This window comes from Vitis riparia, chromosome 4 (genome assembly GCF_004353265.1).
Source record: "Vitis riparia cultivar Riparia Gloire de Montpellier isolate 1030 chromosome 4, EGFV_Vit.rip_1.0, whole genome shotgun sequence".
NCBI lineage: Eukaryota > Viridiplantae > Streptophyta > Magnoliopsida > Vitales > Vitaceae > Vitis > Vitis riparia.
In genome coordinates this window covers 9,548,848-9,620,936 of record NC_048434.1, presented here as the reverse complement: position 1 = coordinate 9,620,936, position 72,089 = coordinate 9,548,848, and the positions used below count along the sequence as shown (strand labels likewise).

Below are 72,089 nucleotides of genomic sequence, written 5' to 3'. Positions count from 1 at the left end.
AGATTTGTGAATATTGTTTGCAAGTTTTGGCTTATGAATATTGGTTTGTTGTTGCTTGGGGTATTTTATATTCTATGTATTTCATTTGTCTATTTATTTCATTTTTTATTTGTTCGAATGAATTCTCTAGATTTAGTTTCAGTCTTAGGGTAAATACAATGTAAATAAAATGAAATCTAAACTCATGTTTTTTTAATGAACTGAAAATGATTTATTTATTTATTTATTTTGTATATGTTAACAATGTGTAAATTTTTTTATATAAATAAATCTATAAAAGTTTATTATTATTATTATTATTAAAATCTGAAACTCATTTTTTTCTTCATTTTTCTTTCTTTTTAGAAATGAATCCAAACTTTTTTTTTTCTCTCAAAATAAATTTAAAATCATAAATTAAAAAAACTTTCTTTATATAAAATTGTACAACAGTTTTTTTTTTTTTTTAATAAGATCGGGAAACTTTTTTTTAAAAAAAAAAATTAAATAAAATTTATTTTTAAATTAAAATATAAAATATTTTTGTTAGAAAAAATAAACTAATCCTACCTATGGTAATCGCCCTAAGGGAGGGAGGGTGAAAAGGGTGATGGTCTCTTTTTGCAAATTTAAACTATGTGAATGTAAGAGACAAATATATGCAAGTATATAATAAAACGATATAAAGACAATTGCATATAAAGTAAAAGAGTAGGAAAGAGAGAATGCAAACACAAGATTTTATAGTGGTTTGGCTCAACCCGGCCTACATCCACTATCTTCTAGCTTCAATCCTAAGTTTGAGGTTCCACTAATTCAAGGCTTCCAAACCAAGCCTTCAAGCAATACAATTGGATTATGGTTTCAATCCACCCTCTTGAACTTTTGGCTCCAAACACCCTTTACAATCCTCAAGAGATACCTCACTCTTGAATAACCTCTCAAGTGATACCCCACACTTGAGAATCTTCCTCTCAAAGATATACAAATAAATGATCTCACAAAATCCTAGTACAAAAACTTTAAGCTCAAATGATACAAGAAAACTATGATTGAATGGTGCACTAAAGATATGCAAGTTTTAGAACAATGGTGCATTAAAAAAACACTCTTTTAAGGCTCAAATATATTCAAGAAAGGTTTGGGAAGGTTGAGCTCTTGAAACTATGAAGATTGGAGCCTTTTAATATATAAAAAAAAAACCAAACTAGCCGTTGGGGGTTTGACCGGTCGAGCTGGGGGTCGACTGGATGACTAGCTGTTAGCATTTAATGTTTGGCAGGTGATCGTTGGACCTCCACCGAACCTCGATCGATTGAGTTCAACCTTGACTGGTTGAACATCCGTTCTGGAAGAAAGAGAAAGTTTTTTGCACCCTCGACCGGTTGAGTTGGGGGTACACCCGGACCTTGACCGGTTAAGCTAGGGGTCGACCCGGACCTCGACCGGTTGAGTTGGGGATCGACCGGTTCCTCATCCGATTCAACTGGTTGGGTCGTTTTTGGCTCAACAACCAACTTTTTCAACTTAAAACCTTTTAAACAAGTTTGAAAAAAATTTGACACAAGGTTTTAGTTGAAAACATGAAATCATCCAATTTTTAAAATATTTAAAACAAAATAAATCTTGGATGATTTTGGTGTATAAGTAAAGAATGTAATGCAAGAAAATCCTAGTGCACCAACAACCTTACAAAGAGATCTTATGAATCTTGGGTCTTGAAAAACACTTCTCTTAGAGGTGGTCTTCTTCTTCATGATTTCTCATTAGCTTGATTTGTCTTTGTGATTGCCACTTTGGAAATCGTCTTGCCTAATCACACTTGAAATATAATCATTAGTTCTAAACCTTGTTTTGTTATCATTAAAATTGAGATTAACCAAACCTTGGTTTCACAATCTCCCCATTTTTTATGATGACAGAACCAAGGTTGCTAAAAAGCTCCCCCTCAATATATGCTCCTTTGAATTTAGAAAATATTCAAGTTTAGAAACTTCAAGGAGTATATTAAAGATGCTCAAAATGATATAATTAAACATAAATAGCATAAAGAGCAATTTAGCAATTGGCAAGACATTATAATATTAAATATTGTTAGCCAAAGGGTTCTCCTAATCGGGTTTTGATGATAACAAATCATGGTTAAGTGACTAATTGGTTTAATGATTAAGAATCTCAGGTATAAACTTGAAAATTCATCAAATGGCCAAATGGATACAAGATCAAGACGCTTGGAAGACTTGTGATCATAGGAAACTAATGTAAGATGAATGCATGAGTGCACTTAGGATTTTCACACGTTTCATGCATCTTTGAAAACTTGGTTTATTCTTTAAAATGTCGATTTCATTAAAACCCAAGTTTTAACTAATGTATCTTAAGCAAAATGTTTCAAAATTGGCTTAATAATTTACCTAAAGACCTTTCCTAAGTGTTAGAAAAGAAAGGAATTAAAAAAATAGGTTTTCGGGGCCAAAAAAGCTCAATTGGTCGAGGTTATGCCCAACCGACTCAATCGGTTGAGGAACCGGTCAACCAGTTGTGCTCGTTTGGTCGAGGGAGGTAAAAACCCTTCTTTCTCTCCCAGTAGCCTTCTCTTCCCGGTCGAGGTCCGGTTAAGGCAACGGTAATCTGTCATGCATTAAATGCTCCAACGGCTAGTGAACCGGTCGAGCTAGGCGAGGTTACCTTTTGCTGTTTTTGACTCCCAAGCTTAGAAACCTATAAATTGAGAGCTCCACTTCATTTATTGATAAGAGAACACTTGCATTCAATAGCCCACTTACTTGTTCTTGATAAAAAAGCTCTCATTTCTTTCATAGTGCATTAAATCACCACTTGCATATCTTTTAGTGCACTCTTGTGTGTCATCCTAGCTTTGTCTTGTATTTGAGCTATCCTTAAGCTAGGTTGAGGGATTATATCTTGTAAAAATCTGAGTGTTAAAGCCTTTAAGAGGGTTGAATCTTGAAGAGGTTGTGTAAGAGCCCATTGGAGCTGGAATCCAAGTGTAAGAAGATTGGAAGCTTGGTTGAAGCTTCAAGTTAGTGGAACCCTCACTCGGTTAGGAGGTTGAGGAGAGTGGATGTAGGCAAGGAAGTGCCGAACCAATATAAACCCGAATTTGAATTCTCTAAACTCTATCTCTTTACTTTGCTTATATTTTGTTTAAATTTGTTGTGATTGAAAAGATTTTAAAAACCCAATTCACCCCCCATTTTGGGTGTTTTTCTTAACTAAGCATAGCCTTTGTTTTCTCAAATATGATGCATGCAATTATAACCAATAAAGCACATATCATCAATATGAATAGGATTGATAAAACAATATTGACATTTCTTCCCAAGTTAGCAACCTACCATTACTTCTCCCATTTTTTGTCATCAACAAAAAGTCTTAATAAAGTATATAAAGGGAATCACATGTTTATCAAAGGTTTAAAAAATAAACAATAAGCATGATATGATTTCTCATATAAATGAATCTCCATCTTCTTCATTTAAGAACATTTTCCAAATAAAAGATTGTTCATCCTTAGAGCATTCCCAATTTAAAGCATGATTTGGAAAAAATATATGGGAGAACATATGCATTTAAAAAGATATATAACATGCATTGAATAACATTATTAGAGCATACAAGCATATGATCATTCAATTTTAAATAGGTATATTAAAAAAAAATTATTTTAATTCACACCTTGGTTTAAAAATATACCAATTTTATCAAAATGATACCAAATGTTATATTATTAACAAAAATTATACCAAGTGTTAGCAAAATGATAAAATGATATTGCAAATTAAGCTTTAGAAGGGATACCATTACCAATATTATTAATGCATTCTTTCCAAGGTAAGCATATCCTCCTTTTTACATGGATCCCTACAAAACAAATTAAGTAACCTTTTATACCCATATCTTTTTGGGTCCTAGAGGGTAAGTCTTTCTTCTCTTTGGAATCCAAAATAATTTTGAAGAACATGAGGGGATTTTCAAATATCACCAATGTGACCTCCTCTTTCACAAAGATTGCAAATAGTTGAAGGCGAAAAACTAGAGGCTTCCTTTATAAAATAATTCTTAAAAAAAAAAAAAATTGATTTTTGAAAGAATTGTAGTCTAGCCCCTTTTTTTATTTATCAAAAATGCACTTTGATTTTCCAAAATCATATCAAAAGTCTTTTGGCCATTTGAGAACTTTTAACTCCCATTTTCCTTTTCAAAAGAGATTTTTGTCTTCTCAATATTTTCAAATTTTTCCTTACGCTCATTGAGCTCATTTTGAAGACAAAAAAAATCTTTTTCTTTAGAGAGATATTTTTGAATCCAAGTTTTTCAATATCAAAATATAATTCTTGAAGTACATCTTGAAACTCATTATAGTTAGAGTTGGAGTTTACCTTATCTTCATGTTCCTCCAAAGCCATAAAGCACATGTTGGCATCCTCATTTGTGCATTCTTCTTCCATGGAGTCTTCATCACTTTCACTTTCACTTTCACTCTCTTCCTCATCATCATCATTTGTTAAAGCCATAAACGCTATACTTTTCTTATTTTCTTCAACTCTTTGATGATTGTTCAAATTTATCTCATAAGTCATGAGTGACCCAATGAGTTCTTCAAGTGAGAGTTTGGTGAAATCCTTTGCTTCTTGATAACCATCACTTTTGTTTCCCATTTCTTTGGTAGAGACCTTAAGATCTTCATGACTTTCTCTACTTCGGTGTAGGTCTTTCCCAAGGCTTCAAGTTCATTCACAATCACCATGAACCTAGAAAACATCTCTACAATAGATTCAAAATCCTTTATAGAAAATAATTCATAATCATGCACAAGGATGTTGATTCTAGACTTTTTAACTTGGTTGGTTCCCTCATGAGTGATTTCTAATAGTCTCCTGATTCGTGGTTCGCAGCTGGTGTACCTTGATTTTGGTCCTCAAACAATAATCAACAAAAATTATAACCTATATCACCATGTACTAGGATAGCCTCGGCTAGTATAGCATAGTGGCTCTAGGATCGTTCACTGGGAAGGGTTTTCAACTTACAACTGATAATAATTCAAAGTTGAATTGATGCTTTTTCATTTCAAGGTTAGCTTCAAAAGAAAACATAAACTTTGGTTTAAAAATGATTGGTTTTAAGCTAACTAAAAATAAAGTAACTGAAATTACTAATAAAGAAAAGTGTTTCTTGGAGTTTTAGGATCACTGGGGTTAGGCTCCTAATACAAAAACAGAGTTTCGGTCACTTGAATCTTTTCCTCGCATTAGAGAATTAAGATATAGTTATTTCTCTAACTGGTGTGGTACAGATGCTTCCCTTTTATGGATTCAAACACTAAATCATTCTCACTGATTCATCTTGCAATGGCTCGTGCCTCTCACCTAGCATTTGTCATTCAAGGTGATCCTTAACCTTAGATTTCCCTTCTCAAGCTCGCAAGAGATAACTAATGGATGTCTCCTTAGAGTCCAAAAGTTTACCAAGTGTTGGCAATTCTAAAAAATCCTACCTTCAAATCACCTCCCAAAAGCTCGCAAGAGATAAACTAGTGCATCTCAATGGATGGAGATCACTTGTCTTACCAAGTGTTGGCCCAGGTGATTTAAAGGCGTTTTAAGTTAACTAAAAACATAGAAACCATTAACGGATCACACTTTCTCTTCATTAAAAGCTAAAACAACAAAACTTCCTATTTTTGCATTCAGCACCTTACCCAGCTACCTTAACTCCAAGAGACAAAAAGTCTAGCCATTCATTCTCTGAGGAAACATCCTTAGAGCTTGTTTGGCTAGTAAGAAAAATACAATCAAAGTGAGTAGGTAAGGCAGAGCAAAGCTCTGTATATTACTTCCTTAAAAACTATACAAAAGTTGTCTTTGAGAACAAGCTCCCGAGATGATTGTGTAAAGAAAATTACAAACTATATATATGAGGTTATTCACCCTTTGTTATTACTTATTAACTAAGGAATCCTATGATTGGTGGATTACAAGGAGAAAATGGGTATTTAAACAACAAATATCTAAAGAAAAAATCTAAAAGAGTCGGTCGCAAATATCTGGAAGCACTCGGGTGGATTTCGCAGACATGCAAGATGGACTGCAAAATTTCGCAAGCTGAAGGTCTCCATTTCGCAGCCAAAGGCTGATCTCACAGCGAGCACCTTGTGATTCCGCAGCCAAAGGCTGATTTCGCAGCTGCGAAATTGGCCTTCAGCTTGGTGTGATTGGCTTCCAATGGCTATAACTTCTTCATTTCTACTCCGATTCATGCACCGTTTGAAGCGTTGGATTCCTGACTTCTTGAGCTTCGAAACAAAATATAGTATGCATGAAATAGACTCCATGAAGTGCTCTAAAGATGTCCAACAGTTGTTGTCCTCTTGAATTCTTCATGTTAGATTTCTCTCTTTGCTTTCCCTCCTTGCATTCCTGATTTGATTTTGGAAAAGGATTATAAAGCTTCAAAGATTGGGTTCTTCATGTAAATGAGCTTCCAATTTCTTTGCCATGGATTCTATAGAACTCTCTTCAATCTTGAATTGCTTTGGTGATCAAAATATTATCAAAAACACCAAAACTTAACACAATTTGATTAGAAACGACTGCAAAGGTACTTAATATGCTAATTGAGTTAAAAGGTAATAACTACTACTCAAAAGTGTTTAAAAGAGTTAATTACAAGCTACAAAAAAACACTTTTTGAGTAGTAATCATTTCCAAATTTCTTTAGCCGACTTACATTGCCAAATACGATTAAATTCATTTATATGAATAGCACAATGTAAGATAAAAACGGCTTTGGCATTTAATTGAACTTTCTTTCTATCAAGTTTATCCCATTCTTGCTTAGGTTTTGGAACCATCACTTCATTTTCTAATTTTGAAGGAATGTGGGGACCATCTTCAATGACATCCCATAAATCAAGATTAGTAGATTGTAAAAACCAAGTCATTTTAGTTTTCCAATAAGGATAATCGGTTCCCGTAAAGAATGGAGGTCAGGTGGTTGAAAAACTTTCAATGTGAGATGAGCTTGATGGATTAACCATTACCTTTTAGACGGTTAAGTCTTAAACAAGAGGCTTAGCTCTGATACCAATTGTTAGGACCTCAGACGCTACCAACTCTCCTAAAAGCAATTACTGTTAGGAAAGACGCATACCCCACCCTTATAGTGCATTCACCCAAGCGCCCATGGCAAACACAAGTGGAGTTGATGGATGCGGCCAATCATTCGATCTGCCAACAATTTTTTAGTTAAAATTGATTTTTTAAATAATCTAAAATTCGTGTTTTTTTTAATTGAAAACTATTTATGAATATACATTATTTTTTAAAAAAAAATTGAAATATTTTTTAATAAAATTTAAAAAAATTGCAAAAGTCCCTTTAAATAAAATTAAAAAAATAAAGAAAATATTATAAAATATGAGAATTTATCGAATGAGAACTTGTGTATGATCATCCATATTGATGTATATCTCTTTGTAACTCCCTATAAAAGGAAAATACCTCTAATGAAAATTCATCTCGTTCTCTTCCTACATTCTATTATACTTTTCTTTTAATATCTTTGTTTAATCTCTTGTCTTTTCTTTTCCTTATTATTTTATTTTACAACATGTTATCAGCATGAATAATCTCCACAAAAGAAATAGAAAGATTTTTCTCTATTCAGAGAAATAGAAAGACGTTCTTCTGTTAAGAGAAATAGAAAGACTCTTCTATCTTCTTTCTCATAAAAAAATCTGTGATAAACTTATATCATGATTTTCTATTTTATTACCCGTTGACTCTCTATTTTCACTTATTTTATTTGAATGCATAAATATGTACAATCTCTATAACCAGAAGTTATGAAAATATGTGCAATCCCTATAGCCATAAGTTATGGGTAAAATTACAAAATTACAAATACATGACTAGAAGTTATGTATATGATCTCTAATTATTTATTTTTATTTATACGGTATAACTAGAAGTTATACCAAACAATATTATATAGCCAAAAACTATAAAATAAATAAATAAATGTTCATAGCTTGAAGCTATGTACAAATATACATAATGAAAGTTCATAGCCCGAAGCTATACACAAATTTACATAAAATAATTCATAGCTTGAAGTTATGTATTAATTTTCAAATTTTTGTTATGATAAAATAATCATGGCCCGAAGATATGAAAAAGAAAAAAAAAACATATTTATACATTTTTATCATATTTATAATTGATAAATTTTAGGTTATATATTTTTAGATATTATTTAATTGAAATATTGTTAAAACATTTTATTAATAGTTTATTATAATAATTGAAATATTTTTTTATTAATATTATTCTATATATATAGTTTTCAGATAATGTCAAACCTTGCAAAGCTTGAATTTGTTGCTCTCATTGCTTTTACACAACTTATTAAGTTAAGTCATCATCGATGACTAATATTTTTACATTGATTTTAACCCTTTTTCTATGATAATATTTCTTCAACTCTATACAGGCGAGGTCTTTATGACAATGTTTTATGACTTGTTATTTTGATGAAACTCTTGTCTCATTAATTGCATAACATTGATGATAGAAAATGTTAATACCATATCAGGTGATAGAAACCTGATTAAAGGCTCTAGAAGAGCTTATACTATGTCACTAGTAGTATTTGATTCCATGTGGATGACACTTTATTTGATGTTGGATCCAAAAGAATCTTGTAAGACCAACTTAGTCCCCTGAGGTAAAAGGTAGTATGGATATACATTATAAAATCAGAAGTTTTTATTTAGTGACTAGTCTACCTATACACTTAAAAGGTAGAATGACATGTTGTGCTAATTATCATTTTAATGAGACAATTTTCTTGCTGTTAAGGGGAGAAGAGCTAATTCTAGAAGAACAACGTGAAATTATTTAGAATGCATTGACTTTGACTTATCTTGATTCTCGTACTAATCAATATGAATTGGAAGTTTAAAAGACAATTTATTTGTAAGAACTTGCAAATCAACTACTAAATACTTTCATTGATGCAAAACAAGTGACAAAATCATTTTCATTGACCTAGAATATTCCAGTATGAATTGATGTCCATGAAAGACAATTAAATAATGCGTTGATGTCTTTGAAGGACAATTCAATAATGAGTTGATGTCCCTGAAGGACGATTAAATAATGGGTTGACGTCCTTGAAGGACAATTAAATAATGAGTCTAAGGCATGCTTGAAGCATGGTAAACCCTGTAAAGGAAAACACATTCCCTAGAAGAGGAAAACACAATGAAAGATATATGAAATGTGGCACTCTTGAAGAAGTTACATATGAAGTGAGTTATTAAAATGATTTATCAATCTCAAACAACCCTTGAAGAGGCACAGTTTAAACAAGTAACCTTATGAGAGGCATATGTTTTACAATTAGGTCTTGAAAAGGTACAAGTACTTAATATTGATGAGATCTCAATTATTTACTTATATATGGAGAAAAATGGGATTGAAATACTCTTGTTATTGACAATATATTTTCTTTCCAAATAGCTATTGACATCATAAGAAATGATGAGGTTCCCAAAGTAGAAACTATGAATGAATGTCAATATAGAAAAGATAGGCCAAAATGGAAAGAATACATCTCGAAAAAATTATACTCATTAGAAAAATGAGAAGTATTTGGACTTGTAGTTCAGATGCCTGAAGTTGTCAAACTTGTTGGATATAAATGAGTATTATAAGAAAGTATAATGAGAAAAATGAAATCACGAGATATAAAACGTGACTCATAGCTCAAGGTTTCCCCCAAAAACCTAGTATTGACTATGAGGAAACATATTCTCCCATGATGGACGCAACCATATTTAGATGTCTGATTTTTTAAACAGTCTTAGAAGGACTAGATTTTCATCTCATGGAGGTCATTATTGTATATTTACATGGATATTTAGAAAATGACACACACACACACACACACACACACACACACACACACACACACATATATATATATATATGAAAATCCCTGAAGGATTTCAAATGCTTGAAGCAACTAATTCAAAACATTGTAGCATATACTCAATTAAGCTATAAAGATCCTTGTATCGATTAAGCAATCCAAATACATGTGGTAGGATCACTTCAATGAATATTTGAAGTGAGAAGTATGTATGTATTACCTTATTTGTCTATACATATTCATTATGTTGAATATTTGCAATTATTATAGTATACGTGGAACATTGAATTTTGTTGGAACTCCTGAAGAGCTTACAAAAATAATTGATTATTTGAAAAGTAAATTTGAAATAAAAGATCCTGGAAAACAATTTTTTTTTTTTCGGGCTTGCAGATTGAGTACTTTTCAAACGAAATATTAGTTTATTAGTCAACATATACAAAGAAAGTCTTGAAGTAATTTCATATGGATAAATCACATCCATTAAGTTCTCTAATGATAGTTCATTCACTTGAAATGAAAAAGGATCTCTTCTATCCTAAAGAAGATAATGAAGAACTATTTGGTCCAAAAACACCATATTACAGTGTTAATGGTGTACTGATGAATCTTGCAAATTATACACGGCCAGATATTATACTCCTTGTTAATTTACTTGTGAGATATAGTTCTACACCAACTCAGAGACATTGGAATAAATCCAATCATGTACTACAATAACATGGGTCTATGTTATTCCAAAGGATCTTAATTGCTTGAATATGTAGATGTTGACTATCTTTTAGACCCCCACAAAGCTCGATCTCAAATAAGGTATGTATTTATATATGGTGGTATGATAATATCATGGAGATCAATCAAGCAAATAATGGAAACATGCTGACTACCCTCCATCAGAGGTAATGCTACTAAGTTGATAATATTGCATGCATTGCACAAATTAAAGAATGATACATTAAAGGTGATAGAATTAAGCATATATCGCCCAAGTCTTTTACTTTCATTAACTCAAGAAAAGTGATGACATTGCTATTCGACAAATAAGATCAAATGACAATTTAGTATATCTATTCACAAAGGCATTGTCAATTGCAATACTCAAGAAGCTCATTGGAATACGCCGACTCAAGGATCTCTATGTTGTTCTACTAGAGAAAATATAATCATGTCAACATGAGAGAAAGCTAATTGATAAGAATATCACTATGCTGCTGTGGACCCCGCATTTCGGCTCAATGCGTTTCCCACTCGATGGCGAGCTCAATTTTTATTTGAAAAATTGATTTTATTTATTGTTTGAAAAATGACTTGGAGTCGCCACTTATTTTTGTTTTATTTTTAAAGGGTAAACAAAATAAGAAAGAAAAACCCTAAGTGTGACTCCTTACTTTTGGAAAAGGTGGTCTACGAAAAACCGGATTGGGTTCGGGGGTCAAGTTACTCATCGGGAAGGTACGGTAAAGACCATAGCACCCTTCTAAGTCCCTAAAGTCGGGTCTCTACTAATAAAATGAAGCGGACATGGCAATTAATAGGAAAATCAATGAATATTAGCATGATTACACACTGAGAATCAAAGCATACATGGGAGATGGACAAAGTGAGAGAAAATGCGTACCTTAGCAGCAAACAACAACGCGCTATCATGAAAAAGAGATTAGTACAAAATAATGATCACAAGATATAGCATATATGTCACTAAACTGAATACAAAATCATCAGTAGCACATGTGTCATTTCACTCAATTTTATTTTAAAGAAAATTTATTTGATGTTGGGCCCCCACCAAGACCCAATTTATTTTAGCATGAATTAATTTCGTAAATCCCATTAATTGGAATTACGGGATTTGATCCACACTTATTTCAAAACATTTTAAAATCAAGAGAAATATGAAAAAAAAAAGAAAAAAAAAAGCTTGCCAAAGAGGAAAAATGGCAACCAAAATTTTATTAAAAATGGAACCTGGGAACCTAAAGATTCTGAGGATGAAAGATAGGAGAGTTGAAATTATTTGAAAATCAAAATTCAAAAAAATTATTTACAAGATAGAGCTTTGGGAAAATTATTTTCAAAAACAGGGGATGATGAAATAGAAAATGACACATGGCCCAAAGGTTTGATGAGATTTGAAATTATTTTTAAAAAAAAAAACCAGAATTCATCAAATTATTTTCAAAGTGAAGGGCAAGAAACTTATTTTCAAAAATCAGAGGAGGGGAATGAGAGGAGATGACACATGGCTTCTTAGTAGTATGCCAAAAAGTGACCATGCGATGACGAACAAGTGGAAATGTGATGATGGAAAATTAAGTAAGGATGCAGCCTGGAGTGAGGTCTAGTCAACAGAGCACCAGGAATGTTGGCAGCCTTCATCCTCTTATCACCCACGAGAAGTCATCATAGTAAGGCACGTCTTTTCAAGACTGTTCATTGCATGAAAAACATCCACGTATATAACCTGGGCATCTTCTGGGCCAGACTCTTTGTTTGCAACGGGTTTGTAGGCAATTATCGCTTGCATCCCACACATAACAGATTTGAAGATACTCTCAGAACTGTCACAAGCCGTGAGTTCTTTCAAATGAAGGTTTTTGACTGTTTTTAAGACCTTATAATGGAAGTTGTCATTCATGCAGTAAGAAATTCTTCCACGGATGTTCTCCCATGGAAAACGATGAACTGCCAATGAAGACTCAAGTGAGATGCACCCATAATCAAGTCCAACACCATACTTCACTCTCTCACAGAACAATGAACGGAGCTTCTCATCAGATCGGAAATTCTCAATTGTAATCACATCAATGTCCACGTCAATGATAGAGTGGATAATGTCATTGAAGTTTGAGTAGCATATGCGGGTGTGGATCTGGGTAGTGTCTTGAACACCATAGTTGGTGATTCTGAAAGAGTGGACAGCCCAGTCCGAGTAGAAAGCGTGCTCGGACTTCCTGAAAGGCAGGACCTCTCTTAAAGCAGCCTCATCAATGTGGATGACGGTAATGCTAGCCTTCTCAAGATTCAAACCAAACTCTTCCGTTATAAACTCCCCTGTGAGAGTTGCCAGATTCTGCGAAGCAGCATTCCCATCTTCTTCAAACCCAGATGCTTTGATGACATAGACCTTGATTCCAGCACGAAACTAATTTAGAATGAGGATAGCTAGTGTTTCGCTTTCCATATCTTCAGCAACAATCAGTAAAAACCTTTGACTCTTTAAGGCCCTCTTTAGCACTTTCACAACAACATGTATACTCGAAATTTCTGGCTTGGGATTGTTGTTGGTACATATTGGACTGTTTCTGCCACTCGTATCACCACTGGATAGATAAATCAACATGATATTAATGGTGTTGAGGGCTTAATGGTCCTTGCCTGTGAAAGGCAATTGAATCAGCTTCATTACTTCTTTGTGGGGTTTTCGGTATTCTAAGTGGATGCCCTGTGGCTCCTAGTTCAGGATTCATGCCCGAAACCCAGGATAGATGTCACGTGTTGCGCGATCAGCTTAGTATCTTCTACATGATCTTCAATCACTTTGGTAGCAGCCTTAAGGGAACTAGCAACAATATCACAAATATCGAAGCCATCATGAGGGCCAGATGAGATGGTAGAGGTGATGAATCTGCATCATTCTATCTTCTCCTTGGGCTTCACACTTGGGCCACTTATTCCTTTCTCTTTGGAAGCTTAGGCATGAGATCTTCGCCTTGGCAAGAAAGAGCATTGGTGATGTACAGCCAGCCCAACCTCGATCGATTCCCTTAATCCTTGCATTGAGTGTCCACAAGAATGACATAGAGTGCATCAATGAGCTGAATCGTGAAGCTTAAAGTATCTCTGTTTTGGTCCAAACCCTCTCCTGAAATTTGCATCTGTACAAATTGCATACCATGTTGTAGCGTGAATGCCAAGAAGCATGCTGCAGCTAGATGAGTCTGAAGATGAGCCATGGCTTAGTGGCCTCTTATCCGATACTGGCTCAAAGGGCATCGACCTCAGCAATGAAAACAACAACACGTCGAAATGGGTGGCTCCATGATAGAAATGGGTATAGAGAATGATTAACGGAACGGCCCATGGAGATATATACGTATGAATTCATGCATGACGAGGACCAATGGGAGAGATGGTGAAACTGTAAGAGAAATGGGCTGAATGGTGGAATTGGAAAATGGGTATGGAAGGTTTTAGAGTGAGAAAATGGGTTTGACGGATGGTCTCATAGGTAATGAAGGCTGCCATGCATATGGGAGAGTATGAGACACGGGCATGAAACAATGGATTTGATGGATATGGGATGCATGCATGAGATGGATGACAGAGGATGAGATGGACAGGCTTGATGGGTATGTAATGGAGCCACGGGTAAACGGGTAAGGGAGGAAAAGAGTTCGGATATGGAAATAACTACTAACAGTGGACATGATGATAGTGATTATGAGATAGGACGTGACCATGCATGGCCATGCAAAGCGACAAGCGGGTATGGTATTCGGTGGGAATATATGGGCATGTGGGCTTTAAAAATGTGGGCATCTATGTGGTGGACTAGGAAGTATAAAGGAATGGGTATTAAAATGTATTCAGTGGGTATGATGGCCAATTTCTCCTCTGTGAAGAATAACTTCAAGAATCTTAATGACATTCCCATAGTAGAACTAACTTCACTTCCATCCCATGTAATGGAAGAGGCTTTCCTCACTTTGCCAGCATGATGAACTTTGGAATTAACTTCTAAGGAAACTGATTAGGCTCAGAGACATCATCCCCTCGAGTAGTCACAATAGGTAAGCCATGTGACCTACCATAGGTCATGGCAAACACTTCTGCACTAGCTTTGTTGCTAAGCATGAGTTTGGGCTGCAAAGAGGCATTGTGGCGTCAATGGACCCAGTGATGAAAAGGAAATTAACAAAGTCAGCACTGCCAATGCTTCCCTTGACAATCATAAGGCTCAAAGTCACATAGTGGCGTCCCCAGATGCCGTGTCATATATCAATCCGGGATTATCAATAACAGAGGCCTCTTCGTATCATCAGGAATGACTGAATCACAATACCCTAACAAAGAGGATATGCTTATACTGTTTGCCTAGCCTCGGTTCACACGCCCCAACAATTGTAACCAACATCTCTGAGTGATCAACTAGAATGGGTCCTCTCTTCAATGTGAGCCTCAGCAAAAACCTCAAAATCTTCAAATCGCGAGCCTCTTTTCAATGCTGCTGCCACACACCAACTTCTAGGCCATCTTTTCCTAATCAACGCTCTCACTCTTCAGAAGTGGAGTAAGAACCTCTGAATCCTCATGTTCATAACTTTGATTTGCAAACCCAGCAAACTATCCACCCAGTAAGTAATCAGACCAGCGAGGATTCTCAGTTCTTCAAACGCACCAGCAATAGAAGAACCAAAAATGGCAGAAAATGAGCCAAAACGAAAAAGAAAACAAGGGAAGGATAAAAGAGGAATAAAGCAAAAATAAACATGAGTGTATCAAGCCTCATTTCAGGTGATATCCATGGGCTGATACAGGTGAGGAAATCTCAGGCTAGGGTTATAGAATATATGAGAAACAAAGTCCCATTAATCTCAAGCCAAACCATAAGGACAATCAGCAAGATCAACAACAATAGAGTATAAAAACGATCCAGAAATCAACAAAATTCAGTACGTATGATCCAACACAAATTGATGAGCAATGAAGAGCAAACCAAAATGAGAAAATGGTGAAAAGAATATGAAACAAAGTAAGCAAGAAACTCACCTCAAACTCACCTACAGATGCTCCTTTCTCTGTTCTTCTTCAAGTTTCACCCTAAAAAATCCATGGAACCAGCAAGCTCCCTTCTCTCTCTAGTAGCTTCCCCCCAGAAAAAATACTCTCAAGCTCTCCCTGAATATTCTCCTTTCTAAGCCCCAAACAGCCTGCTCCCTTCCTCAGCTCCCAGAATCCCCTCTCCTTTTCCCCTGGAAAAAAACACTCTCGGGAATCCTTCCTCTCCCCAAAAAAAACCAAACAAAAGCTACCTCCTCCCCAAAAAAATCTCTGCAGCCACTCTAAAAAAACCTACTTGCAGCCACAACCACCACACCACCTGCACCACTACTTTGCAGCCGGCAGAAAAAAAAATGGGTGTCCTCTAACGGCCAGACCACCTCCCTTTCTCTACAGCTGCCTGCCTCCACCACGCCACTAATAACGGAAGACGCTCCTCAAGACAACGGCCTGCAGATCTTCATGCCACCTGTCAACCTTCCATTGGCACTTCAAAAGCACCATATGATTCTGCACTGTCCTCTCAAAAGAAGACACGTGGTTGAGCAAGGCTCTTCCACGTGGCAAAATGAACAGCTGCAAGCAAGGCCCCAAATGGGGGTCTACAGCTGCACTATTTTTTCCTTTGTCTAGGTTTTGTCCCATTAGGTTTTATTAGCAAGGTTTTTAACGAGGCAGTTGTAGTAATCCAAAAAAATATTGTACTCTTTTTCCTTCACTAGGGTTTTTCCTAGTAAGGTTTTAATGAGACATATTCTTATGATCATCCAAGAGGGAGTGTTATAAAAATATGAGAATTTATCAGATTATGAGAACTTATGGATGATCATCTATACTCCCTTTGTAACTCTCTATAAAAGGGAGATACATCTAATGAAAATTCATCTTGTTCTCTTCTACTTTTTTTTTAACATCTTTGTTTATTCTTTCGTCTTTTATTCTTCTTATTCTTTTATTTTACAACAGAAAATAAAATAAAAATTCTTTTTAATAAAACCATAAAATTGGTAAAATCATTTCTTTTAAATCTTATTTTTCTTTATGAAATGATCAAAATCTCTTTTTCTTAATAAAAATAAAATTATAACTTCCTGTTAATGGAATGGAAAATCCCCTTTTCTTATAAAATTGGTAAAATTATCTTTTAAATAAAATTGAAAAACTTCCTTTTAAAAAATATAATAATAAAGATGAAACCTTTCTTTTCCTTTTTAATAAATCTTGCTTAATTTAAATAAAAAAAATCAATTTATGAAAAAAGTTGAATTGAAAGATATTTTGTAAATAATATTATAAAAATCATCTTTCCTAATAAAAATTTGTTTTTGTATAATAAAATCAAATGGAAATCACTCTTTTGTAAATAATTTGATAAAAACTTTTTCAATAAATATCATTTTCTTACAAACAAAATTCAAAATAATTTCCTTTTTTGTTATTTTTTTAAATAGATATGTGAAAATCTTTACCAATAAAAATCCTTTTGTCATAAAAGATTAGGCAAACTTATTTTTTACATAAGCTTGTAAAAATCCTTTTCAAAAGACAAAATCCTTGTAAATAAAAGTAATTTTTTTATAAGGTTAAGAAAAATTCTCTTTTGGATAATGTTATGAAAATATCTTTTGATTAAAATAAAATTATCTCAAAATAAAAGTTCTAATTTTTTTAATAAATAAATAAATAAAATTCCTTTTTGAACCGTAACTTTTGAATTTTTTTATTATGGAATAAAAATAATTCACAAAGTCTTTTTAATAAAATTGAAAACTTTTCCTCCAACCAAATAAAGATAATCTTTTTGGAAAAAAAAAAATTTGGAGTATCTTTTATAAACAATTTTATAAAAAACCATTTTGCTATTAGAAATAACTTTTACTAATGAAATGAAGAAGATTTTATAAATTGTGAAAGTCTTGCTTTTAATATAAAATGAGTTGAAATATACTTTGTAAATAAATTTATAAAAAAAATCTTTCTATTTAAATAATTTGTAAAAATCACATTTCTTAAGTAGAAATTAAATTGAAATACTTTTGTAAATAAAATTGTAAAAAAATTCTTCCTAATAGAGGTAAATAAAAATAATTTTCCTATAAATAAAATCGAATTCACTTTCTTTATTTGTTTTTAATAAATTCTTTTAGTAACCATAGGTGTAAATAACTTCCTTGAAAATTGAATACAAATAAAATTGAATCAAATTAATTTGTTGAAAATAAATCAAAACCTTTTTTATATATATAAATAAATAAATTGAAATCATTCATTCAAAATAATTTTTAATTTAAAATATTCTTTTTTTAATCAATCTAATAAATCAAATTGCATAATTCTTTTGTTATTTACCTTGTACATTCTTGTAATATACTTTTATGATTATCTTCATGTATATTTATTTGTGTTTTTAATCTTGGTATCCATGATTAATTAATTAATTGTCATATTTCCCTCCATTTATTTAGTAGAGACCGTAGGTATAAAAGTTAGAAAGGGGGCTACGGCTTATCACCATACCTTCCCGATAAATAACCTAACCTCTGAATCTGAACTCAGTTTTTATATACAACGTTTTATTCAAACAATAAGTCACACAAGGTTTATTTCTTATTTTATTTTCCTTTTCTAAAAAATAAACTAAAATAAGTGGGTACTCCAACTTTTTGAAAAATCAAATTTTCACAAATAAAAAGCGAGTCTCACAGTTTCGAGTAAGGATGCATGTGAAAAATGTGGGTCTATAGTAAAATTTTGTCACAAAATCTAGTTTATTATAAAAATAAAAATAAATAAATAATTCATGACAAAAAGTGATATTTGTTGTGATAAATAAATAAAATCCACCATATTGAAATGGTGACTTGTTCATTACCAAATAATCAATAAAATAATATAATATACAATAATAACAACAACACACGAGAGGGTGTACATCAATCAAACAAACAAATGTAAACTTTTCATTAACTCATGTTTAGGCTTGACCTTCTAATTGTTTCCAATAGAGTTATCATCTATAGACCCACATTTGTTTATGTGTATCCCCACTTCATAGAGAACCTCCTATTTGGAAATTTTTATTTAAAAAATGTTTTTATTGTTTTGAAGTTGCCATTTATTTATTTTTTTAAAGAAACAATAAAATAAAAAAAGAAAACCCTACATGACTCCCAAGAAAACTAGGAATCGAGGATTGGTTTGGGGGTTACCTAGTGGGAAGATGTGATGTACCCCCACTAAGCTCGAAATAAATTCAATCTCTATATGCTAAGTTAGTTGAAGGAGCTTTAACATTTAATTAATTAATTAATAACAAAATAATATAAAATATATGATCAACAATATGAATAAACAACCTAGGCATGGTGGATGTGAATCTATAGCAAAACAAGTGAATGGCATGAATAGAACCCAAGATCTAACAACAGAATGGGTCACATGATTTTAAAGGATTTTACAATAAAAATGTGTTGCTTGATTTCAAAAGATTTTATAATAAAATGGTTAAAGGAAACAAAAAACAACAATTACAAGGCTAATAAAAGGCTTAAAAATGGCAAAAAAAAAAAATGGACATGACATAAAACAATTCAAACCTATACCAAAGGTTGTGGTATCAAAATTCCTAATATCAAATTAAGCTAATTTAATACTAGTCCATGATGATAAAACTAATAGTGGGTTCTTGTATCAAATTTGATATCGAGTTGGAATCGATATCAAATTCAATACTGGAACTAACACACTGGGAAAGGTAATCTAACAATGGATTTGAGAGTGCAAGAAATATTGGATTTCACATCATTTGAGACATCTATTTCAAATGGAAACCTAATATAACATGTAAAATTGATAATGGTCAAATCTCCATTCTAATATTGAACTTGATGTCAAATCCAACATCATCATAAATCTGACATCAATTCATATGAAATCTAATATCAAGATTGATAGTGCCCCTAAGAGAATAAAGAAGATATCTATAAATTTAGAGAGAGAAAAAAAAAGTAAAATAACTAGTTAAAAGCATAGAAAAGAAAGAATAAGATGACACAAAGGTATAACAAGGTTTGACAATTTGCCTACATCCACAAAAGGGAAGAGAGAATTTTTTATTATTACAAATCTTTGTTAAAGAATGACTTCAAAATAAATACAAGATACTATTACCTTTCCAGGTAAGTCAACAACCATAAAAAAAAAATTAATATAGAAATAATTGAAGTAAATCTAGGTAAATCTCTCTAAATCAACCATTGAATGGGAAACTAATTTTCAATTTCAGATTCTACTCCAAAAATATGATTCAGTCTTTTTTCTACCTCAATTTTAACACTTCTCATATTAGAGCATGGATATTGAAAATGCCTAATTTGCAATGATGGGGATGAAATATAACTTTCCCCAAATGTTTGGTGAACAAGTCTACAACTTTAAGAAAAGAAGGGGTGAAAGTGGTTTACACATCTTCGGATTGAATTTTATCTTTGACTAGATGACAATCTTACTCAATATGTTTTGTTCACTCATGAAAGATTGGATTTGTCGCTATGTGCATGGTTACCTAATTATCACAATGCATCGTTGCAACTCCCAAGTTAGTAACTTGTAGATCTTGAAGAAGGTATCTTAACCAAGTGAACTCACAAGTGATGGAGGTCATGGCTTTATACTCTGCTTCTATTTAGGAATGAGATATAATGGTTTGCTTCTTTGTCTTCGAAGAAATGAATGACTTTCCAAAAAAAACTTAGTATCTTGTGACAAACTTTCTTATGATAGAACAACTAGCCAATCTGCACCACAAAATCCAACAAACTTCGAGTCATTTTGGGCTAGGAACAACAAGCCTTGACTAGGTCACTACAAGAAAAATGACTTTTAGTGACAATAGTTTTAGCCATGTTTCAAATTTTGTCACTAAAACCTTATTTTTAATCACATAAATATATTGTTGTCACTAAAGAATTTTTATAACTATATTTAATGATAACACAAATTTTTCAGGAATGTTTTGCCACTAATTCATTTTGGTGCCATCACAATTTGGAGGAAAAATGATTTAGTGATAACTATTATTTTATTGTCATTAATTTTATGTAGAATTTTGAATTTTGCAACAATAATATTGTTGTCACTAATTGTCCGCTACTAAAATGAATTTCATTAGTTTTTTTACAACAAATAATTATATGTCACTAAATACTAACATTTTGTATCAAAATTATAATATTGTCACTAAACATACTGGATGCATCTTGCTGCTTTTAGTGACAAAAAAAAAAAAAAAAAAAAAAAAAAACCATTAAAAACACTATAAAGTCATTATTCAGTAACAATATTCATATCACAATAAAAAATTATTTATCAATTTGTTAATGTATAAAATAAATGAAAAATAAATGACTAAAAATTATAATTTATTGTTGTTGATACTTTTTTTAGTGACAACTATTACAATCACAACTTATAACTTATCATTAAAAAATATACTTCAAAGTTTTTTAGTGACAACTTCATATGACCATTAAATACTTATATTCTATGATAAAAAAATGTTTTTAAGAATAGACATTTGGAAATGCTATTATTTTAAGTCACAAAAAATGTAATTTCGTCACTAAAAATAATATAATGCATTATTTTTAACAATGTCATCAAAATTTCATGAATCTTGTTGAACCTTTAGTGAATTTTTATTTTTAAAATTTAATTTTAAATATTTTGGATAAAAATTGAAGCAACAATATATATTATATCTATATTTATGTATATGTTAAATTAGTAATAGAATATATCAAATAAAATTCATATTTAGAATCAAATCATATGATTCTTCTAAAAATTTATTAAAGATGAAAAATAATGTATATGCAATTTTACATTAAGAATGTATATTATATTCATCTCATTCTTGTATTGAATTCGTAAAAGAATTACTATATAAATATTATATTTAGGATCATTTTTTAAAATTATTAGAAAATTTAAGTTAATTAATTTATTTTAAAATTTATTGTTTGAAATACTTAACATAAAATTTGAGGCAAGTAAATAAATTATCTTCATTTTTTATTTATACCATATTTTAAAATCATTTTTTTGATAAAATATTTATTTAATTTTTAAGATTTTAAAATTTATTTTTAAAAACACAAAAATGAAGGTTGATTTTTTTTTTTTTTTTATGTTATATCCACATTATATTGCATATATTTTTATGTGAAGTTTATAAAATAATACATTAAATGAATTATATATTTATTTAATATTTATAAAATTTAATTTCACATGTTTTATAGCTATGTTCATATGTGGGGAAAAGTAATTATGTTATAGTCAAGACAAATGTTAACAAAAGATAAATTCTTTTTCTTTTATTAAAAGATCTTACCATATTTTATTATTATTTAAGAAGTTTAGTTATAGAAAAAGCAAACAAAACTAAACATTTTATTATATTAAGAAATTTTGTCAAATCTCTAAATTATTTTCCTTTTAAAAATTTGTCATGTCAAAGATAAAAAAAAAAAAAAAAAAAGACTTTCTTTATAAATATTATTATAGAGAGATTTTATCTTATTATTATTTATTTCCATTTAGAAAAAAAAAACTTTTCTTCAACAAAGTTATTTGATTATTTTATTTATTAAAGTTTTTTATTCATTTTTTTTATCTCTCAAAGTGTTCAAGGGAGTTCTCTTTGGAGTACCACAGTTGTAAAAACGATCGGTATTTAAATTTTTTCCCTTCACTTTAATTTCTTTTTTATGCAAAATTTTTTATTTAATATTTCTTATATTTTAAAATAATGTTTTTTTGTTAATCCTATTAAATATATGAATGAATCAAAGTTAATATTAAATATATGTTATACTTTTTTTTCCTTAAATTTTAATATTATTTATTTCTCTATGTGTGTAGACCCCAAAATTTGTTCAAACTTTATTTTTACATTAATTTTGAGCTCAATTTTGTTATTAAATTTTAAATCCCAATTACATGTGATATTTTTTACCCACTCACCATTTAATTCTTAGTTTTTTTTTGTATATTGTTTATTATTATTATTATTATTATTATTATTATTATTATTATTATATTTTATTTTTATTTTTTCTTTTTCTTTTCTTCATTTTTTTTCTTTTCTTTTTCATTTCTCCTCTCTCTTCCTACCTTCCCCAACCACCCCACCCACTCTCTCTCTCTCCACCCTACCTCACATGCAATGACCATCCTCCTCATCTCTTCTCTCTCTTCTCATTTTCCCTTTTTTCTTTTTAGTTTTTCTTCCCATTTTTTTTTGAGTGGTTGACCCCTATTTTTTTCTTTCCCCATTCTTCTTCCTTCTCCCAACACACACTCCACGACCATTTCTAGCCGGCCCCATTTTTATATATTTTTTTCTTCCTTTTTTCTTCTTCTCCATTTCCTCTTCTTCCTCCACACACTACACTGCCAAATGCCCCCCCTCATTTCCTTCCTTCTATTTTTTTTTTCTTTTTTTCATTTTTTTTATTTCCCAAAAAAAAACCCATCAATCCTTCTTGTTGCCGACAGAACCACCAACCAGTCGCCACCGGTGAGCCATTGTCGGTTGGTAGCTCCCTCATTCCCTCTCTCATTCTTCCATTTCCTCAACTTTCTCATCCTTCCAAATTTTGAAATTATGTAAGTTTTTTTTTCTTTGTGATTTTAATAGTGATTGTTGTTGAAATTGGGCTTGTGTTTGGTTGTGGGCCTTATGTTTGGGCTTTGAGATTTGGGTATAGGCTTATGCATTTATATTTGTTTATGGGTCATATGTTTGGGCTTTAAGATTTGGGTATGCATATTGGATATCTAGTTGGGTTTAATTAAATTTATTGGGTTTTTTTTTTATTACATGTGGACTCTATATATTAAATTTGGTTTGGTCTTAGTTGTGGATTTATATTTGTGTATTAAATTGGGCTTGAAGTGTGAAATATTAAATTTAGGCCCAATTAAATTTATTTTGATTTGTCATATTTTAAACTTTGGTGAATTAATATTAAATTTGTGTTCATTTGTTGTTAATGAAATTTGTTGGATGTATTTGAATTATTTAATTTAGACATGATATAATATTGTGGTATATTTTGAATGTGGGTTTGCATATTAAATTGGGTTTATTTTGGTTGTGAGTTTAAGTTTGTATATTAAATTGGATTGAAATTATGGAATATTAAATTTTAGCATAATGAAATTTATTTTAATTTATCATGTTTTGGGTTTGATTAATTAAGTTTATATTTTAGTTATTAATTTGAAATTTTTGGATTATGGTTTATAGCATGTGAGATGTTTTTGTTGGATTATATTTGCTAATTTGTGCCCTTTTTAATTGACAAAATTAATCGGACTAATTTGGAATTTGAATTTGAGTTTAAATTTTTGTTTGGAATTTTGTACATCTTTGGATATTTACATTTGAGCTATTTTTGTTTTTGTATGAGCCCATTCTACAATTCTATTGGTTGAGTACGAATTTATGACACGTGGAGAATGAAATTTCATGGAAGAAAGTGAGACTCGAAAAGTCGTAAGAAGACATTGAACTTGTTGTAAGCTTATTGGGGTACATATTTGATTTCCCATTTATATTTGGTTTTTGTAAATATTTGTTCGTATATATTTACTTGTTATGTACAGAATCAAATATCAAACAAATCAGAAATTTTGTTTAAATAAGAGAAATAATTTAGTAAATATGTTTTAATAAAATAATAATTTTAAAATATTCTTCTTAATAAAAGAAAGTTTTTTTATTAATAAAAATTCTAAGAAATGCTTTTAGAAAAATCCAAAAAAAAATTGTTTTTAATAGAATTTGAAAAAAATTTTAATAATAATTGTCCAAAAATTATTTTGTAAATAAAGTTGTCCCAAAAATTAATTTTTAATTAAAAATTCTTTTGCAAATAAATTTATATATATATATATATATATATATATATATATATATATAATAATTTGTATAAGTCACTTTTCTTAAATGAAAACAAATTGAAATACTTTTGTAAATAAAATTGTAAAAATTCATTCTTTTGTAGTAAAAGCAAGTAAAAATAATTTTTGCACCCAAATTGAAATTTTGTAATAAATTCTTTTAATACAATAAGTGTAAATAACTTTTTTGAAAATTGAATGCAAATGAAATTGACTCTTTTTTGTAAATAAATAAATTGAAATCATTTTTGATAAAATCCTTTGAAGTTTCTTAAAAACTAATTTTTTTAATTTTTTTATTTAGTTCAATAAATCATTTTACTTAATTCTCTTGTTATTTATTTTGTTTATTCTTGTAATTAGATTCCATTATTATTTTTGTGTATATTGATTTTCACTATAACTTGTACATACTCATTTCCATGATTATTTTTCTTGATATCCATAATTAATTAATTAATTAATTACCACAATTCTCTTAATTCGTTTAGTAGAGGTTGTACGTATGTAGACTTAGAAGGGTGTTACGGCTCCCCACCGTACTTTTTCAATAGATAACCTAACCCCTAGATCTAAATTTCATTTTTTGCAGACACGTCTTTTTCAAATAAGGAGTCACACAGGGTTTTATTTCTTATTTTGTTTTCCCTTTAAAAACGCACGTGAAAAACGCGGGTCCACAATGTGTTTTTTTTTTCTATAGTAATTTAATTATTATTTCATTTGTTTTCTTGGAGGTTGCAAACTTTGGATATTATGCACGCTATCTTGAGTTTATTTTATTTTTTATTTTTTATTGTAATGATACTTAAAATTTTAGCATTGTGATATTGATGTAAAAATGTATATTTCCTAATCGTTGTTGTTGATAAAAAAAAATTATATTCTTATTTACATATTATCATTCTTGAAAAGCAAGTATAAGAGATTTGAAAAGATATCCAATAAAATACATTTCCATTTTTTTTTTTTTTTGGGTATAATCATGAACCACCAATAGAATGCACTTCTTCAAGGCCATTTAAGGTTTATAAAATTTTCAGTTGTGATATATAATTATAGTTGAAGTTTAGTTTGATTATGTAAATAAATATAAATGCAATAATCAAAAGTAAATTTTTATTCTTGATATATAATTGTAATTAAAAATAAATTTTTAATCATAACATTATTATAACTAAAATAAGAAATTTATTGTCGAATTTTTTTTAGTAAATGTATACTTGTAGTGATGACAAATTATTGTAGCTAAAACATTTTGTATTATTGGAAATATGAAATTGCAGCTAAAAATTTAATGATAATAAACTATTGTAACTAAAAACATAACATTAGTGAGAATATTTTGTTGTATCTAAATGTATAATTTTAGTAGTGACATATTATTGTGACTAAAAATTCATGTTAATTAATGACGATAAATATCATCACTAAAATCAATCTTTTAATGGCAATTTTATACCTTTTGTGGCAATAATATTTTAAACTTGCAACGATAAATATTATGACTAAACACTTATTATTTACATGTTAAAATGATATTGTGGCTAGAACGAAAATAATTAGCTGCATGTTTCTAAAATTGTAGCTAAAACATTTAGTGACAGCGCATATAGCGACAACATTGTGGTAATAAAAAAATTGTTACTAAAACATTTAGTGACAATTTCTAGGCTATTAGCAATAAATTTATTTACAGCGAAAAGTGTGATTTTTTGAAGTGGGCATTCCTTTCAAATATCACAAAAAGCAAAAAAAAACAACAACATCAATATGTGGTTTTCATGATTCCTCCATAAACTAGCTAAGAACTTGAACAAAGTAACAAATATTAGGCCACGTAAGGGTAAGATAAATGAGACATCCAACAAGTTTTTTGTACTATTGAGAACATCTCCCTCTATTAATGTGAGTTTAAAATTATGTTCCACAAGAAAAATCATCGGAGCAACACTAAGAATTCTCATATCATTAAGAATATCTAGAGTATATTTCCTTTGGGAAATGGAAATTCCTTACTTAAAACACTCTACCTCAATGTGTAAAACCTATTTTAATTGGTCGAGATCCTTTACCTAGAATCTATCATGAAGAAATCTTTTGAGAGACTCTATTGCCTTTGGATCATTGCCTATAATAACCATATCTTCAACATAAATAACAACAATAGTGAAGGAATCTCTGAAGGATTGATTCAGTCAATACACTAAGTTCTCCCTTTGTCAATTGTAACTCGGAGTTGGAAGCATGTAGACCTCCTCATAAAAGTCACCATGAAGCAATACATTTTAGACATCTATTTTGTAAAGAGACCATCATTTGGCTACAACAATGGCAAGTAAACAACAAACAATTACAAATATTGCAATGAGTGAAAAGGCCTCGTTATAATCCATTTCCTTAATTTGTGTGTAGCCTTTAGTGACCAAATGAGCTTTGTAATGTTCAATGCTCCCATTGAACTTATACTTAATCTTGTATACCTATTTGCATCCAAAGGGTTTCTTGCTAGCAGAAGGAGGAATGAGAGACTAAGTATTATTTTCATCCAAAAATTGGATTTTAGAGCATATAACTTTTTTCCACTTAGGATCTTTTTCAACTTGAGCAAATGTTTTAGGTTTAACTAATTAAGAGTTAGAGACAAAGACATAATGAGAAGGTAATAAATTTTGATAAGAGATGTAATTTGACAAAGGATAATAAATACCATTTTTCAAAAAAAAAATAAAATTAGACAATAGACTCAAGCATAACAAAGTGGCTTGTGAGTAGTGGTAATCTCGATGCCATGTCGATGATTGATGGGTATGTTTATATTATTGTGGTCCCTCATAATTAGTTTGAGTCTCAGTATATCTAAACATGATAACCTCATTGATAGGGTTGGTTCTTCTAGAGGTGCTAGGCTCTTCGAAGGCAAAATCACCTAAAATGATGGTAGTGACCTCTTCAAAGGGTGTGGTCTCCAGAATAGGAAAGGTAAACCATTGGAATTTGACCTAGTATCTTAAGGAATAGTGAAAAATGAGAACATATTTTCATGAAAGACAACGTTTCAATTAGAAAAGAATTGTTTGGTGACCAAATCATAAACTTTGTAAGCCTTTTGACCAAGGGATATTTAACAAAAGTACACTTTCAAGCTCGTTGATCAAATTTGTGTGTAGGTTTGACATTAGTGGCATAACACAGACATGTAAATGACTAAAAGTGGTTCGGTTGTAGAGTTTTTCAAAAGAATTTTTCTTAGAAAAAAAGTGGGGTAGGAAGTATATTGATAAGATAGGTTGTGGTAAAAACACACTCTCCTTAGAAGGTAAGTGGAAGATGGGATTGAAACCTAAAGGCCTAAGCAACATTAAGCACACATTGTTGTTTGCATTTAAAAACCCCATTTTGTTGAGGTGTTGACACACAAGAAAGTTAATGGATCATACCATGCTTAAGAAAGAATGAAGGCATAGAGTCAAACTCACCCCCATTATCAACTTGAATTTGCCTAACTTTTCTATTAAATTAAGTTTCAACTAAAGCAAAGAAGGATTTCAATAGGTGTTGTGTTTCAAATTTAAAACAAATTAAATAAATCCAAGTATAATGTGTTTAATCATCCACAATAATCAAGAAATAATATGCTCCAGAATGAGGTGAAACTTTGTGTGGTCCCCAAATGTCACAATGTATTAATTCAAAAGACTCAATAGAAGAAATGCAACTTGGATAGAAAGAAAATCTGGTTTGTTTAGCTAATGGACAAACATCACAATGCTTATTGAAATAAAAGGAAATCTTAGAAATAGTATTAGCCAAAAACTTCAAAGGTGCAATAGAGGGATGATCAAGATGCTAATGCTGGAGATATGAAGAAGTAGATACATTGTTGGTAATCGATTCTTTCAAAGGAACATGATGTGAATAGGCCTTATTCAAAGATACTTCTAAGTAGTATAGTCCATTATGCTATTTCCCTAAGCCAATCATCCTCTTTTGTGTCATATCCTAAAAAATGCAAGATTTGGGAAAAAATGTGATTGAATAATTTAAGGCTTGAGTAATTTTTCTAACCGACAATAAATTAATATGCAAAGAGGGAACATGAAGAACTTCTTCAAGAATGATTTTTAACCAAATTCTTATTGAACCAACAAACAATATTTGTGATTCCCCCCTATTAGGTAAATTAATGAAGTGTTTAGACAAAGAAGTTTTATGTAAGAGATTGGCAGTAATATGATCCGTTGCACGGTATAATAAAGGGTAAGAAATTCACAAGTTGTGAATTTCTTGTGGTGCTTCTAAAGGAATTATTCACTAGATAACTTTACTTCTATACAAAATTTCTCTTCTACTAGTGGCTCTTCTAATAAAACTCAAGGGAAGTTTCATTGCACTCATTATAATGGTACAAATCACACTGTTGATAAATGTTATCATCTTCATGAATTTCCTCCTAAGAACCACAAAAAGAATGAAAAGTTTGGTGTCAATATTCAGACTCCGCTGGAGACACCAAACTTTAATCTAGAATAGTACCAAAAATTTCTTGTCCTTTTTCATGATGGAAAATCTAAGCCAAACGTAAATGTTGTGAGTTTGTCTTCTCTAAATTGTTTTTTTTTTTTTTTGTTGTTGTTTTTTCCGAACTTTAGCAACCAAATCGATGATAACACTCTGTCATTGCATCATTTTCAAGAGGAGAATTTTGCATTAGTACGTGGAGGCCTTATGATAGACTCGCCTATGAATTTAATCTTATTCTTTGCACTTACGACTATGGTTATGAAGCAGCTCCATAATTGTCTCCATTGAGTGATTTTAACATCAATGTGATACTTGGATGATTGGAGGGATGTAAGTGATAAGGATGTGAAAAATCAATAATCTCTATGTCCTTTGATTACTTAAACGCCATTGATGAACAAAAAAATAGAGGAAGGAACATAAATCAGGAGACATCAAGGATTAATGCGTTGATACCATGTAAAATTCAAAGAAGAAAGTAGAATAACAAGTTAAAAGCATATAAGAGAAAGAAGACAACACAAATATATAATGTGGTTCGACAATTTGCTTACATCCACGAAAGGGAGAAGATAGAATTTTTCACTATTGTAGAGCTCTATCAAAAAAATGGCTCCAAAATAAATACAAGATACTATCATCGTTGTGGATAAGTCAACACTCATTAAATTTTTTAAATAGAAATAACCGGAGAAAATCAAGGTAAATCCCTCTAAATCAGCCATTGAATGGGAAACTAATATTTAACTTCTAATTTTACCCCTTTGAAAATATTATTCGGTCTTCTCTCAACCTCAATTTTAACAATATCCAACATTATTCTAATAGGTTGACGTTTACAATGGAAACCAAAATTAATATCGAATTTTGATTCCATATTTGATATCAGCTAAGAAAATCAACACCAAACTTCACACTGAAACCAATATTGAAAATCAAATGAGGCTTGAGGCTTTGAATTTATTATCGACACCAAATTGATGTTGGACCTATGATATTAGAAATTCTAACAATATAGTTTGCTTTCCCTTTTCTCCATTTTCAACATATTTCACTTTTTACCACTTGGAAGCAATACAAAATGGACTAAGTTTTGAAAGAATTCAAGCATAAAAATTAGAAGATATAGTTGATTTTCATCATTACCACACACTCAATATTTCAACATCCCTTAAAAATAAACTTTTCCAATACAAGTTTTCCTTCAACATCATACATGCAACCCATCATAAATCTCACATGTAAATTACAAATCTACAAAGGCGATCATAGCACAAATATTCACACAAAACGAAAATTTAAAAAGAAAAAAGAAAAAAAGGAAAAGGGCAAGAAAATATACCCAAAAATGCTTTTATTACTAAAAAAGAGATTTAAAATGCTTTGATAATAATTATTGAAAGTATTTTTAGTCTTTCTAATATTTAAAAGTTTAAAATTTTCATATGTTTGAAAAACTAAAAATATTTTTTAAAATTATTATCAAACACACTCTTAGTATTCTCGGTCGAAGTTTAATAATTTTTTTTCTTTAATATTAATATAGAGAAATTGTGACCGGATTTACCTTTCATTTTTCTCTAGAAAAGATTTTGAGCATTTTTGGAAGGTGTACTAATATTGCTTTTTTCTTTTTTTTTTTGGAGAATTTATTTTGAAAATGGAATTATTTTTTAAAACAAATATATATATATATATATATATATATATATAATAAAATTGCTTTAAGAACATATTTCACTTATTATTCATCTTGCCTTGCCGTGAAATGAGAAAAAATAAAATTGTTTTTAAAATTGAATTTTCAAATAAAATTTTGTTATTAATAACAATAAAATTCATTTTTAAGAACTATTTGAAGCTTTGGCGAATGAAGAGCATATGAGCACCTTTTTCCATATGTATTTCATTGGTACAGATAAGATTATTATTATTTTTCTTTTGTAAAACGGAACTCATCCAAGTGTGCAGTACGAGGAAGACTATGGAGGCGAATGAGTGGCCGCCACTCATTCCTGAGATCTTGCAATCAATCAGACAGCCCACAAGGAGTAACAAGCAGCACCAAAACTAGAGGCCCTGTAAAAATGGCTTCCTCCTCCTCTTGCTGTCGTGTCCTCGCCACTACCACTCGCCACTTCCACCCACGGCCTCGCCCACTCCCTCCGCCGGAGCGTTACTGTTTGCGTATCGGTGATCGAGATGCCTCCCCAAACCAAACCCTGAAGCTGAGGCTCAAAACTGCGACTCACAGTTGCTGGAGAAGAAGGGTCACCGAGTCTGAAATTGAGGTGGAATCGACTTCATCCTCATCGTCCTCTGATGTTTCGGCTGAAAAATTGGTGCCATGGGAGTGGGGTGTGCTGGTGTCGCCGTTTTTCTTCTGGGGTACGGCTATGGTGGCAATGAAGCAAGTACTGCCAAAGGCGGGTCCTTTCTTCGTTTCGTCATTTCGTCTCATACCTGCTGGGCTGCTCATAATTGCATATGCAGCTTCCCGAGGTAGAAAGCAGCCCTCTGGATTCTCCGCTTGGCTTTCCATTTTTCTGTTCGCACTCGTTGATGCTGCTTGTTTTCAGGTCCGCTTTAGTCTCCTTTTTCTCGTTTGCGTCGTGTTTGGAATGGAGAATTTTGTGGGTATAGTATGAATTTCCTTTAAGAAGAACGAATCAGACTGTTTGCAACCAACAGGGAAAGCAATTGGATATTTGAATAGATTGAAATGCAAGTAAGAGTTTACTAGTATCTCCAGTTTTAATTGCTAATCTCTGATTTCTTCTGCATCAAATTGTTTGGCAGGGTTTTCTAGCTGAAGGTTTACAGAGGACATCAGCAGGTTTGGGCAGCGTAAGGTTTCCATTCCTTTGTGAAATTACTGAAAATGCCTTCTTAATTGCAATCTTCCTTAGGTTTTTAAACCAATGGTATGGCTACTTTTAAGAAATTTCTTACTTTTGGTGTAATATTAATGAACTTGTGTTGACATCCAAGTTAGATTTTTACATTTTCCCCTTAGCTAAATGCTGGGTTTTCGAGAATTGTTGAAAATCTATCTTTGTAGTTTCTGATTCACTGATTTATTTCACTGCCCTCTGAATCAGAGGTTTGGGGCAACCCTGATTTTTGAAATTCAAAGAGGAAAGGGATTTAGATCTGTCTGCATGTTATGTGGCAAGTAGAGTTTCTTAGACTGTTTGGCAGCCACTAATGGCCTGGTTCAAAAGATTACTTGATGGTAATCTAGCAGGGTTACATAAAGTAGTAGCTTTTGTTTCTCTCTGGTTGGTCCCTAGTTGTATTTCTCAATTTTGATTGGCATGTGATGAAACAACGATGTCTGTCTTACTAACGTTTAAACAAATTATTGCAGGTGATAATTGATTCACAACCTCTAACCGTGGCTGTACTTGCAGCCTTGTTATTTGGCGAATCTATTGGATTTATTGGAGCTGCTGGGCTTGTGCTTGGAGTCATAGGACTTTTACTTCTTGAGGTAATTTTGATACAAAGGACTAGATTTTTCCCCTTCTATATTTTAACATTGGTGCTGGATTTCCTGTACCCTGCTTAAATAAAACTGATTTGATCCATTCTACACGCTGTGAATGCTGTTTAGGTTTGATTCTTGAGTCTTTGAAATATTAGTTGGCATTTTTGGTACTGGTCAATGTAAATCCTTGTGGATAACTTATGGTACATTTGCTTGTTATTAATTTATTGGAACCCTATGGTTTCCATTTATTTTTTAGTTCAATACATCTTCTACCTGTCTAGATGGTTTTTGAATAGACAAGTTACACTTCATTAGCTAAGCCCGAATTGAACCCCCTAGTTACATCTGGATAAGGAATTGTGATGGAGCATATTCCTCAATCCTTCTATGCCTTGAAGCCAGTCTTAAACTTTGGGAACTTAAAAAGAAATTGAGGGGGTGTTTGGTAAATTGATTTGATTGATTAATTACTTAATTTAAGTCATTAAGCATGTGAAAAATGTTTGGTAAAATAACTTAGTAATGCTACTTAAAGTCAAAATCTACTTAAAGTAATAAGTTAAAATAATTTACCTTTTTAAGATCCAAAATAATTTTATATTCCCATTCCCTACATTCTTGACTTCTCACCATCTCTTCACCACAACCATATTCTCTCACAACCAGCAGCTCTTCCAAATGTAATAGTTTCAAAAGGCGAAAAAAGGAACTTCATTTTAAAAAATTGCCCTAATACTTAGAAGTAAGAATCAAATAATAAATTTTAAGTCAACAATTTTATCAAAATTCATATTAAAGTCATCTGAAATTATTAATTATTAAGTATTAAGTTTTCAATTTTACCAAACATCACTTAAATCTCATTTTGGTTACTTTTTTTTTATATTTTTTTATTTTAGAAGTTCTTGTACTTGCTAGCTCAGTTGGCTAAAGCGTACAAATAAAATCAATTCTACCAAAATAAATAAAAAAATTTGGAATAAGTAAAAGTGGTTTGTTTTTTGAGTTTTTTGTTTTGGAAATCATAGGGTTGCCCACATGTTCTTTAGGAACTTTTTCTTTCTAGTTGCTTTTTCTACATTTACCTTGCACTTTTGCAAAGATCCCACCAGCTTCTATTTGGAAACAACCCTTAGCCTATAGGCTTCAATATTTTTGGTAGTAGAGCAAAGATCCCGAGATGAATGCTCTATATAGCTTGATGGATGCGCACAAATACTCTTTACAGGAACCTCTTGATGAATTTGTAAGTACTATAATTTTGCAAAGAAAAAGGAATTGATTGACTGTTAATAGACTTTAAACAAACTCCACAGTTTCAAAGTACCTTCACTAGTCATGTCCTATGATGGAGTAGAAAATTAGTTTTTATTGCTTTAATAGCTAAGTTGGCACACTTCTAGCTACTAAAATCCAATTGTTGTTAGTCGACCCTTGGTGTTTACACCACCCCATATTCTCCCAACTGAGATAATATGTGAGCTTTGGAAGTCCAAGACAATATTAACTTCATTGTCCTTGTTAAATTCCTCTATCACAAGCAGATGTTGGATTGCGAAAAGATCATAAATTGGTTGATGTCATTACGGGAGCTAGAGAAAGGTAGGGATTTTGCAAAGAGAACTTAAAAAGGCCAGCTGCACATGGTTGTAAGCTGAGGAAGAAAAACTACTAAATAAGAATACCACAAATTTTTAACATTTCTGGCTAATTGAAGGAGTTATTATTTTGGAAAGCACTTCAACAATTCATTTCATCATTGCCAATAAATTATAAATGTGAAAAAATAAAAGGATGGAGTACTGATTTGAAAGGAGTATAAATTCTAATTAATTCCAAGACTCCGCTAGTCTTAGGGTTACTTCAAAGCTTGGAGAATATTAGACTTGAGCACTTCAAAACTTAGTTTCAGTAATAACTGTTTAGAAGTAAATGTTAGGAGTTTTCATCGAGTCAGGTGAAGTAGTTACCATAGATGTACTGTGCCATTATTTTCATGCTGCCATAGGCTTGTGTAAGTTATTGTTTAAGTGACTGTAGCATACTGATCATGCAATTATAACAGTAAATTATTAGGGTTTTATTTTTATTTACAATTTCTTTAGTTTCTATTTGGAGTTTGCTTAAGGGTCTTCTCTTGAGTTGTAAACTAGGCCTTCATTGTCTTAGAAACTTCCTAACTTTAAGAAGTTTGAGTCATATTTGGTCTATCATTTGGTTAGTTTTACTTGCCTAAGAAGTTCTGGAGTCTATAGGAAAAGGTCCATTATACTGAAATGAATAAACTTACCCAATACCAAAAAATTATCCCAACTAAACTCAAGTTGTTCCTTTCTTGCTAACATGTGTTTTATCAAGCATTCATCACTTCTCTTTACAGGAGATTTGTACAGTTCAGTCTTGTGGTTATGCGTGCAACTTATTATGAAATCTTTATTAATTCATGGCTGCCATCAGGAGGCAACTATAGTTTCTTTGAAATCTATCTTTATCCCCTTTATTCCTCTTGTATGATGATGGAGTGTATTCTGCAGGTACCTGCACTTTCTGTTGATGGGAGTAATTTTTCATTATGGGGAAGTGGGGAATGGTGGATGCTTCTTGCAGCTCAGAGCATGGCAGTGGGCACAGTTATGATCCGCTGGGTTACCAAATACTCGGATCCTGTAATGGCAACTGGATGGGTAGGCTACACCAACTTGTACAGTTGTGAAATTATTATTAAATCTCATGGTCTAGTCATTCTTCCTCGATTTAGTGGTTATACCCTTGAAAAGTTTGATAGGCTCCATGTTTAGTGTCCTCACCTTGTAATGGGACAAAAATAAAATTTAATTCAAATGTTTTACATCTCTAAATCCTCATGGATGTTTTGGGAAAATGTTTTAGCCTTTTCTTTTTGTCTATTAATTTTTTTTAATAAGTAGATGCCTTGATATTATTTCTAAATTTTCACTATTTTGAGCCCTTCTTGTAGTCTAATTTTGAAATAGTACGTGGCTTGATGATACTAATCATCATATAAGATGCCTGTTGCAAACACCAGTAAACCTTGTTAGCATTCAACATTCTGAAATCATATACTCTTTCCTACATTGTGACCGTAAGAGCTAAAATAAAAAATATAGAAAGGGATAACTAATGCTTGTACAATTTCTATTGCAGCACATGGTAATCGGCGGGCTTCCTCTTGTGCTGATCTCCATTCTTAATCACGACCCTGCTCTCAGTGGAAGTTTTAATGAGCTTACATCAAGTGATCTTTTGGCTCTTCTTTATACCTCTATTTTTGGAAGCGCTATCAGCTACAGTGTATTCTTTTACTACGCAACAAGAGGTAAATCTTTAAGTTATAATTTGTAGCTATCTTATATCTCTGTTCTGGCCTTCGGGGGTTTTTCTTTACTGGGTGGTCTATTTTCTTGGTTTCATTCCATCAATTAAGCTGGCTATCAGAAGTGCAGGGTCAGAACAATCTTTTCCCTTTTCTTTGCCTGCAGTGTTATAAACTATTTATCTCTGAATTATTCACAAATTTACAGAAACCTGTCTAAGTTCAATTTTAAACTCCCATATAATGATTGATTTAGCATTACTAATGCTTTTCAGGTAGCCTAACTAAGCTCAGTTCTCTGACCTTCCTAACCCCAATGTTCGCTTCAATTTTTGGGTAAGATTTTCCCACCAGAACAAGATTTTAATTTTCCTTTCCTATTTTCTGTGATTCAATATTAAATATAGTGTATTTTAACCACAGATTCTTATATCTTGGTGAGACCCTCTCACCCCTGCAACTGGTTGGAGCCCTTGTGACCATCCTTGGAATATACATGGTCAACTATCGAGATAGCATGGAATGAAACTAACAGTCAAGATGGATGCATAAAAAAAGTCCAGTGATCGAGAAGAATGCAAAAGCTGGCAGGCAGGGCCAACTCTTGACCCTCTAAGCTAGACAGGTCAAGTCTAAGCCCTACCATATATATGCATATACATTGAAGAAGAAAGATACACCTTGAAAGAAGATTGAAACATGGGGCTCTCAAGGATGCTCACTACGCTGTAAGAAACTGTTACTGTAAATATTGATTACTAGTCATTGTCTCAGCTCTTGCTGAACCCTAAAGCCTTCAACTATGGATGAGGAATATGGATTGTATCAGTGAGAGTTGATAGGCTAATTGTATCCATGTTTTTGAGAAGCAATCAAGCAAATATATTCATGTTTTTGCCCACATTCAACTAATTAATATAAAAATATTACATCAGCAACTGAGTAGAACTATAATGAACCCAGGGATATCTTTTCCATTTGAGATTTATGTTATATTACTTAAAAAAAAAAAAAAAAAAAAAAGATATATATGTATGTGCTTTTTTATTTTAGTGAAAAAGCTGTAAAAAAAGAAACCATTCTCAGACAAAATGCCATTCCTTTTGGATGCAGGGTATCATATAGATCCACTTTCCAAAAAAATGTCACTTTTAAAATGCACCTGGAAAAAGTTATTGGTAGTGGAGGAATTGGGGAAAGGCAAATAAAAAGTCATAAAATGTGGTTGCAAAAGTAATATTAAAAAGGAAAATTCTGAAAATGCATTGCTATAAGTAAAATTCAAACCATGATAAGCCTCTTTACTTTTGGAATTTCATCTTGACAAAAGAGCTCAAATGATTTTATAGATTTTATAGTTTTTACAAAGAAAAGCAAAAATTGGGAGACCAAAAGTATGAGAAGGCTACATTTGATCTCTTTATCAAACTTATGAGCAGAGAAATTTGATCTCTTTATCAAAATCAAATTATTTCAGAGAGGAATATTTCTGGTCAAAGTTTCAAATTATTTGTAGTAAAGCATCGGCCCAAGACTTTTGAAAGACACTAGTGCAAGTTGGTAAAAGGAACAAGGAAATGAACAAAGCAATGTAGGCTAAAATCTTCTCTGAGAAGATGATGATAATGATAATCATTGATTGAATGAAAATCTCCAAATAAAACTAGAGAAAAGGTTGCAAGTATGCAACATCACACACACATCATTCTGTTTTCAATTCAAGCCTGCTGAAATGAGTAAACAATAATCATGTTGAAGCAATACTAGGAACTGTGTGAAGGCCGCCTCCTCTGCTGCTAGTACCGAGCCTTCCACGCCCAATTCCATTCTGCTGGTGATCAATTTCTCTCTTTCTCCTGCCCATTCTCTTCTGCGTCTCCTCTGATTCTCGGCCTGGTTCAGACAAGGCATGCCTCTGAAAGCACACTGGACTTGGATACTCCTCCCTTGTGTTGGACCTTGAAGTCCAGCAATCTGTTGAATCTGCTGAATTGGGCTCCCATGAGTGTAGCTGAGACACCCCCACAAAGCTGTTGCTGCCTGAGGACTCCTGCTCCTCCATTTCTCCTCCACCACCTATGGTTCCCCTCTTCACTGTTACATACTTGTGGAGGCTTGGCTCCATTAGATCATTGCACACTACTATCTCAGATTCGACGACAAAAGGGTCTTTGGCCTCCAATCTCTTCTTCCCTGCAGTGTTCTTGTCGTCCATGCTGTTCTGATGGGTTTCAGTGAAGTTCCTTCTGTCATCAGAGAAAGCATAAGATGGGTTGGAGCTGGTGCATGAGTTGAGGTCAGCTACTGCCTCAAGGATGGAATGGGCTTTGGAGACACAAGCTGGGAGAGAAATGGAAGGGGTGGTGGTGTTCTTCTGGTGGAAGTTTTGGATGTCTTCAAGCAATAACGTAGTATATGATGGGGTAGGGTTCAAAAGGGTTTCAGGATTGAGGTCTAGATCCCGGGACCGCCGAGAGGACCTGGTTCTTGTCAGTGCCTGGGGTTTCAGGCTCTCGGCTCCAGAGGCTACTACAATTGTTGTTTCAATACTGTTGGTCCTTGGTTGGAGCCCCTTTGGCTCACCGGCCTCTTCAACAACCTGAAAAACTTTACCTCTGCTGCTGCTCCTGTTGTTAGTCCCATGAACAACAACTTTCCCATTGTTCATATCCTTCATATTGGGCTTCTGCGGATGATGATTCAATGAAAATAGGATCAGAAAATTGTTTATAGAAAGAAGAGGGGTAAATCTTGAAATGCATACCCATATCAGAAATGGGATGAAAGAGTAAGGCGTGGTTGGAAATTATACCTGTTGGCAATCTGGCTCAATTTCTCTAGCTTTCAACCCTCTGTTGTTGATGTTTGGATCAATCTCACTCAAGGGGTTTCTTCTGTAAGGGGATTGCTCTGCTTTCCTTGAAGAGTTGCGGCTAAGAGATGGGTGTTGGTTCTGATTATCGTTAGAAACCACCCTAGCATTTGCAGGGGACCGAGAGCGAGGAGTTTTGGAACCAGATGCGGCGACCTCGCCGCTATTTCTCTTGACCAAAACCCTTCTGACAGCACCATTGTTACCCGATTCAACCCCACTACTGCCATTGTTGCCCTTGTCTATGACTGTGGCAGGGACTGATACCATCTTCCCAGGCCTAGTAGCATTGCTACACCCGGCATTAGCATGAGATGAGGCCTTTTCTGCAGCCTCAGCACTGGTAGTTGGAGGGTTGTCTGATCTCCTCCCAGGCGATCTACTCACCCTCCTCCCACTACCACCGCCACTGCTGCTGCCTCTGTCTCTGCTCCCTGACCGCTGCTGCTGATGTTGCCTATTCGGATCTCTTTCCCTGCTCGGTGTTCTCCTCCTTCCCTGGGGAGAAGCCCTCGACTGGCGGTGGCGCTGGCGGTGGTGGCGCTTCTCCGATGTCTCATCATCATCACAACAATCGATATTATCCCCAATGCCACTCCCTTTCTTCCTATCACCATCAACCGCAAAATCACAGTCATTTTGATCGAAATCGTAACTCCGCTTCGAACCAGAGTACTTTTTGCTTGGAGTACTGACACCTGGCCCCGCCTTCCCGGAAGAGCTCCGGCTGAGCCTCCCACACTGAATGAGAATCGCATCAACCTCCTCTTTAGTGCAACTTGAAGTCCTCAGAGGCGCCGCACTCATCACCACACCATTGTGGCCGCCATTGTTGTTCTCCATTTCCGCGGCTTCAGATCCAGAACTGGTCGCACTCACACAACCAACCCCATCTCCTCCTTTCTGCTCAACCCTCTTATCAACATCATGGCTCTTCCTATGCTTTATCACAAATATCTCCTTCTTCACACTCTCCTCAACCGCCACTGTTTCTGTCTCCACCACCACCACCTTCTCCTTCTCCAAGGTCTCACTAACGGAGCCTTTACCATCTTGTGGTGCCACTAACGCAGAAGCAGCAGCACCAGAAGGAGATGAATCAGAACCTTTCTTCTTGCTCAAACAACTACCCATGTTAACCAGATCTGAGAAATTATCAAATCAGAAAGCAGAAACAATGATGATTGAATGCATAATAGAGAAAGGGGTTAAAAGAAAGAGAGGTCCACAGAGAGAGAGAGAGAGAGAGAGAGAGAGGAAGGGAATAGAGATAAGGGTTTGGTGGCAGTGATATTGGTTTAAATGCTTTCAACTTTTTAGAGTCAAGAGAGAGAAGGAGAGAGAAATTCAAATTTTCAGCAAGGGGCGGGCAAGCAAGCAAGGAGAGATATGAAAATATAGCCGTTAGGGGACCGTTGCATTGGTGTCAGAGACACTGGACCCCCCTCAGAGTCCCAATTTTTCTTTTTCTTCTGGTTACGTTTCTAATATAATAATCATTTTGCTCGAATCTTGCGGCCCTTTTCCCATTTTGAATTCATTAAACGGCTAATTTTCATGGTTTTAAAACCTTTGTCCGATGTTTTTGGGAAAAGATCTCAAAATTCGTTTTTGGATTTGGTCTATCAGTTTTCAGATGGAATGTGGGTTCACATTTAAAAAATAAAAAATATAAATTGTAAAATATTTTTATATACATTATAAGATTTTTATTCTATATAATAATAATAATAATAATAATAATAATGTTACATCTATTAGAATATTTTTTTCTATAAATATGTGACATTAAAGCTTATTTATCAACTTGTCCATAAAATTTTTTTCTTTTTCTATAAATTGTGAAATAGAAAAAGGATTAATTTTATTTTGTTTCACAATATTCTAATGTTTCATCAATAACTAGAATACACCACATGGTAGGTACTTATTCTTCTGCACAGAAAGGCATGTGACTCTCTTAAACCAAACTGTGAGGCAGGTGGCGAGGTAGTGGGTATGACCAATTATTTTTTTACAGAATTTCAAAAAGGGAATTATTGTTTGAAAGTAATTTTACCTTATTTAAAATAGAAATTAGAAAACACTTCATAGAGAATTTATTTTGAAAATGATTTGTTTGGTAACTGTTTTTAAAACAAAAACCCAAAAACACATGTTTGGTAATTAAAAATTATTTTTTGTTTTTTTGTAATGTTTTCAAGTAACATTTTTTAGTTGTTGTTGTTGTTTTTTTTTTTTTTTACTTGTTTTCTTAGGGTTGTTTTAAAAAATTATTATATAAACTTATAGAATGATTAAAACTAAAACAGTATATCTAAAATTTATTTTTAAAATATGAAAAATTTTAGGTTTTCAAAAAAGCTTTTGTTTTATAAAACATTATAAAACAATTTTTAAAAAATATTTTCAAAAATTGTTTTTCAAAACCGTTACCAAATATGTCCTTAATTTTTCAATAAATTTGAGGTACTTTTAGTTATTTTTTAAAGTATTATAAAAATGATTGAAAATATGGTGAATAATTTGAAAATTTTCTATTATACATAAATATATAACACACTAATAAAAAAACAAATAAAAAACGTTAATTCTAAAAATAATTAACAATAATTCTCAAAAATTATTTATAATTATTTTTGAAAATGTTATAGCACAGTTCTTAATATTTTAATAAATCTTGAAATTAAGTGAGAAATACAATTTTGTTGTTCCAACATTTGGTTAATATTTGAGATTATCTTTGTTTTTTTAATTTAAATATTTCATTATTTTATGAATTTGTGGACCCCGCATTTCGTGCTCAATGCGTTTCCCACTCGATGGCGAGCTCGATTTTAACTTGAAAATTGATTTTTATTGATTAAGAAAATGACTTGGAGTCGCCACTTATTTTTGTTTTATTTTTAAAAGGGTAAACAAAATAAGAAAGAAAAACCCTAAGTGTGACTCCTTGTTTTGGAAAAGGTTAGTCTACGAAAAACCGGATCGGGTTCGGGGGTCAGGTTACTTATCGGGAAGGTACGGTGAAAGACCATAGCACCCCTCTAAGTCCCTAAAGTCGGGTCTCTACTGATAAAATGAAGCTAATGTGGCAATTGATGAGTAAATCAATGAATACTCACATCAATCATGCATATATAAGAATCAGAATATGTATAAGAAAAAGGTCAAAATGAGCAAATGCATACCTGGACCACGGACCGTAATGCGCTATCATGAAATAGGGTTAGTGCACAACGAATAGATATAAAATATAGCACACCCGCCACCAAATTGGATAATAAATCATCAAGCGTCACGTTTCAGTTCATTCAAATTTCATTTTTAAAACTCGGATCTCGGGCCTCCGCCGAAAAGAGAAACAAAAGGTTATTTGAAAACCATAATAGAATTAAGATTATTCGATGGAAGATTGTATTTTTTTCTTTGAAATTTATTTGAAAATTGAGGTCTCGAAAACTATTTGAAAATTGGAGTCTTGAGAATTAAATTTAAGAATTGGAATTTTGGATGTCAAATTTGAAAGGAATTAGAATTTTAGAAATCGGAAATTAAGTTCGGAAATTGGAATTCAAAAAAAATGTTTAAAAATGGAATTTTGAAATATAATAAGTGGGATAATAATAATAAGGACGAAAATAATGATTAAATAAATGAATGGGAATGCTGGAATTTTTGAAATTGGAAATTAGATTTAGAAGTCAGAAATTTTAAAGAATTTGTTTAAAATAGAATTTTAAGATAAATAAACAGACTATTAGTGATTAAATTAATGTGAATATGAGAATTTTCAGGATTAAGAATTTAATTTGTAAATCTGAAGTTTTAAAGAATTGATTTAAAATGGAGATAAAATACTAATGATTAAATAAATTAATGAGAATATGAGAATTTTCGGGAATAGGAATTTAATTCGAAAATCAGAAGTTTTGAAGAATTTGATTTAAAATGGAGTTTTGAAATAAATAAACAAAATACTAATGATCAAATAAATTAATGTGAATATGAGAATTTTCGGGAATAGGAATTTAATTCGGAAATCAGAAGTTTTGAAGAATTTGATTTAAAATGGAGTTTTGAAATAAATAAATAAAATACTAATGATTAAATAAATTAATGGGAATATGGGAATTTTTTGGATTAGGAATTTAATTCGGAAATCAGAAATTTTAATGAATTGTTTAAAATAGAATTTTAGAATAAATAATCAAAATAATAATAATTAAATAGATTAATGTGAATATTGGAAATTTTGAAATTAGAAATTAAAATCGGAAGTCGGAAATTTTAAAGAATTGTTTAAAAACGAAATTTTAGAATAAATAAATAAAATAATAATAATTAAATAAATTAATGTGAATATTGGAAATTTTGAAATTAGCGGAAGTGGAAACTTTAACGAATTGTTTAAAAATGGAATTTTAGAATAAATAAATAAAATAATAATGATTAAATAAATTAATGTGAATATTGGAATTTTTGGAATTAGAAGTTAAATTTGAAAGTCAGAAATTTTAATGAATTGTTTAGATGAAATTTTAGAATAAATAAATAAAATAATAATACTAATGAAAATAATAAGGATTAAATAATTAAATGTGGGAATTGGAATTCCGAAAATTAGAAATCGAATTTAGAAATCGGGATTTTGAAGAATTACTTGATGATAGAATTTTAAATAAATAAATAAATAAATAATAATTTGAATAAATTGATGTGAGGATCTAAAATTTCAGAAGTTGGAATTTAAATTTAGAAATTAGAATTTTGAAAGATTATTTTAAAGATTGAATTTTAAAAATGAACAAATGAATAAGTATCGATGATTAAATAAATTGATGTGAGAATTAAAATTTCGGAATTTGGAATTTTAAATTTAGAAATCGGAATTTTGAAAGATTATTTTAATATTGAATTTTAAAAATGAACAAATGAATAAATAACGATAATTAAATAAATTGGTGTGAGAATTAAAGTTTCGGAAATTGGAGTTTTGAGGTTATTTGAAGATGATATTTTAAAAAAAGATGAAATTCGGGATTATGGAACTTTTGGGATATTAGAATTTAAAAATTGAATTTTGGGAAAACTAAATTTATAGTTAGAGTTTTAGAAAACTATTTCGAGAATTAAATTTTGAAGAATTAAAATTAAAATATTGGAATTTTAGAAAATTGAATTTCAGATCTGAAGTTTCGTAAGCTGAATTTAAAAATCGCATTTTACGAGATTATTTCGGAAAGGGTACGTATATATATATATATTCTTAAATAAAATAATTAACAAATAAATAAATAAATAAAATAAATGAATGAATTCGGAACGTTGAGATTTTTAAAAGAATTACTTGATAACGGAACTTTCAAAAAAATGAAAATTTTAACATGAAAAAAAAATGGAATTAAGAAGATGGCACCTGGGGGAAAAGAGAAAATAACAAATAATAAACACCCTTGAGGCCTACGAGACCTATGCCACTAATGAATAAAAAAATAACAAATTCATGTCTTTGACTTTTATCCACCCATTTCTTTAAACATGCCTGCCATGCAATATATTTCCTCTTTCCCCCTTTTTTTTTTATTATGCTCCTACTGCCACTATGAAGGCTAGATAGATTCAGGACTTTAGAGGAGACTCACAGCAACCTGGGCAGCCATGCGTGCATGGGTAATGTAGACGTGGGTGAGATGGCAAGAGGATTGATAAGAAAGGAACATTAAAACAGTGAGAAAAAGGGTTTTCGGTGATTGATGAAACGGAAGATGTTTGGTATGAAGAGCAATAGGTGATGAACTTTGTGGGTATGCAAGGTGGTCTTGGCTAATGAGGACGAGCATGGTGTGGGTATGGTGATAATATAGAGAGAGAAACGGGTAAGAGATGGATAAGTGGGGTATTCGGGTAGTGGGTATGGGCACGTATGCACGAGGTTGGAAGGTTGGGTTGCCAACAGCGGGTTTCGAAGAAGGAAATGTGGGCATGGTGGTGAATACGGCTGTGGGTATGGTGGGGTAAGAGCATGAAAGGTGAAAGTGTCATGTATGGAAAATGAGAAATGGGCATATGAATAACTAGGTTAGCATGATCCTCCTGCGCATGGGTGGATAAATCTGGGATAATAACAAGAGTTTTGGATGGAGCTTTGGGGCAGCCATAACAAGCAAGCAATAATGGAAACAGAGCATGCAGAACAGCAGATGAAGATATCCTCAACTAAGGCTTCACTCATGAGCCACCATTGAGCCCTCCGATCAGGTAAGAATAAACACAACAAATACAACTATTGGCATGATTGTGGAATATTTCACACTAGAGGCATGGTGTATTAAGATTAACAACCTCAAACATGAGTTTAGGATCATATTTCAACAAACAACAGGTGGCCTTCATTATCCACCCCAAGCAAACGGATATCCAAACACCAACAAGAGATATGGAAGAGAGGTAACAGCTAAAAACATCAATAAGTCTGCAGTAACCATACCTGAGGAAGTTTTTCTCCAGCAAAAACGGACTCCAAGCTTCTTCCTCTAACTCCCAGAACCTCTCCACAGCAGCCTCTTAAAATAAAAACCCCTCCGAACGCTCTTTCAATCTCTCTTTTTGCTTTTTAAACCTCCTCCCTCTCCTGTCTTCCTCAGCAAGCCACTGAAAAAAAATCTCCTCTGTCACCCCTGCAGCCCTAGCTCCTCTGTTCCCTTAGACCGTCACCTCAAGTTCTTTGGGCTGCTCAAGAACAGCTCACCCATCATCCTCTTTGGCTGCCAGCCTTCTTTGGCTGCCCGAGAAACGGCTTCTTCTCACCAGCCGCTTTCCTTCACTTCCCATCCCCTATTTAGCTGCCCGAGAACGGCTCCTCTTTGAGGTGGCTAGGAGAGATAATCAGATAATAATAATAAAAAATGAACACCCTTTGAGGGGGTCTACAGAATTATTTAAAAACCAATACTTATTTAAAAGACACCCTTCAAAATATATTTACAAGAATTTTATTATTTATTTTATTATTTTAGAAAGATATGTAATTTTTTTTTTTTTGTTATTATCTCAAAATAATGTATTATTTATCAGTTAAGTTTTCATATAAATGTACAAAAAATTAAGTTAAGTATATAAAAAGCATATAAGGTTTCTATTTTTTAAATCGAGGTGATTATATCTTTGATTTCTTAATATCTGGGTCATGTTTTTTTTATACTTTAATACATTAGTCACATTTTTTGCACATTAATCTTATTTTTTGTACTCTAATTATATTTTTTATACTTAGATTATGTTTTTAATACCTTAGTACTTTATTCACATATTCAAATCTTAGTCAATTTTTCTTATTTTATCTTATATCTTAATACTTGATAACATTTTTCGAATTTTGATCACATTTTTCATATCTTAATATATAGATCATATTTTTTTTTTTTTTTTGTTCTCTAATATTAATGATAACCCCTTTTTATATCTAGTTAATATTTTTTCATACATAGCATTTCTAATAAATTGAAATATTGGTAATTTTATATATTTGAAATTTTATGGAATTTCATACTTACTATTTAGTTTTGATTTTGATTTTTTTTAATTTATGTTTTACATTTAATTAAATAATTACTAATTTACAACTCAACTATATAATTATATTAAACTACATGTCCACCAAAAATCATACTATCAAGACACTTATATTTTAGTAATGGTGCCCTTTTAAATAAAAACCTTCATTATTTTCAATTTATTTATATTTAGTTATTTGAAAAACCTCAAATTTTATTAAAGGAATTATTGAATCTTTGAAAATTTAAGATTTTTTTTTTAAAAAAAATGAAAATATTCTTTTGACACTTTTACTTGTTCTTAATTCTTTCAATTTTTTTTCTTTAATCTAAAACTTTTTTACTATATTTTTTGGTACTTTGTTTGTTTAATTGATAATGTGAGTGCTATTAACTAGTTATAATAGCTTTAAAATTCATGGATGGTTATTGAAAGAGGTAAAAAGCCTTTTCACTTCTTCCATTAAAACACATGAATTTTCTTCATTCCTTCATTCAAGCCAATTGGATGAACCACTTTCCCAAGTCCCTACCACTATGATCATTAGTGATTGTGCAAAATTCAGTCTTCTTTTTGGCAACTTTCAATCATTATATATCAATGACACATATAGTTAATGCTTTGATTGAACTCCATCTGTTTATGGTGAGACAAACCTTTTGTTTATCCTTCTCTAAAAAGGCTTTCAACTACTTATTCTCCACGTGAACATCCACATGGTCATGTGGTCATCAAAGTAGATATATCCACATTTATCTTTTAGTATCCAATGGTTCTCTATGATTCATCTAATGCTCCAATGGCTAGTAAGCAAACATTCATGAATGCCTAATTCAAGAAAATTTGAACTTCTTTATGTTTAACATCTAATTTGAATCCAAAAATTATGAATACAATGTATTTGCCTAACATTTAGAAATATTTACTACTCCATTAAGACTTATCTTTAAAATTTTCAAGAGAACTTTGAACCTACATTTCCTAACCCTCATTTAAGGCGCTCATATTTGAGTATTAAAATGTCTATCTACTACTCTTTGTGAGACCGATCATTGTTTTTTCTCAATTGTAACCTTATGAGGTTGTGAGGAAGGCTTGTGAAGGAGATAGTAGGCGTGAACGTAGATAAGTTTTCGAATCAAGATAACATCGTTCTGTTTGTAATTTTTCTTTCCTTACTATTTTTATTTTCAAATGTAACAAAACATTATAATGAAAATAAAATTTGATTGGAATTTCAAATTTTTATCTTCAGTCTAAGGTTGGAATAAAAATGTATGGTCCATTATCTTATAGAAAATTAGTTTGAAAGTTAGGAATGACAATGGGGTGGGTTTTTTCAGGTACCCACCCCGCCTCGCCCCGCCCTAATGGGACGGGGTTTAATTTTAATAAACTGGTTTGGGACGAGCATAAGATTTTTTTTTAAAACCCGGGATAGGTTCGGGTATTGCTCCATCCCGCCCCGATTACATATAAACTTAATTTTAAAATTAAATTAAATTTTAATTTTAAAATTACTTTAATTTAAAATTTTATTTTACTATTTTTAATATGTAGATAATAATTAAAAAAAAGTTATAAAAATATAATAATTTTATTATTTATAAAATATATTTATTTTAATATAATTAAAAATTTTAAAAGTAATATTTAAAAAAATAAAAAGTTAAACGGGGTAAGGCGGGGAATTTCCCCCACCTGCCCTCCCCCGTTTAGTTGTATGGTAGTAAACCTACTAATTGATGGTATTTATATTTATACTAAAATTAACCAACCAAACTCAACAAGCACCAGTGGTCTAGTGGTAGAATAGTACCCTGCCACGGTACAGACCCGGGTTCGATTCCCGGCTGGTGCATTATTTTTTTCTTTTTTTTTTTTTCTCCCTATGTATTATTTTGGTCAACATTCGCCGTCCAACCATTTAATCATTTTATGATCATCCTTTCCAATTCTGAAAAGGATGATGCCCACGTGCTTGAACATGAAGTTGCCCTGAAAAGAATGATGCCCACGTGCTTAAAATTTGAAGTTGCCCTGTTATTTCCACCCATTTCTTCTTGACTTGGTAAGAGGCTAAGAGGATTCATGAGTGAAGACTTGCTTTGAAACTTCTGCCCTTCTCTTCTCTTTCCATGACAAGCACACTACCCTCTATAATAATAAGGATCAGTTATCATTTTGACCACTCTCAATCCAATTCAACTCACTTTTTGAGTCTAATACAACCAAGATTTTGCACTTCCATGAAACCGGTTTCCGACAACCAATATTCAGCATCTTCTTCAATCCTTCTTCTTCTGCTGGCCTTTTGCCCTAGTTGCCCTTTTCTTATTTTCTCCTCATGCATTTTTTTTACTTAAATTTATTAGCAGGACCATTTGTTAGAATTTGTTTTCTTCCTCACGTCTGATTAAGCAGACGCGTCAATTTTCTCATCCTCTTGGAGTACCACACCTTGTGCTGACTTACCTATGGAGAGTGAGACATCTAACAACCTTTTCTCACACTTCATTTTTGTGCTAGCTGCTTGTGTAAAGTGAATTTTCCCCGGGCATCTTCCAATTATTCATGTTGAGTTTTCTTGGTTTGACCAAACATAACGATTTTCGCTTCATGAGTGTTTAATGAACAGATTTAATTACTTAAAGTGATTTAATAACTTAATTTAAATAATTAATTTATTATTTTACCTTTTTACGTCTATTTGTTTTAATTTTGCTATTCTACTATCTCCGTTATTACTCAATCTCTTTTAATTTAATTATAAATTATGAAAATAAGTATGCCAATTTAATAATTTAAAATATGTTTTAAATTAATTTTATCATATAATTTTAATACTTAAAAAATAAGAATTAAATAATTAATTTTAAATTAACTACTTAAATATAATTTAACTTGAAACTCATTTAAATTATTAAATAAAAAATATTAAATTTTAATAAATACCTCATCCTTACGAATTTAAGTAAAATCTTACAATGGGGTATAATCATTATGATCGGTAATACTGTGATCTTACCTGGTCTTAAAATTATAATCACAAAAAAAAAAAAAAAAATTGACTGCGGGGATTATTTGTTTTAAAAAAGAAACTAAACATTTCCACGAAACTCTTCTCATCCCTTACGTTGAGAAATGAAGTGGTGAAAGTACTAGTTGACTTAAGAAAGGTCCCAACGACTCCTCAGTATTCCTTCCCACTTTCCCAGGCACGGTATTCGCCTATCAAAAACAAACCTCATTCCACGTTATCATTTTCCAGTTTCCAAGAAGAAGCATCTAAACAAGTGTGTATATATATATATATGAATGGTGGGTAATGCTCAGCAGTCAGCACCTCCTCAATTGCACTTGAGGAAACCTCACCATTACCGGCTATGGCATCGGGGGATTACTTGCAGGAGGAGATTATGGGCGGTGATATTCAGTTCTCAAGTAGTGCTACTCCAACAAATGGTAATTAATTAGCCTGCATGCTGCTCTTTTTATCATTTAGTTTTTGCTATTTTTTTTCTTTTTCTTTTTGCTTGTTTTTCTAAATTAATTAAGAATATTTGTCTTTAAATTTTAGGGGGAGTGAAGAGACGAGGGGAAGATATGGGGATTAGGGTTTTTGCATTGAGGACAAGATCGGAGGAGGATATCATGGATGATGGGTTTAAGTGGAGAAAATATGGAAAAAAGAAGATCAAGAGCAACCCGGTTTATCCAAGGTAAATATACGATATTGAATTACTAAATCAAATGATGAATCATTTTTCAACATTTTTGTATAATTTTTTAATCTGACTTAAAATATTGATCTTGTAAGTATAAAAAAAATATGATCAATTGAGTTGAGTCATACATGTATTTAGATCTCATTACTTTATACAAATATATATATATATATATATATATATATATATATATATATATATATATATAGAGAGAGAGAGAGAGAGAGAGAGAGAGAGAGAGAGAGTTGTGAATTTAAAACTTATTACTTAATTTTTACTTTTGATAAAATTAACTTAAAATTTATTCTAAATCATCAAATTGATACATTTATTCTCATCCATTATAATTAGGATAAAGGAGGTTGAATAATAATGGAAGTTGTAGAGTAGTAAAAAGAAGATCAAGAGCAACTCGATTCATCCAAAGTAAATGTACGATATTGAATTACTAAATCAAATAATGAATCATTTTTCAACATTTTTATATAATTTTTTAATTTGACTTAAAATATTCTTGTAAGTATAAAAAAAATATGATCAATTGCGTCAAGTCATACATGTATTTAGATTTCATTACTTTATAATAATATATATATACTTAGAGGGTGTTTGGTAAAATTTAATAATTATTAGTTAATAGTTAATAATTTAAGTTAATTTTAAATTAAAATATATTTAAGTTGTAAATTTAAAACTTATTATTTAATTTTTACTTTAAATATTGAGATTAATTGATAAAATTAACTTAAAATTTATTTTAAATCATCAAATTGATACATTTATTCTCATCCATTATAATTAGGATAAAGGATGTCGAGTAATAATGGAAGTTATAAAGTAGCAAAAGAGATCGTGAAGATGATTAAAACAAATAGGGATAAAAATATAAAATTAATATATAGATTTAAGAATAAGTTAATTATTTTTATTTATTATTTAATATTATTTTTTACTTTTAAGTTATATTATTAAATTATTTTATCAAATATACTTAATTTATTTAATGATTTAAATTAAGTTATTAAATCACTTTAAGTTATTAAGTTGGTTTATCAAACATCCACTTAATCTCATTTTTATATATCTTGATTGTATTGCTTATATCTCCATCAATTGACCTAGATTTTTTCATACATTTTAATGATCAAAATTGGGACTTTGGTACGTATCTTTTCAATATCTTAAATTTTTTAAAACTTTTTTTATTGGTTAAAGTAGCAATACATAGACCACACATGATTAAGACAATAGTGGATCACCCAATAAAAGTGCTTGGACCATACATACAAGTATACTTACCTCCATTAGTAGTACATGTTTGTCCATTTCCAAAAATGGCTTAATTTTAACAAATGAGACAATTATTTTCTTGGCATGTCAATGTTGGCAAGTTGGGTTGAGATTTTTTTATTTTTTATTTCCATTTTTGTCCCAAAAAATAATTAAAATTGCAGTCCACATTTCTTATACAACAAGATAAGAAAAATTCATAATAAAACTCCTGAGACAATTGTAATTTTGATATGTATTTCTTTAGTACTTAAATTAGTTGTTGTGATTTCTAACTAAGATTAATGTGGGTGATGCATAAACAGGAACTACTATAGATGTTCAAGCAGAGGATGCCAAGTGAAGAAGAGGGTAGAAAGGGATAGGGATGACTCAAGTTGTGTAATAACTACATATGAGGGAGTCCACATCCACCCCACCCCTCGCAACCATATCACACTTCCTATTAATCATTGGGCTTTGCAACAAACTTCTTCTCACTCTCCTTTTTATTAAAACCCCAAGCTTCTAATGTAACATTGATCTTATGATCATCTAATATTTATCTCATTTTTGTTTGAGTGTATTCACTTTATTATGTATTATAAAGAATTGGTAGATAATTATGTAATATATTAATAAAGCTTCCTTTTTTTTTGGGCATGGTGCAAAATGGAAGTTTCTTATAATTCAAGTTAGGTATCCAATAGAAAAGATAAGTGATCAATTAAAAACCAGAATATGAAATAATTGAATGAAAACTTCAAGCAATGAAGAAATTCTTTTAACATTATTGAGTGACAAAGGTCATGTTTGATAACTATTTTTTATAATAGTTTTCTATTCATCAGAATAAAAAAAAAATATAAAAACACATTTAACAACTAGAAAACCGTTTTTCTTTTTGTGTTCTTAAAAAAAGAAAAAAAGTGTTTTTAAAGAACATTTTTTAGTTATTTTCACTTGTTTTATGAGGGTTATTTGAAAAAATAATCATATAAATATATAGAATGATTAAAAAATTATAAAACATTAAATATAATAATTATTTTAAAAATAATAAAAAAAAATATGTTAAAAACATTTCTGATTTTCAAACAAACTTTTATTTTACAAAACATCATATAATATATTTTAAAAACTGTTCTAAAAAATTGTTTTTGAAAACAATAACCAAAGCCTAAGTTAACAAGATATAAAAATCTTAGGCTGTTTTATCATTAATTTTCAATTGTACTATTTTAATGAGTTGTTTTAAGATTTAAAATGTTTTAGAACAGTTTGTTTTTTAAGATATAACTTTTTTTAAGACAATTTTATTTCAGTAGATAGTTTTGCTTTTGACCGTTTTCTCTTTTGTTTTTCAAGCAAATTGAAACAAAGATTTAATTACACTCAACCACTATTTTTGATAACCTATAAAACTATATATATATATATATATATATATATAATTTTATCACAAAAATGTGTTGATTTGGACCTACCTAACTCAGAATTATAATTTTAAGATAACTAGTATTTTCTTATAGGTCTCGATAGTCCTCACTTGGGTTCATATTCTTAGTGGGCTTTGTAACTAAGAAAATTTTAATTAAATTAAATTAAATTAATTATATTGTGTGCATAAAGTGGCACAAAGTTGCACTAGATCATATTATTAATTGGCTATTGGGTTTTATTTGGGTTATTTAATTAAGTGGGGTCCATATCATGGACTCATTAATTAAATAGGCCTAATGGATTAAGATTTAAATGACTTAAGCCCGAGCCCTATTTGCTAAAGCTTATTACTTGTCTATATAAATCCATTAGAGTTTAGGGTTAAACACGCTTAGATCTACATAGGAAACCTAGCCTCCACCTTTCTCAAAAGAGCAGACCATTTTCCTCTTGGTGCCTAGATCCTTGAATGAGCCATTGAGTGGAAAATAGAGATCTTTGAGAGCCTTGCCAACTTGAAAAATAGTATTTGGGAATATCCCAAAGTGAAGGTATGATTTTGAACATTAAATTATCATGTTCTGAAGTTGATATTGCTCTTACTATGTATGATCTAAGATACCAATGACTATATATTTTCAAGCTTTTTTATGTTGCAATCCAAAAGGAAATTGAAAGAAAGTTTAAATTTGTTTAAGCAGATAATTGTGGTGAATATAGAAGGCCATTTGTAGAGTATTGTAGAAGTCATTGGATCAAATTTAAGAAGCTAGTGCCAAAAACACCCCAATATAAAAGAGTTGCAAAGGGGATAAACCACACTATCAATGACAAAATTAGATGTATGCTCTCTCATGTAAAACTACCTAAATCGTTTTATGGGGAAACAATGAGAATAGTTGTTGGCTTCATAAATCTTTCTCCTTTAGTTTCTTTGTATGTTGATGTGCTTGAAAGAGTTTGTTCATGGAAAAATGAGTCCTATGATTTTTTGAGAGTTTTTAACTACAAGGCATTTATACATGTTTCTAGAGACGAGAGGTCTAAGCTTGACAATAAGACAAAACAGTCTCTTTATTGAGTATGAGCATGAAGAATTTGGTGTAGATTTTGGGACAAGATCAACAACAAAGTCATCAGAAGTAGAGATACTGCATTCTTTGAAAATTCAACCATTGCAAATTTTGAGAAGTCAAAAAGCCAAAGTCTACCAGTGATGAACTAGTTTACTTAAGCATGGTTCATCCACCAACAATGTATACTATCGATAGGAGAGATGTACAAAAAGATCATAATAATGGTCCTTTAGTTGATGTGAGCCCATATATGAAGATGAGTAAATTGAGAACCACCAGATGAACCTCAATTAAGAAGATCTACTAGAGAGTAACAACCTTCTTGAGGGTTTTGTCACATGAAAAGAAAAAAGTGGTTAAATTCCATGCAAGAAGTGATGAAGTCCTTACATGAAAACCATAATTATGACTTAGTGAAACTACCTAAACATGAGAAAAGTTCAAAGAACAAGTAGGTATTCAAATTGAAGATTAAAGAAAGTAGCTTACATATAAGGTACAAAGCTAGATTGGTTATGAAATGATTTAGTAAAAAAGAAAAAAATGATGTTGACTTTGAAAAGATGTTCTCACTTATTGTAAAAATATCTTCTATCAAAGTTGTTTTGGGGTTTGCTGCCAATTCAAATTTGGTTGAACAACTTGATGTGAAACCTGCTTTCCTCCATGGTGACTTAGAAGAGAAAATATACATGAAGCAAGTGAAGGCTTTAAGGTTAAAGGCAAGAAAAATCTTTGTTTGTACGTTGAGAAAGAACCTATATAGGCTGAAGTAGGCACTTAGGTAGTAGTTTAGAAAGTTTAACTCCTTTTATGGATGACAATGTGCATGGTAAGATTAATTTTTGCCACTATGTATTTGTAAAGAAATTTTCTAATGATGATTTTGTTATTCTTTTACTTCATGTGGATGACAATTTGATTGTTGGTTATGATGCTACTAAGATTTTTTTTAAAAAATAAAAAATAAAAGATAAAGATTTGAGTAAATTGTTTGCCATAAAGGATTTGGGTCCAACTAAGTCAATCATTGGCATGAAGGTTATTCTTAATGAAGAAGAACAAGAAATATCAGTTATCTCAAGGGAGGAACATTTAAAAGGTTTTAGAGAGATTCAACATCAGCAAGGCAAAACCTAGTATATCTTTACTTTCATGCCATTTCAAGCTTAGTTCAAGTAATGTCCTACAAGTGAGAAAAAGAAGGAAGACATGAAAAATGTGTTATGCATTCGTAGTTGGTAGCTTGACGTGTGTTATGCTACATATGAGGCCAATTATAGCTCATGTAGGTGAGGTTGTTATTTGATATCTCTCTAATCTAGAAAAAGAACATTGGGTAGTAGTGAAATGAATTCTTAGGTATCTTAAAAACACTTCTAGAGTATGCTTATGCTTTGGAAATGACCAACCTATATTAGATGGCTTCATAGATGTACACATGGTTGATGACATTAATTCTAGAAAGTTCACATTGGGATGCTTGATTACTTTTGCATGGGGGGCCATTTCATGGTAAAATAAACTACAAAAATGTATTTCTTTATCAACTAGTACCAAGGCTAAGCGTATTGCTATAACTGAAACTTGCAAAAAAGTCTTGTAGATGAAAAAGTTCTGACAAGAATTAGGTTAGAAGTAATAAAAAATTACTTTTTAATATTATAATCAGAGTATAATTCACCTCAACAAGAACTCCACTTTCTACTTATGGTTGAATGATGTCAAATTTGGTGGGACACAAAAACAACTCATAAGGTATAAACAACTCACTACCCAAATTAAAAACACAAAGGGATGCAAAAAAACCCCACCTTGAGGAATACAATAAGGGATACAGAGTTAAAAACTCTCACCACTCAAATAACTAACTCAAGAAATTAACTCCAAGAGATACAAAGTTTAAGAAGAAAAACCTAAAATATATATAGAATTATATTAGTAAAATCACACCCCTCATGAAGCCTTCAATGTTATGGTCGGCCATGCCATGAGACAATTAAATACCACACTTTGAAAACTAGACAAAAATGCATAAAAGTCAAAAATTAGGTAACCTTGAAAGGAAAGAAATTTCAAAGAAGATGCTAATCTCTCTAAAATGTGTTGAATATCATCCTCTGAACTAGCTAGCCAATTTGTCTCCAAATCCAATTATTCAAAATGCATATGACAGCTAAGATAATAAGCTTTCCAAAGACATGACTGATATATTGATTCTACATCATTGTTCCCAATAAATTGTCAAAGTTCCCTTTGTTTCAAAATCCATGATCATGCTACTAGAGTAAGAATTTGCAATTCTTTAAGCTCATTATTAGAATTTATGTGTTGGGACACTTCTTTGTCATCGAAGCATATAAATGTGAGATACTATTGAATCGAGATATGCTTTAGTTAAAGTTGCTACAATCGTAGAAAATTGATACTGATGATGATGGCTTAGATATAATGGTCAAAAGATTGCTTAAAGAAAAGCTTGTTTGTGGAATTGTTGCAAGTATGAGGGAGACTTCCTCCACATGAGTTACGAGTGGGAAATTTTTAGGTGTGGTCCCTTTATGGAAGTGGAGGGACCCACTCACTCAATAAAAATAGGTAATAAAATAGAAACAAAAAAAATAAAAAATAAAAATGTGTTGTGCGGCACCCAATGATGAAAATATCAGTAATCACGAATATATCGGTACTTTGATTTTAAAGATACATAGGAAATATCGAAGAAATGTCGGTGGATATTTTTTCACAAATATCGGTGGAGCGAAAATTATTCAAAATTCATAGGAATACTTGAAAAAACTCCAAAAAATGATAAAATAAGCAAGAATACACATTTTAAAGTTATTTTGTAAAAGTAATTGAAATAGATATGATCAAGAAGAAAAATATAGGTAAGTAGAGATATATTGGTAGATTCGATACTTGGATTTTAAGAATAATAAATATGAATTTTGGAAGTGTGCACTTAAAAAGTTAGAATTGAGTTAAGAAATATTTGATTTTATTAAATAAGAACAATTTATACATAAATATAATACATATGACATTGCAATAGTCCTTAGCACCAAAATGAAGATCGATGTGGTTCCATCGTATTATAAGATGAAGGAAGTCCGTCTTATTGAAGACAATATTTATTTTAAAATTTTTAAAATACTTTTATTAAAACATGTTTTATTACATTTTAAATGAAAAATTAAATTAATTTATATAAAATATTTTATTTGAGATTTAATTTTTAAAATTTTATTAAAAATATGTTGTAACAACTTTTTCTATTAACATTAATTTATTTAAATAATTAAAATTATTAATAATTTATCTTATCAAATTAATTTTAATTTATAAAATATTAGAACTTTCTTAATTTTTTATATTGTAGCAATTTTTTGGGTAAAATTATATTTTTAATATTTTAAAATAAAACATTTAAAATTAAATAAAATTGAATGGATAAATATATATAAAAAAAAAAGAGTGAAGTGATAATAATTTTTAAAAATAGGATTAATGAAATAAATATGAAAAGTGATAAAACTAAAAGGCAAAAATTCCCCAAAAAATATCATCGATTTTCGGCAATAATATCTGATTTTTTCATCATTGTTGGCACCCAAGAATAAGAGGAAGGGAGAGAGAAAGAAAGAGAGAGAGAGAGAGAGGAGAAAGAAGAGTTTTATGATTTTTTTTTTTTACGAAGAATGCATGTTAAGTTACGTTTTTACCAATTTGTATTGTTGTTCTCTCTATTTCATTGCTTATATTTTTAAGAGATTCAAACTTTTAATTTTGATGATACTTGTTGAAATCCATTTTTGGTTGAGTTTTCAATGACTAATAATCAAAAACTTATAATTTTTATATGGAAGTTTTCCATATAAAAATTGGTGTCTTAATTTTTTCTGAATTATGTTAATTTATCTTGCCCATTGTATTCCTTTGACATCAATAGGTTTGTATGCCCATTTGATTGCAGAAAGAGGGTCACAGGGAAACAATACCTAAAACTTACCAGGAGTGGCCCATCCCAAAGCGGCCTAATTAACCATCATTGAAAGCAGCCCATTCTCCAAAAACCATGGTCAGGAGCTTGGATGACCAGTGTATATACAAGTGGCTTGGGAAGTGGGTGATCCTACAACTACAACTCTTCCAGGGCTGCAAAAAGCAAATGATGAGAACTTGCCAAGAACGTAAACATAAATAATTAAAGAATCTCATTTGATCCTCGTCTGATTTGGACATCAACCTAAATCCATCCTTTTTCAGGTAAAGCCACATTAGAGCTGCATTCTTACTGGTTTTCATGAATTTTAAAAAAGAAAAAATCAAAAAGGGGCGGTCTACCGATTTGAAAGACAGATTTCATAGTCAATATGGGGACTTCCGATTTGGGGGGCTTTCTCACTTCTCAGTGTCTTAGCTGTGGCTTGGAGAAAAGATGTCCTAAGGGGGAGTCCTAGCCTCATCACTACTCCAACTACTCCTGCTATTTTCAACAAAATTTCAGACCTTATAGTCTTACAAACTTCCAGAACAATTTTTCACTTGACCATTTTCAAATAGGCTTTATTATTAATGTTTTAAGATATGTTTTTTTTTTTTTGTGTCTTTTTTGGTTGAAGTCGGTCATGTTTTAGTATTGTTTATCTTTTAAATTAGATCTTATTTTAAGAGATTTTGTCTAAATATTAGAACTTAAAAAATTTTAACTTTTATTTTTATTATGTTTTATTCTCATAAAATTTGAAAGAAAATATGAAAAAAAAAGTGAAGAAATTAAAGTCATGTTTGACAATTGTTTTTAAGAACAGTTTTTTGTTTTCTATTTTTAAAAATAAAAAATATAATTATTTTAAAAATATCTTTTAATTATTTTTTTTTAGTGGTGTTTTAAAAAATAAATATACAAATAGGTAAAATAATTAAAAATAAAATATTAAATATAAAAGTTATTTTAAAAACACATTTAAAAATATTTAAAATATTTCAGATTTTACAAAACATCAAAAAACAGTTTTCCACGTATCAGCTTCAATGTCTATTTTAAGAAATTGGGTTTGTTGTCTTGCTCCATTTCTAAACAAATTCGACTAAATACAAATTAAACTGAGGGAGAAGAACCCATGAATGTCTTTTTCTATGGGCTTGACAATGTGCTCAAGTGAAGCTGCCCAGCTACTTCCAACTGTTTCCTTTTCTTGCAAAGCATACTAAACCACCAATGAATATGAACATAGAAAAAAAACAGAAGAAAGAAAGAAGGAAAAAATTGACCAGATGAGAGGATTGATTTTCATGACACGAGACATTTCTTTGAACCTTCTAACATCATCTCATTTCAAAATAGAACATGGTTTGTGGTGGCACAGAGCTTTTCCTAGTTATTGCTTCCCTTGCTTGATAATGACACTCACATGAGCTCAGCTACATTCATTTTGACTAGGAACTTGCCTTAGGCCATTTTCATTGGAAAGTCATCTCCAAGACTACAAATACAACCACATCCAATTCCAATCAAGTATGCACAATTTAACTATTGGACTCAAGATGACATGCACCAACCTCACTTCATTGGAGTAAAGACTTTTGAAACTCATATCATATGCAAGTTTGAGGTTAAATCAATTTTTGATTTTTCGTTTCGAGTACCAATTGATTTTAAAATAAGATTTTCGAAATTTATCCAAGAATCGGTATCAGAACCGACATCCACTCTTTATTAAAATTAAATTTGTTATTAATTTCTTCTTTTTTTTTGGAATAATATTTCCACTCTGTTCATGGTATATATGACAACTTTTGGAAGTGACCAACCATGTTTTAACCTTTCTTTGGACAGTGACATGTATAAATTATAAGAACAACTTGCTACATAATTATACTAGCTCAGTGCAACTCATTGTCGTATATTCCTGCTAATTTAAAATTTAGTCAATTTTTGGATTTATTTTTTATTTTTAAGGCAGAATAATAAGAATTTTTACATGAATAATACATAATTGTCTTACAAAGATAATTACTTTTTAAAATGGTTTTTCAAAATAGAAATAATAAAAATGTGGCCCAAAAATGTTTTTTTTTTTTATTTTTTTCTACGTTACAAGTTACGAAACCTAATAATCATGATTTTAAATTTTCTTTCATTTTTTAAACATAAAATTGTAGTGGGTGACTTCGGTTTTTAAAATTGTAATTATCATTATGATTTTAAGCTTAAATTTAAAATCATAATTGTTAAATATAATTTTAATTATTTTAAAGGAAATTCAAAATTATAATTATTAATTATGGTGTTGTGAGGTTGATTGCCGTATGGATAAATTAAATTATATTTGCTCGGAACTGGAATAAAAGTTGGGTGGACTGGTCCCATCAGAGAGAGAGAGAGAGCAGCCACAGCAAGTATAGCAGACATCATGGCTTGACATCATGGGAGACGCCTAAGTCTGAAACGTGACTCTTTTCACTTAGTCAAGCACCTTCATTGTTGTCTCCGGGAAAGTGTCCAGAAGTATCCACCCCTTTCTCTACTTACTATTAGATGCATATCTATATATACGACTTTGCTCCCACCCTCCACCCTCCTCATTATGCTTTGCTTTGCATGTTCACTGCCACCTTCCTACAATGGACTACTACTACTCCTCCTCCTCCTCTCCTCCAAACCCTCACCCCAACCCCAGCCCTGACCCTAATTGCGCTTCCCAGTTTGAATTCCTTTACCATTATCTCATGCTCGAAGATGGCTCTGAGGAAGATTCATGCTCGCAGACTACGGCGGCAGCATCGGCCGTAACAGTTACAGGTACTGGCCATATTGATCAGCTGATCCACACTGCAACTCCTACACATGGTAACATGAAAATGAAATTAATCTCCATCCTTCTCCTTTTTCTTATTGATTTTGCATGTTGACTTAAGAAATAGTACTTGTATCTTCAGATGGGGTGAGGAGATCAAAGGAGACTGATGATGGGGCTCGAGTTGTTGCTTTTAGGACGAAATCAGAGCTCGACGTCATGGATGATGGATTTAAATGGAGGAAGTATGGGAAAAAGATGGTGAAGAGCAGCCCAAATCCAAGGTACATATGATGATCAATCTTTTTTTGTTCATGGTTTTAGAATAATTAATAAAGAGTATTAATTAAACAATGTAGAATTAATTTTGTTATACAAACATACATACGAAGAAGAGTCCAAAAATAGTGGGCTAAGTTCTTTTACTAAGTCTTTTACTTCAAATATAGTTAGGGTTGCATCTTGGGGGTTCAAAATAATTCCAAAATCCAAAAAAAACCATTCCATATTTTTCTCAACAGTTGTGATTTTTGGTATATGTTAAGATGGGGAATTGATGTACATATAACAGGAACTACTATAGATGTTCAAGTGGAGACTGCCAAGTGAAGAAGAGGATAGAAAGGGACATAGAAGATTCAAGCTATGTGATAACTACATATACAGGAATCCATAACCATCCAATCCCTGGTGTGGGGTACTACAACCAGATGCCTCTCATGGTTCCTTATGACTATGACTGGACTTTACAAGCTTCCTCCCAATCTCCTTTTTCTTGAATTAATTTCCAAGATGTTTTTTTCCCTTGGAATTATGCAAGTAAAAGTGTAGTGTATCATGTATCATGTATCATGTATCATGTATCATGCTGTCTATGTTCCTATAATGTTATGGAAGAAAATTAGGCTTCTTCTCACTCACTTCCATTTTTGTTGAATTTCCAACCCCTTTTTTTTTTCTTTTCCCCATTTTGGTATTATACTTGAAAAAACTTTTAAACCCCAATTTTTTATTTTTTATTTTTCATTTTTTTAATTTTAAAAGAAATTTGAAGAATGCAATATAACTAGTGTGCCTCATCCATATCCCTAGAGACACAAAGATAACACTACATTGTAGTGGTGGTCTAGTGCCTTTTTCTCATTGGAAAATACTACCAAAAAAAGCAAAAAAAATTGGTTGTCAAATTTCTTTATTTAGTGGGAGACTTTACCACTTCAATCTACCCTTTGAAGGCCTTGCCCACTAATCATTTGGTGAAGTAATCAAGCTTATTAATTCCTTGGTCAAATAATGGGTTACATCATTTGGAAGGAAGACAATTTCTATAAACAAAATTGGTTATTACTTTTTTTTTTTAATAAATTAAGGTCCCTTTTGATGGAATTTTTGAATTATTTTAAAAATATTTTTGATACATATTTACAATAAGTTAGAATAAATATGACAATCACTTACTGATCAACACTAACTTTGACTATCCAAATCTAATTGAGTGAAAAATTAGACCCTAAGGTGGTGTTTTTTTTTTTTTGTTGAATAGAAAAAGTCAAAATATGTGGTTGCTTAAAAGTAACACAAGTTAATATCAATCAATATAAATAAATTGAACTTATTGATAAGTTTACTTTACTTTTATTGGTTGATATCGATATGTGATAGGAAATTTAGCGAAAGAATATCCATCTATAGTCATATCTTTTATATAAGTCAAAATTGAACTTTTATCAAAAACAATATTTTTCCGACTTTTATATTAAATTATTTTTGAAGCTATGAGCTCTTTAAACAAAATTAGCTAAATAGATATTGAAACTCTTATTGAACTTATTCCACATCTCATAACCATCGACCCCTACCCAAGTTTTTTCTTCAAGTTGGGCCACCAATACATTTCACCTCCGGGCTCCAAGCAAGAAGCTCAACCCAATACATGTCAATCCTGGGTCCACAAGGTCGAATTACTTTGAATTACTGGCTTCACATGGGAGCCCATCTAATGGTCTCAATCCTAGGCCCAAGTTAAGCTTAGACACATGGGTGGCCAATTGGTTAGAAAAAACTCCTGTTTTACTTTCCAAGAATATAATTAAAAAAAAAATTATAATCTAGGCATGCTTTTTTATCTATAATTTTATATAAATAAAGAAATTATTTATAGAAAAAGAAAAGAAGGAAAGAATAGATAAAATTTTCATAATATTCATTTTCTTTTTTAATTTTTTTTAAATATCAAATTATATTACTATATCATATACTTTTTTATTATTTTAAAAAGATATAGATTTTTTTTTTTTACTTTTTTTGTTGTTATATTAAAATTTTGTTTTATTTACGTTTAAATTTTCATATAAATATATAATTTTTTTTAAAAAAATATATAGATATGAATTTTAAATTATACAACTTAATTAACATAAAACTCAACTCAAATTTAGAAAAATAAGAGTTAAAAATGAGTTGAATATCTTGATTTTGAGAACAAATTGAATTAAGCTTGAGTTGATTATTTTTTAATTAGGATTGAACTCAAGTTAACGATAAACTCGACTAACCCTAGTTACAGCCTAATGTATAACATATTTTTAACATTTTTGTTTCACAATGAGATCTTTTCAATTTAAGGAATTATAATGAAATTGGTCTTTCCAAAAATTTTATAAATCTTTTATCTTCCTTCATATTGGTAATGTAATTGAGAATTATTTCTTATTTTAAAAAATAAAAATAGATTATATTTCTAAATTAAAATTGGTTTTTTTTTAAAATAAAAATTCGAAATATTTTTAAAATTTATTAAATAATGTAATTTTTCAATATTTCATATAACAATTCACCAAAAATATTTTAATAAATTTGATACCATTGGCATAAAATAAAATGCTATTTTTATAAGAAAATAAAAGATTATTTTTATAAGAAATTTAGACATAAAAAAAAACTACAAATGGTTAAATTTTAAAAATTGGGTCTTCACTTACGCTATTAATCAAATAACCCTAGTACGAAAAGAAATACGTAGGAAAACAAAAAGAAGGGGTTTTTTTAATTAAATAACCATATGTAAAATCGGAAGTGTAAAGGCCGCTTGTACCGTGGGCATCAGAGGAGAGAAGAACCGAGTCATTCAGTTCCAGACTTCCAGGTAAAAACCCTAACCCTAAACCCCCAGCAACCCACCTTCATTTTCCGAAGGAAACCCTTTTACCGACATGGGATCTCACAATAAATGATAATTTCTAAAGCAAAATTGCAGAAACCATGGTTTTGATTAAGGGTAATTATTCCATACACAAAATTGAATTTTTTTCGCATTGGGTTTATCATTTCAATTTTGTCGTTGTGTGCAGTTTTTTTAGACTGATTATACTGATTTGGGTGTTCACTTTTTCATATGTTATTGGGTTTTGCCGCATTTTAATTGATTTGGGTGTTTACTCTTTGATGCAATTCCAAGTTTTGCCGCATTTCTTTTCTTTTGTTTTTTTTTTTTTTAAGTTTAGTTTAATGGGTCTTCTTCTATCAGTGATAATCTAGATTATATACGAAGCAAGATCCATGGAGAGTTGGGTCTGAACCTTTTATCATTTTACAATTTTTTTTTTTTTTTTAAATTTCAAGTAATGGTGGGATAGTCTTTGTGATTTGTGGTAGTCCCATAAAAATGGGTATTGACTTAAATACTGTGGGAAAGAATTTTAGAAACTAGTGAAAACTATTGATGGCAGGATCTCTTAGGATCAATAACTAGTTTTGGGATTGTATAATAGAACTGTGGTTTTTGCTTTGTTGGTATAGGAAAACATTGATTTCAGACATGGGTTGAAAATTTTTTAAATGGGAAAGCAAATGTGACCTAATTCTTGGTTTATCCTTTTCCTTGAGATCAAACTATTTTTGTTTGATTTCATTTGAATTTTAGACAGAGCAGTGTGTTCTTGTCTGGAGTGTGTGATTCTGCCAATAAATAAATTAATTTTGAAAAAAAAAGGTACAAAGCAAAAAGAAGAAAAATGAATTAGTTTTTGTTTTGGAGGATCTAATTCATAAGGCATGGTATTTAGGCTTTTGGTGAAATTTTTTATGGTTATTTGTTCAAATGTGATTTCAAGGACAATATCGTGGGTGTTTTTAGGAAATTTTTTTACACAAGGTGGCTTTCTTCTAATTTTTATGATGCCATAGCCAGCATTACTTACACTACTCTATTAGGCATACTGATACGTACATTCATACATGCATATATATCACAGCCCTGAAGGAATTTCCATTATTAATACTGTTCTCTTCACTGGCTAGTTTGAACACCCTTCCCCCATCATCGAAATAACCAACCCATCTCTCTCCCTCTCCCTCTCTCTCTCTCTCTCATACACCATAGATTTGATAATAAATTTCACATATGGAGCTCTATCTCATACACATCCTTTATAGCATGGAGACACTTCTTTTGATGATTCTGTTATCCTTCAAAATGTATTCAGCCTATGATATGCTATTTACTTAAACAATGTTATGTATGTCTGTGTAGTAGATTTATCTCAGTTCCTGGACCATTAACTTTATTCATGCTGAAAAAGTAGGCTAAGTTTTCTTAAATTAGAGAAGCCACTAACACTGTGGAGAGAACAAATGAACAACTTAGTTTGTAAGTATTTTCTCTTTTGTTAGAGTGCAGAAGAAGAAGACAAAAGGAAAGAACCTAATCTCTGCAGATGGTGGAAGTATGGTGGTCCCTGTTGGGGGCTGCTATTCCAGCCATTGTTGCAGGGCAAGCTTTGAGAATGAAAAGAAGGCATGCTGAAGAGCAGAGAATTAAGAGTGCCAGGGGGAGGGAGAAGACCTCTGATGAGATATTTGTCTGTGAGAGGGTCTGTACATCGAAAAGAATGTTGAAGAAGGTGGGTACATTCTCTAAAGACCCGAGTCATGATACTTGTGTTACTGTTTGTGGTGTATCAGAGCTAGATGCTTGCTCTGATGCTTGTGCCCGGACTGTCTGTGTTAACCAGCATCAAGTACCCAACTGGAATGACATTTGCCTTCGGAGATGTCAAAGTGAATGCCTTAAACTCTCTGCTTCTCGCTCTTCTTAGTGCAATTTTTGTCAATTGACTTGACTCCAGTATAAATTTTTGTGTGAATTGCAATTTTAGCTTATGATGGTTTACACATCTTGGAACCATATATTTTGGTGTGTGATGACATGGGTGCTGTTAGTTTGGATCTGAAATGGGAATGATAAGTTCCTTCTTCCTAGTCAACAGTGTCAGCTTTGTTTTGAAATGCTCCTTTCATTCGAGCCCTTGACCCGTTCTATTAGCTGATGAATGTTTGGTCAAATCCATTGGGGAGGAGATGGTTTCATTTTGTGCTGTGTCAGATGCTCATGCTCAAGCTTTTGTATGCATATATAGTATTTTGTGGAAAGTGATTTACCTCAAGTTCTATGAGTAGGAAGCAGACTGGAGGAGGGTATGGATCAGTATGTACTGCTTTCTCGTTGTAGTTTCTTTCAATCAACTTGTAGTTGTATTGCTATGTGAAAATCAACTTGGAGGAAGGGTTAGGAACTTGATACATCCATATGTTTTTTTTTTTTTTGTTTTAATCGTGAAATTAAAAATTAAAAATTAAATTAAATAAAAGGTACCCATGAATCCATGTAACTTACTTTTCTAAGGGAAATAAGTGTTTGCCAAGTGAGTATGCCTCCACAACTCCTAATGGAATGTTTTTTGTTTTCAAGAACAAAAAAACTGTTTGAAAAACAAAAAGCTGTTTTAAAAACCACTACCAAATAGGGCCTAACGCTCTCATTTCGATGCTACTTCTTGCAACAATCCATGTCTTTCTATCCATTCCCTCCTAGAAAAACAGTGGCTACTAGCGGATCAATCCTTTGTAATCAAGAGAGTTGGGCTAATCAACAAAAGAGTATCCTTCTAAATTCAATCGACCAAATGTGGTTACACTGAGTTTGTTGACAACAAAATCTATATTTGCCTATTTGGTGTAGCCATAGTCAAATGTTGTAAAGCCCATGTCTGTCTTCGTCTTCTGTAGATAGAGGGTTGCTCAAATGGAGTACCGTTATTACGAGGCAATCTCTTGCCTAAGCACATGGGTATTGAACTGAACTAAGTATTAGCCATATTGGTTTTCAGCAATAGGTCATGAATGTACTTGCCCTAATCTGTACTATCCATAAAAGTACGAAAGTGTTTGTCATTTTTTTATTCCAAAAATACTTTTATCAATGCTAATAATCAACTTAAATGATAATTTAGTTAGAGTTTTAATCCCTTGATGTAATGGAAGTCATTCTTGAAATTATCATCACAAACAAACCTAACAGGTGGTTCAAAATTTAATTTTTTTTAATACTAATAAACAACTTAAATGATAATTTAATTTTTTTCATTAACATGACGTAACAAAAACCATTTTTGAAATTATCGTTATAAACATAAAAGGTAATTGAAAATTTTTTTTATTTACTTTCAATTTCTATTCCATCAACTATTTTAATAAGGATTTAATTTAAGGTTTTAATTTCTTGATTTAACGAAAATCGATATGTTTATAACTTCATTTTGATTTTGTATTCAAATTCAATCTCAAAACTACTCTTCAGAAACTACGAAGGAAAAGGTTAATACTATAAAAGTAGGAGGTGTTTGTTACTTTTTTGTTTTCAAAAATACCCTTATCAATACTAGTAATCAACTTCAACGTGAATTTAATCTTTTTTATTTAGTTAGAGTTTTAATTGACATAATAGAAGTTATTCCTTAAATTGTCATCACAAACCTAAGAAGTAATTTAAAATTTAATCTTTTCAATAATAATAATCAACTTAAATGAAAATTTAATCTTTTCATTTAGTTATGATTTTAATTATTTGAGGAAGACACTCCTACCATCACGAACTTAAAAGGTAATTCAACATTTAATATTTTTCACACTAATAATCAACTTAAACGAGGATTTAATCTTTTCATTTAGTTAGAGTTTTAAATGGGAAATTCCCTATTTAAGATAAAAAAGAAAGGTAATATATTTATATTTTTTTTCCTTGTGGTTATTATTATTATTATTACTCACTAGATGTCTGGGCTTTGAATTAGAGAGGTTTGCAATGTTTTGACAATCTTATTTTCGTTTCTTTTCTTGGGCCTTTGAATAAGAGAGGTTTGCAGTGCTTTGACAATTTTATTTTCTTTTCTTGTGCTCAACTTGTGTGCTTGTAAGTGAGCATTTACTAGTTTCAAAAAAGACCAGAACTATCCCAATTATAATGTTTTAAGAGCAAACTTAATATTCAAATTGGTCACCAATTTGCCAGCCAAAGAAACATCTTCTTTAGTGAGTATCAAAAGAAGTAGTTTTAATTTTAATTTTAATTTTTATTGTTTCTACAAGGAAAAAGAAAAAGAAGGTATATGACGTAGAATTGACAAAACCCCAATTCAACAAGACAACTTTAAAATTGTCAAATCATGCTCTAAGAGTTTGTTTAAGTCCATAAAAAGTTTACGCAATCTAGAAAATTACTAAGGTGGTGTTTGTTTTTTGGTTGAATAGAAAAAATCAAAATATTTGACTTTTTCTATTAAGTTAAAAGTGACTTGTTGACATCATTTAATATAACTAAATTGAATTTATTGGTAACAAGTTCACTTTAGTTATATTAAATGATGTTAACATGTTATTTTTAACTGAATAGAAAAAGTTAAATATTTTGGCTTTTTCTATTCAGCAAAAAATAAAAACAACCTAAGGCTTTAACTTAATTATCTTCAAATCCTTTTGGTTGTGTTGTATACATAATTTCTTGTAACCATTAAGAAACATGTTAAAATCAATTTATTGAATGTCCTAATTGAAATTAATTGCTAATTAAGATAAACATAGCTCAAATGATAAGGGCTTTACTACTACACTAAACATTTCAAAATCATCTAAGGTCAATTTGTCTCCTAAAAACCTTTGGCCCCTAACCTAGTTGTAAATCTTTCGGTATGATTATTAGTTGTACAATTGACCCTAAACACCCATTTAATTTTGAACAACATTCATAACTTAGAGAATAAGACATAAAATTCCATTAACCTCCCCTAAAGTTTAATATAAATACAACTAACTTATGTTATTTGTAATTACAGATACAAATTTAGCCCATAGGCTTTGGACTAACGCTGCAGAGCCTATATTTAAGCCCGACCTAAGCCCAACTTAAGTATTAAAGCCCCCAAAAAATTCACCCAACCATTGGGTTGGACCAAGCCTAGCCTAGTCACTAACAACTCCAAAAATTCAAAAATAATATGCAAAGGATAGGTTTGAGCCCTTTAAAAGGTGGAAGAGTCATTATTATTCTTGACAATTATGCTAAAAGTTTACATTATTTGCATTTAAAAATCTAATTATATTTATTAAATAGATGGGCTTAGATTGGGCTTGGGCTTAGAGATAGATTCTCGGCTCGGCTTGGGTCCTTGCTTATCTAGAATGTACTTATTATATCAAACTTGACTTGAATGTATGGAAATTAAATTCCATTTGAGCCCGTCAATATTTGGAATTCGCCTTAGATTATTTATTTATTTATTTTTAAGTTTATTGTTTGACTTTGCAACCTTCAAAAATAGGAAAAAGCAACTTCAAGCATGAAGAAGAAACACACACGCATGACTGGTATTTGTTTTTTTACTTAATTCTAAATAGAATTTAAGATAAAATAGTGTTTGATAATATTAAGTCTTAAATTATTTATTTATTTAATATTTTATTTTTATTAAGTATTAAAAAATAAGAAAAAAAATTCAATCAATTCACTTGATTTATAGTGGTTCACTCTTAGCATTAAGAAAAAAAAAATTAAATATTTGATTTTTGTTTTATTGGATGAAAAAATTTAAAACATAAGTAATAAGTAAACAAAAAAGTTCAAAAAGAAAAAATTATTTGAAATGTAATAACAAGTTGTTTTAAAAAACAAACACTACCTTAATTTAAGACAGGAAATGAAAAGGGGATGGACAATAATTTAACAAGCGGGATGGGGATAGGAGTTTTCCTTGGTCCACCCCCTTACATCCCTAATTTTTAGTAAAGGCATGAATAAAAATAAAGGTTTGGACTTTCGAGTGATTTGAATTAAATGATAAGGAAAGGTATTTTTCTTAATTAGATCAGATCACCTTGGACTGCGAGCTGGATCACTTAAGCCCTGGGAAACCTTTATTTCTAGGACAGTGATGACAAAATCCTCGAAACAGTTTTAAAATAATGTATTCAATTATGGATTCAATGATTCACATTCTCAGAGAATGAGTACTGCAACTTCTGCAGGAGAAGAGGGGAAAAAAAAGAAAAGCAGAAGAGACTGAAGCTCCGCCAAGTGACAATCAAGATTTCTCCTTGGTATGCGATATCTAGCAGGGCGGAAGGTCTTCCGGCGGTGGTAGAACAGATTCTCCTGGCGACTTTCCATTCTCAACTACGAAAGCCATCTTCAGCCCCCACATGGTGTGGAGTTCTAGATGACAGTGCATGAACCAAACGCCTGCAAACCAATATATATAGTTAATGAACGAAAATCTTAGTTCCAAGATTTGCACATATGTTGCTTAATATTCAGAGCAGTTTCTGCAGTTGCATGTAGTATTTCAACATTGGATTACCTGGATTATCAGCTCTGAACCTTATAGCTGTCCAACCCCAGTTGGGACTCCAACTGTATTTCTCTCTGGAGGATCAATCAAGTTAAATTTAGCTGGGTCTTTCTTGGGATCAAAATTTCCAATCCCAGTCCCCACAACAAAGAAGTTGTAACCGTGAAGATGAAAGGGATGCGACTCAACCGTGAGGAGATTAGTGTCTTGTAATACCAATTCAATGGTTGAGTTGAAAGCCAACTTGCTGAGTCTTGTTCCTAAGGAAGTGCCGAGGTTAGCAGTAAGTGGTGCGCCTGTGTAATTGAATGGAGCAAAAGGGCGATCTGGGAAGTCAGTTCTAAAAACTCCATTCATATTGGAATAATGAGCTTGCAAAAGCCCAACTTTTGGCATCACAAAGGTTATATTGTTCAGTGAAGCTGTGAGCTGTGTTCCATTTTGGCAGGAGGGGCATGGGTTTTGTCCTAAACTGATGGTGTAAAAAAGATGGCGATCAACTTGAAGAGGGACGTTTGCAGGAAATTGTGGAGTGTTCAAACTCTTAAGCTTACTATTATAGCTCAAAGCAAAGTTGGTGTCATTAGGAGCAGGCGATTGGGGTAGTGTTGGGAGAATGGTGTTTGGGATGCCTTTGTATTGTAAAATTGCAGTGACAGTCTTGTTGTCCACAGGGATTGGTGCATCCATGAAAGGCCTGGCTGCCATGAAGTATCTACTTGGAGATCGCTCGGCTTTAATTAGGACGTTTGTGGTCTGGCCTGGTGCAATTAGGAGAGCTTGGGTTGTGAAGGGCTTGGTGTAGACTGCATCAATCTCCACAACTGTCATGTTATGGCCAGCAATGGCGAAGAAGAGCTCGTCATTGAGTGCAGCATTGACTATCCTTAGGAGATAAGTGTTACCTGACTCGACCTCCATGGCAAATGTATCTGAAACAAGAGAAGTAAAGGATCTAGGTCATTTTACAAGCATAACTGAAGGAACAGCCTAACCATTTTCATTTTCCTTTTTAGCTGTTTCACATTAGGGAAGAAAGGCATTTATAGAAAAACAGTGTGATTATTTACGCTTCTCAGAGCATGGGAAGAGTGGCCCTGGTTTTCCATTGATAGTATGAGCATCTGAGGTAGGGGGAGGCAAGCCCAACTTATTAGCTTGATTAACCATTGTTTCAACATCTGAATTCCACCATTCACCTGCACAAAATATCTTCCTGTTAAACGATCATTCCACTTTGAAAATTTTCAAACAATTCTAGGTGATCATCATCAATATTACCACCTACCTAGGACTATATTAGCCTCACTATAAGGTTGAGGGAATGGAAACGGAGTTCCTTCCTTAGGCATGATAACAATGGCACCATAGACTGTTGCTCTTAGCCATAAAATGTGTGCATGCCACCATAGGGTTCCTCGCTGACCCATGACTTGAAAATTGTAAGTGTAGCTGTGCCCAGTTTTGATGGGGCACTGTGTTATATAAGCTGGTCCATCAGCCCAACCGTTGCGAAATTGTTTCAAGCCATGCCTGTGTAAAACAAACAATTGCAGGCGTTTATGTGCATTTAAGCTAACTGTAATGGACATTCATGTCAAAGTATGATCAGCAATGTGT

The 72,089-nt window shown here is 31.5% G+C and overlaps 5 protein-coding genes, 1 non-coding gene and 1 pseudogene across 10 annotated transcripts; 5 read left to right on the top strand and 2 right to left on the bottom strand.

Moving 5' to 3' along the window:
- The first annotated feature begins 31,189 nt into the window (after positions 1–31,189).
- LOC117912122 (WAT1-related protein At3g02690, chloroplastic) lies at positions 31,190–36,944 on the top strand. Its single transcript, XM_034826599.1, has 7 exons — positions 31,190–31,793; positions 32,014–32,061; positions 32,585–32,707; positions 35,242–35,391; positions 35,873–36,044; positions 36,317–36,377; positions 36,465–36,944. The coding sequence occupies exons 1-7, from the start codon at positions 31,209–31,211 to the stop codon at positions 36,565–36,567; spliced, it is 1,242 nt and encodes a 413-aa protein (XP_034682490.1). The 5' UTR covers positions 31,190–31,208; the 3' UTR covers positions 36,568–36,944.
- A 689-nt stretch (positions 36,945–37,633) lies between these two features.
- LOC117913631 (uncharacterized protein At1g65710) lies at positions 37,634–40,178 on the bottom strand. The gene is made up of 2 exons (XM_034828654.1): positions 38,854–40,178; positions 37,634–38,727 (listed from the first exon to the last, which is right to left on the bottom strand). The coding sequence occupies exons 1-2, from the start codon at positions 40,045–40,047 to the stop codon at positions 37,789–37,791; spliced, it is 2,133 nt and encodes a 710-aa protein (XP_034684545.1). The 5' UTR covers positions 40,048–40,178; the 3' UTR covers positions 37,634–37,788.
- Positions 40,179–48,260: 8,082 nt separating this feature from the next.
- On the top strand, positions 48,261–48,331 carry TRNAG-GCC. Its single transcript has one exon. It is a non-coding gene; the product is annotated as a tRNA-Gly (tRNA).
- Positions 48,332–49,825: 1,494 nt separating this feature from the next.
- Positions 49,826–52,127, top strand: LOC117913632 (probable WRKY transcription factor 43). Its single transcript, XM_034828655.1, has 3 exons — positions 49,826–49,935; positions 50,051–50,192; positions 51,794–52,127. Exons 1-3 carry the CDS (start codon positions 49,857–49,859, stop codon positions 51,981–51,983), a joined length of 411 nt encoding a protein of 136 aa, XP_034684546.1. The 5' UTR covers positions 49,826–49,856; the 3' UTR covers positions 51,984–52,127.
- Positions 52,128–60,594: 8,467 nt separating this feature from the next.
- On the top strand, positions 60,595–61,664 carry LOC117912112 (probable WRKY transcription factor 51). Of its 2 annotated transcripts, none has more exons than XM_034826579.1 (3): positions 60,595–60,794; positions 60,932–61,073; positions 61,361–61,664. In XM_034826579.1, the coding sequence occupies exons 1-3, from the start codon at positions 60,617–60,619 to the stop codon at positions 61,566–61,568; spliced, it is 528 nt and encodes a 175-aa protein (XP_034682470.1). In that variant the 5' UTR covers positions 60,595–60,616; the 3' UTR covers positions 61,569–61,664. The 2 variants fall into 2 exon arrangements, with proteins under 2 accessions (XP_034682470.1, XP_034682468.1); XM_034826577.1 differs by having other exon boundaries at positions 60,595–60,842.
- Positions 61,665–63,845: 2,181 nt separating this feature from the next.
- Positions 63,846–66,369, top strand: LOC117912113 (uncharacterized protein At5g64816). 4 transcript variants are annotated; one of them, XM_034826582.1, is made up of 2 exons: positions 63,846–63,934; positions 65,468–66,369. In XM_034826582.1, the coding sequence occupies exon 2, from the start codon at positions 65,505–65,507 to the stop codon at positions 65,883–65,885; it is 381 nt and encodes a 126-aa protein (XP_034682473.1). In that variant the 5' UTR covers positions 63,846–63,934; positions 65,468–65,504; the 3' UTR covers positions 65,886–66,369. The 4 variants fall into 4 exon arrangements, with proteins under 4 accessions (XP_034682473.1, XP_034682471.1, XP_034682474.1 ...); XM_034826580.1 differs by having other exon boundaries at positions 63,850–63,934; positions 65,461–66,369; XM_034826583.1 differs by lacking the exon at positions 63,846–63,934 and adding an exon at positions 63,959–64,066.
- Positions 66,370–70,058: 3,689 nt separating this feature from the next.
- LOC117912110 overlaps positions 70,059–72,089 on the bottom strand; it is a 2,439-nt pseudogene continuing 408 nt past the window's right edge.

Excerpts from the sequence above, each read along its gene's own strand:
- LOC117912122 (XM_034826599.1), top strand. The coding sequence starts at position 31,209 with ATGAGTGGCCGCCACTCATTCCTGAGATCTTGCAATCAATCAGACAGC. Across the intron at positions 31,794-32,013 it reads TTGATGCTGCTTGTTTTCAG|GGTTTTCTAGCTGAAGGTTT; the intron begins GTCCGCTTTAGT and ends ATTGTTTGGCAG. Across the intron at positions 35,392-35,872 it reads CTGTAATGGCAACTGGATGG|CACATGGTAATCGGCGGGCT; the intron begins GTAGGCTACACC and ends TTTCTATTGCAG.
- LOC117913631 (XM_034828654.1), bottom strand. The coding sequence starts at position 40,047 with ATGGGTAGTTGTTTGAGCAAGAAGAAAGGTTCTGATTCATCTCCTTCT. Across the intron at positions 38,728-38,853 it reads TTGAGCCAGATTGCCAACAG|AAGCCCAATATGAAGGATAT; the intron begins GTATAATTTCCA and ends CATCATCCGCAG.
- LOC117913632 (XM_034828655.1), top strand. The coding sequence starts at position 49,857 with ATGGCATCGGGGGATTACTTGCAGGAGGAGATTATGGGCGGTGATATT. Across the intron at positions 49,936-50,050 it reads TAGTGCTACTCCAACAAATG|GGGGAGTGAAGAGACGAGGG; the intron begins GTAATTAATTAG and ends TTTAAATTTTAG. Across the intron at positions 50,193-51,793 it reads AGCAACCCGGTTTATCCAAG|GAACTACTATAGATGTTCAA; the intron begins GTAAATATACGA and ends ATGCATAAACAG.
- LOC117912112 (XM_034826577.1), top strand. The coding sequence starts at position 60,617 with ATGGACTACTACTACTCCTCCTCCTCCTCTCCTCCAAACCCTCACCCC. Across the intron at positions 60,843-60,931 it reads CACTGCAACTCCTACACATG|ATGGGGTGAGGAGATCAAAG; the intron begins GTAACATGAAAA and ends TTGTATCTTCAG. Across the intron at positions 61,074-61,360 it reads AAGAGCAGCCCAAATCCAAG|GAACTACTATAGATGTTCAA; the intron begins GTACATATGATG and ends TACATATAACAG.
- LOC117912113 (XM_034826582.1), top strand. The coding sequence starts at position 65,505 with ATGGTGGAAGTATGGTGGTCCCTGTTGGGGGCTGCTATTCCAGCCATT.